This window comes from Equus quagga, chromosome 4, assembly GCF_021613505.1.
Source record: "Equus quagga isolate Etosha38 chromosome 4, UCLA_HA_Equagga_1.0, whole genome shotgun sequence".
NCBI classification, from domain to species: domain Eukaryota; kingdom Metazoa; phylum Chordata; class Mammalia; order Perissodactyla; family Equidae; genus Equus; species Equus quagga.
Window position 1 is genome coordinate 60,350,224 of NC_060270.1, and position 72,089 is coordinate 60,422,312.

Genomic DNA, 72,089 nt, shown 5'->3' on the forward strand with positions numbered 1-72,089 from the left:
TTGGTTCACATCACAGTTTTTGTACCACTCATAACTAGACAGTGTTAGTCATCAAACTCACTAAAAATAAACTTCACTTACATGGGCATGTTCAAAATATATTTAAATTTTCTTTTCTTTTGGACTTCATGTTGGCAAAATGTTCCCCACTTTTCTCGCTTTGACTTTTATATATTTTTTTCAAATGAGACAACTTCTTGAGAGATGTGTTAAAGGATCTAAAGTTGAGTGAATTAAATACATAATTTGTTCCTAGGGAAGCCACCACTGTGTGTTTTTTCCGGTCTCTGAGTCAGCTGACGTACAGTCTGAGTCGGGGCTGTCAGCTGGCAGGTTGCGGGATGCTGGATGCAGGTCTGTGATTCCAACATCCACAGCAGACGTTGGTTGCATGGAGGGAAAGTGTCCTATTTTGCTTTTGAAGAGAGCAGTTTTCCAGCTGGTGCTGGACCGATTGACATCTTGCCATTTTGTAAGGTGTCACATATGGAAACCTGAGTTATGTCTAACCACCTCATGGAGAGAACTGGGCATCTTGAGCAGTCTGGTCCTTCCCACCGCCACTGCTGTGCACACTGCTGTGCAGTGTAGACTGGCAGTCCAGGAGAAGTCCAATACTGTCCTTGTCTGCAGTTTGTTAGGGTAGAAGAAAGAGCAAAAGGAGGTCTCTTTACCAGTTTTAAGCTCTGCCTTGATCACCTTATGTCACCACGCTCCTACATCCAAGTATTATAGCTCCTCAGTTAATACACACCCCAACCCCCACCCATCACCCCCCCCACACACACACACACACACACACACAGCCATATGGTCCCATGCCAGGTTTCCAGCTTTGCCTAGAAAATATGCCTAGAACCAAACCTTTTGTTCACATGCCCTCATCCTTGGGGTAAATTTTCTTTTACAACTTTCTGGATCTTCTGTTGACAATTGATCTCTATCAGGGCAACTTCCTCACAGGAGAAACAGTGAACCTCAGAACAGACAGCATCAAAATCTTAATCCCTCTCCCCCAAGGAGATCTGTGACCCCCATGCAAACGTCCCCCTCCTCCTCCTCACCAATATTTGTTTTTCACAACCAAGAAGCATGGGAAAACAGGGCCCCTGTCAAGCCAACAACTGTCCAGTACACGATTCCTCAGAGAAGTATCATTTGCCTTCCATGCCCAGAACTAAGAGGGCCACTTAAAGGGAGTCCCCACCCAGAGATCTCTGCCCCAAGGTGAAGGTAGCGAACAATGACCGAGTAACCAATCGAACTCTGAGCTGTGAGCACTATGGGTTTAACGCTGGGCATTTGTGCTGAGTGAGACTCTTTAATCACTGCATGCTCTTCGGTAAAACTATTTCATCAAACTGTTAGAGGCTTTGTTTTTGACTTAAAGTGTCAACCAGCTATTAATAAAGACTTTTTGACGGGGTGGGAAGAGCTGAAGTTTAGGTCTGGCCATTGTCGCCATCTTAAATGGCGCAGAGAATCTATTAGACTAATGTGCATTTGGAGCAGGCAGATTTTTTTTATAAACTGTTTTCTAATTAAGTGGGTTTTAATTGGGGAGGGTGAGTGATGTCCAGTGTGATCGATCTTGTTAAAAGGATATATCTTTCATGCATGAAGCTGTAATATTTCAGCCATGAGATTAGCACTGTTACATTGCAAATCTCATTTAAATTGTTTGCCAAAGGCTTGAATTAAAAACAATTTATGATAATATAAAGTCATCATGGCCACAAAGTGATGACAGATAACTTTTACTGGGTTTCAGAATAATTGTTCATCCAACAAAATGGTTTCCAAGTCAAATTTGATATATCTGTTAAAGAAAATGCTTAGTGATATGCTAATTACCTTCAGTAGTTTATTACTTTTAAGAAGCGTTAAAATTAGTCATATCTAAAGAGGGAACTCCAGTTCCTTTGTTGCAATGAATAATGCAAAGGTTCATTTAAATTCATGCAGACCTATTTATAAAAGAACACCTGGGGAGCTTTATTTTGAGCTTAGAACAAAACATAAAATTGTTGAGAACATGACATTTAAATGTACTCATTTACATTCTTAGGCAGATCAGCAGTGGTAAAATAGCCTTGCTGAGGTTCCAGAAATCTAGATCCGTGAAGCTCTAACAGCCAGCAGCCTTAAATCAGGGGGAAAGAGAAGAAGGATAAGGTCATCCAGATCCTGGTACCCATCCTGTTCCCAGATGGAAGGAAAAGGGGCCAGGTGCTAATCTCCCTGTTAGTGATGCAGAGAGAGCTGCAGGTGGCAGGGACTCTGCTTTTGCTCTGCTCTTACTCTGTCGCCTTCCTTTCACCCACTCCTGGCTTAAATGTGTCCCTTCCTGCACTCCTTGTCTTACCACACACACTCGTGTGCACACACACACACCCCCCCCAAACTTACCCTTGTTGAAATCTCCTCCCAAAGTTCTCTTCCCATGTTTCTGGGGACAGTTGTTTTCATGGGCCACACCAGCCTCAGAACACCCTGTCTCCTGAGCTGAATCAAGGGCAGGGAGCCTGGAGCACCAACTCGTAGTGGGAGCGAGCTGGATCACCAAGGGAATGAATCTGACATTTCCACACCCAACGCCTTAACCTGCTCCTAGGGAACAACAGGGTCCTCAGATGAAAAGTGGATATCAAAATAAAAATCCTCACCAGAACACTCCAACCTCTGTTAACTAACTTTTCTATGTGGACACAACAATTTCTATATTTGGAGCAGATTGCCAACTTGAGACTAGCTCCTTACAACCTCTGGTGTCAGCTTTCAGAGTCAATTAAAACTCAGAAACTGAATCCTGCTATTTACCGATAATAAGTCTTCGTACCCACATCCATGTACATCTCTGCCATTGTTACAGAGTGTGGATGCCAAACACGACCAGGTGTGCGTGATGGAAAAACTATAGAAGTGAAAAGAAATCCAAATGAGGGAACATCGTGGTTCTTTCAGGCACATCAATCCTTCCCTGCTTACATACTACTTTTATTAATAGAAAATCATTCTCTCCTCTCCTTAACTAAATAAAATTTGAACAAATATTGAATGAATATTAGATTCAAGGAAGACCAAATCACTAATCAGGGTGGAGGCCCAAGGTGTAAATTAGAAACTAGGCTGGAAGTAAGGATGTGACATCTGAGTATTTGAAAAAACCACCCACTTTTGCTCACTCCAACCTACTTTCTTGGTCTTCCAGCTGGCGGCCACTCCCACATCATCTGAGGCTGCAGCAACCTTGCCTCCCCCTCAGCACTCTCTCCACAACACTTGGACCAGTAACCTCAAGTCTAAGCCCTGGAGAGAGCTGCTGAAGGAGCTCGTGCTGGCTTGACCTCCATCTTAGGCCTGGCACTGATGCCCTCATTCAAGGCTGGGTGTCGGCCCTCTTCCCTCGTCCCCAGACCCCAGCAGGTGGTCCGCCTTTTCTCTACTCCTACAATCTCTCCCACCACTAGTCTTCCTGCTTCCTGGAAATGTTCATCTCCTCTCCTCACTCAGGCTGCCACTTCCCCATTGTGTGCCCTGAGCAGATTCACTGCTGGGTTTCACTTTGAACCTCTCTCCATTATGTGTCCTTGGAGGGCTGCCATGGAGGCCCCCCACGGAAGGAAAAGTAATGAGTTGGCAGCAGGCATTAGCAGAAACTCTTTTCTTGCTTTCTGGAACACAGGCAGCCCAGACAGGGGACAGCACTTCACACGGCCCTCCATGTGTGCGCCCTGACAGAGGGGCCCTGACTGTCTCTGTCCTTGTCCCGTGTGGACACTGCCCTGCCCGGAATATCAGATTCTGCTCACAAGAGACCAAGAGGTTGAAATTCACATGCAAAGGGTCGTGTCGCCCAGGGAATAATAATTTTTAACGTGGTGACAACAGCCACATTTCTGCCTCTAAAATTCCCAGAAATAAAACCCTCTTCTTAGAGCTCACTGCCCTCATCCAGGCCTCACAAAACTGAGCCTAGATACTGGTGATACACAGTACTTGGATTTATCTCAAGACACCCTAAAAGATTTCAAGATTATATTATAGTGAAGGTTGGATAATTTTTAATTAATAAAACCTTTATGGAATAATTTTTAACTAACGCTTATGAGAATCAGACACTACTTGTAATGACAAATCATCTTTTAAAATGCAAAGTGTGCAGACATACTGGGAAACAACCACATCAATTACTCCCTACAGCGGTTAAAATGCTTCCTAGAGATGCTTCATGCAGTCTGCACCACCTGGGATGCCCTTCTGCGTTCTCCCTGATAATCTCAGCCCAGCATTCCCTTCAAGACCCAGCGTAAGTCCCAGCTTTCACGGCCCTTCTCTCTCCAGCCCTGCCAGCGCACACTTGCATGGAGGTTGCTTCATAATTGTTTAGTTCTTCTTGGGTTAACGCGGTCTCTTCTCTTCTTTGTTTTCTCACAGAGCTTAGTAAAACAGTTTAAGTACGAAAGACTAAATACCCACAGAATACAAAATAACATACGTATAAAAACTGATAGGTTAACGGCTAAATGATCAAGAAGATCAATTCATCCATTAATCAGTCAATGCACAAATGCATAAATTTGGAAACCTGATCCAGAAGGTCATACACTGAAGCTAAAGTCTACCAGGTAGTGTTTTCCTCACCTGGAAGAACAGACTCGGATTTGGAGGAACGAGATAGGAGTCCGCACTGTGCTGCGCCATTTAACCAACAGTAGACAAGTTCTTTTATATGTCTTGGAAATAATTTTCTCATCTTTTTTTAAGCACAATACTAAATCAAATGAGAGAATGAGTGAGCAAAGGCCTCGTAAATGATGTAAATGTTAGTAATCACCAGTATTATTTAAATGAAGAAGGAGGAAATTGGGCACAGGAAAATCTGTGCGGTAAGCTGGGAGTGGAGATTCTGCAATATGCACTTAGAAATATAGTATTTGAACCAAACAAAGGTATTGTTTTTCCTTAATATGCAGCATGTTTGCATTCTCCAGCTTATTAATTTGTAATTGATAGCAAAGTTATAAGTGGCTCTGGGGCTCGTGGCAGATCTCACGCTATCGCCTTGCTGCGGAGCAGCATAATCAAGTGGGAGTGGAGAAGACTTTTTCTTTCTGTCGGCAAGATGCTGCTTTTTTCTGAGTATCTTTTAGCTGCTGCCTATTTTCTAATCATTGGCATAAGTATAAAAATGGTGAACAATGTTTATTGTTTGCACAGAAGTGAGTCTGAACCGGGGGCTTTTACTGCCAGTCGTTCCCAGTGCAATCTCAGGGAGGGAATAGGCAGTCAGACATGATTTATCTGACCCATTATTGAGAAAGAAACGAGAAAAATCTAAACACCATTTGGCTCACTCATGTGCACATTGCAATTGCAAAACAGTGAATTATCTGAATTTTGTCATGATTTTCTAGGCTACAGACATATTTAGTATCTGAAAATTTGTTTTTATTTCTGCCTTTAATTTCTCATTGTTTAATCTTAGGAAGAATACAGAAGCAAAATAAATGTAATGGCATTTCATAAAGGAAAGATATCTAAAAAGCAAACTGATGGCTGTGCTAGAAAATTAATCCTCTAGGCTTTCTTGGGGTGAGGTGCATTGTGCCAAGTGTCATGACCAAACTCCAGCTAGGGTAGTTACTTCCGTCTACACTGTTCACAGGAAGTGCTGCTGTGGCCTGGGCTGGCCCCTGGACTCCACCACATCACTAGAACCATCGGGTAGGTGGTCTGCTCAGCTGCTGCCCCATGACTGCATTTCAAGTGAAGATGAAGCAGGCTTGTGGATTGAGTGAGTTTTAAGACCCTTAACAAACTCCAAATCACAAAACGTACTTTTAATTATTTTATGGCCAACAATTATGTTGTTCATTTGAAGAAACAATGCAGTGTTACACTACATAAAAAATTAGCCACAAATGAATTCCTTTCCTAGATAGTTTAGTAGCTAATCAGCTTCTGTGCCTGTCTCGTGGATTCACAGTCTGGTGAGCAAGATGGACATATCCGAAAAATAGCCCAAATGAATGTATAAATGATACCCTGAGAGGAGGGATGCAAAGGGAAAGAGCAGGGTTCAGTGAGAGCACATGGCCCAGGAAGTTGACGGGGGCGGGAGGGTCAGAAGAAGCTTCAGTTGAGACCGGAGGGTGAGAGGGCGTGTGGCCAAGGCGGGGGTCAGGAAGGGGACAGGGAACAGCAGGGGTGAAGTCTCTCCAGTGAGAGAGAACACAGTGCAATGAAGGACGCAGAGGAAGGCTCTGGGCCCCCAGGAGCAGGGGTGAGGGCAGGTGGAGGGAGGCAGGAGGAGAGCACCCCAAGCCTTGTAGGGCTGCCAGTGTTCCTGGAAGGCTCCACCCCTGAGTTTCAGTGGGAAAGATACATTACAAATAAAATTAATCTTGTAGAATTCAGATAAGGCTCCATTCCACTTTCACCATATTTCTTAGTTTATTTTTTAACACGAATAATGAAAGACTGGGCACTACGTTAGGTACTTTAATATATCATCTTGTTTTCTTCTCACAGCAACCAGTGAGGCAGGTATTTTTCCAATTTGGGTGTTGAAGGAACAGACTCCGTAACCCGCCTGAGGTTTACAAGTAACATGTGGCAAGGGGGCAATTCACACCTTGGGGGGCCTCACTCCACAGCCTTTTTGTTGATCTGTCTGCCCACGTTTGTTCCCTGCCCCTGAATACTGAAGTCGCCTCTGGAAGTATTTGGTCATTGTTCCAAGGAAACATTCAAGAGGATCCCTTCAGGTCACTGACGGGCTGTTAATGCTGCAGTTTTAATCTTAGGGTTTTCAGTAAGTGTAATTGAGGCGCTTAAAATATACCCCTGATTCTGGAGTTTTCTAGCTAAGCAGAGAAGAAAGGAGGCAACTTTCAATGTTTAGCATCTTCTATCACTGAAGAATTGGCTAGAGATATACGTACATCAAATCACCACGATGTACACTTTAAATACCTTACCGTTTTATTTGTCAATTATACCTCAATAAAGCTAAAAGAAGAAGAAGAAGAATTGGCCAGAGAAAATAGATTGGAACAAAAATAGATTTGTAACAAAACACTGCAATTAGCAATAGTGCTAAACGTAGATTTGGGAAATCCAGCCGCAGCCAGGCCCGAGCCTCTCTACGGCTCAGATGACTTGGTCATCTTCATTCTTTGCAGACCACAGCCAATTGCAAGGCCTGTATGATAAAAGAAAACTAGACAACAATCTAAAATATGTTTTTTTGAAATAATGCCCATTATGTTTATTTCATTTAAAGATGCTTTTCTTTTAATAGTTCACCTTTTCCAGAGGTCTCTGGATTATTATAGTTATTATATACAGTCAAGGGTCAGTTTCTTTCCAGGGCAAAATGATCTGCTTCTACTTCTGAACTTTCTCTAAGATGAAAGAGCCATCCTTAGTCATGCCTGCAAATGAACTAAGCAAGCAGTGTGTTTGTGGTGTTGATGCCGAAGCAAAGTGGGTGAAAGTGGGGTGGGGATTTGTTAAAGTGTATTGACTGCTGTGACAGATAAAATCTGAAATCTCATTGTTTTGACCCAGTAGAAGTTAATTTCTTGCTCTCGACATCTCAACAGTGGCAGGGAGGGGGCTATGTTCCGTGCATCCTTCAGAGATGCAGGCCGACAGAGGCTCTGCCCTCTTCAACCTGCGCTCCCCAAGGCTGTCCTGGGCGTAACCCCCAACTAACAGGTGGGGAAAGAGAAAGTGGAGGAGCGTGTGGGAGGTGTCTATGGGGCAGGCCTGCAGCCACATTCCCATGACCGATTAGTCACACAGCCGCACCTCACTGCAAGGGAGGACGGGAGATGTGGTCTAGCTGTGTGCCATGGAGGAAGGCAAATCGTTTGGGAAACAAGCAGTGAGTCTCAGTCACAGGAAGGATTTAGGAGAATTTTTTGTTTTCTAAAATTTATATTTCATTCTGATAATTCAGGATATGAAGAAATATAATCCACACCTTGACATTAAAGCCAGTTTTACATCCTTACGAAGTCCTCTCTGCTCATCCAGCCCGCATCTCTGACGACCATTATGCAATTCTCCTTTCACAAGAAGCTTAACACATCCTCTTGGATGCAGACAGAAGCAAACATGATGATCTCCGTTATTCTGCTTCCAGTTTCCTCCACTATAAAACGAGCATTGTATTTAATTTAACATTTATCGAGCATTTTTTATGTACCCTGATTCAGAGCTAAAGCAGCCACCGTATTGTAAGAAAGACAATGACAACAGTATTATGATAGAAGCAAACAAAACTGCATAATATAGTGTACATACCCACAGTAGGACTCAGCACGCTTTATGACATCCAGTAATTCTTGGTAATTTCCCCACTTCCATCTCTCGGATCCTCAGCTCATTCACCAGCCCATCACTCTTCCAAAGGCACATATAGCTGTGCAGGAGGGTCCGTTGTTACCTTTAGAAAGACCTCTCAGGCTCCTATTCCTCCCCTGGAAGCAGGGCCAGCTGACCCCCTGCGGGGGCCCCAGCCTCTCCGCAGTTCTAGCCCAAGCTGGCTCCGGCGTGAGGCTCCCTCCCGGGTCTCTCCTGCTCTGGCTCTGCTAGCATGGGTCCTCTGGTCCCCGGTCAACAGGCCCCTGTCTCACACCTGCTTCTTCCTGCTCAGTTCCTGTCTGCATTATCAGCACTAGGACTCCCATAAGTTAGCTGTGGCCCCCTTGGGGACCCCAGGGTAATAGAGAGAAGACATAGACTAGTCTGGATCGTAGAATCCTAGGAAAATGCAGTGACCTCATCACGCCCACTGTCATTAGAGAAGGAATGAATTGCAATATCTAGAAGAAAGGTCAGCAAACCTTTTCTATAAAGGGCCACTTAGTCAACATTTTAGGCTTTGCACATCACTTAGTCTCTGTCTGGTAGTACTCGTTTTTTTGTTTTTCTCCAATAATTTAAAAACATAAAAGCCATTCTTAGCTCACAGGCCACACAAAACCAGGTGCGAGGCTGAATGTGGCCTGCAGGCCGTGGCTTGCTGACCCCACGTCTCGAGCGGCATTGTCCAGTTTGGTGGTCTTCAGCCATGTGTGACTATTTAAACTTAAGATCAAGTGGTTTTAAATTGTGTAACATCCTACTAGTCATAATAGTCCAACGGTCATATTTCAAGGGCTCAAAACCCACACATAGCTGTTGGCTACCATGTTGGACAACAAACACAGACTTTCACCACAAGTTATTGTTTTTTAATGATCTGGGCTTTTAGTGGAAATTAGCCAATCAGCCCTTGAAACCTCCCTTCTAGGTCAGAGCCGGAACTTCATGCCACACACACTCTTCCCAACTTCTAGCATCCATCTGTAAGGCCAACACCACGATGCCCTGGGTTCCCCCAGCAAATAGAGGAAAAGTGAGGAACCCCAGCTCTGACTATCTACCTGCAGCCAATCACAAAAGAGAATGGAAACGGAAGACAGGACATTAGAGAAGACACTATCCCTACCAAAAGCAGCACCGAGAGGGCAAAGAGGGGAGGGAGGGCGGTTCCAGGGCAACTGGAGCCAGCTCCTGCCAGCTCCTGAGAGCCAGTTGTCAAATTTTCGGGAATTCTGTGAGCCTTTTGTTAAACACAGCCGTTGCTTAAAATAAATAATATAAACTGACAATGAAGTAAATTACATTAAAAACAAAGGTAATAAATGCATAACTCCACTCTTCCTAATTATTTTACTACATTTTACTATCATCTATGCACTTGAGGTTATTTATGCCTATTGCACGTTTGACGGAAATACCCCATGAAATTTGTGGCCCCACAGCTCTTCCCGAGCCCACGTCCCATGGCGTCGTGTTGCTAGTTTGAAACTGGCCTTGGTGGGAGTATTCATACCACAGACAAAGGCAAATACTGCAATCAGCGTTGTTCGGGTTTTTTTTCCTATCCCAGAGAGTCAGTTATTAAACATTTACCAGGACACCATGCTCCTGTGCAAGCTGAAAAAAAAGGAAGGAGAAGAACTGAGGGATGTTAGAGTTGTAAGGCACCATCGAGGAAGGACCGGGGAGAGGAATTCAGACCAAGGGGGTATGAAATTTCCACTAACTACAGACCTCTGCTCCTGAAGCTGAGTGCCAGTTAGAATTCCCCCAATTCTGAAGGAGCATCGCCACAATGGAACTTCCTCTACACCTTGACACAGCCTGCCACAGTGCTTTTCAACCAGGACACCTGTCACCAGGCCTCCTTACTGCCAAACACCTGTCTTTCGGGGCCTCTGTCAATTGCTTGCCGTTTTGCATAGCCCTGGCTCCTCACCTCATCACTGCTCAGACCTCACAGATTATGGACCCCGTTCAGTCACAGCTGATGATGTTTGCTTCCCTCCAGTCTTTTCCCCTCTGGATCAATCTCATTCTGTCAGATTTTCTTTCTGATCATAAATTCTTGCTGTTCCTAGACTAAGAGACACCTCATCGTGCTGTACCCACTGGCCCAAGGCTGACCTGACAGCCCGGTCATCTGACCCTAACCTTCCTGGTCTGGACAGTCCTGTTGAGGCCCTTTTCAAATCTCTTTCCATCACATGGGTGCGGCTACCAAACCATAAACATGGCATCCGTGGAAGGTCAAGGAAGGCTGGCCTCAATAGAAGACTCATAACGACATCTTAGCGCAAGATTAACTTTTATGGCTACATTTGAGTTTGCAAAAAGTATTTTTATAAAAATAGAATGACGTTTTCAAGGGGCTTAGAAGAAATTAACTGTTGTAAGTTTAAAAAAAAACTAGTCTAAGTATAGTTATAAACAGCAGAAACAAATGTGTGTACTGTATGAGAGGTAATTCGCAGATGATTAAATTAAAGTGACGCATAATACAGAAGCCAACAGGCACAAACTCACTTAACTCTTGACACAAATTATTAAACATCATCCTTTTATTGTGACCTGGTCTGTACACTGTCATGGGTTGAGGGAGATTAGTCATGTTGCTGGAGGAACAGACGTTCTGTTCTGAGGGAAACCACGAGAGCAGAGCCCATCACTCATAGGTAACTATAATGATTGCAGTGAGAAGCCCCGGGACTTCAGAAAGGAAGCCGTGTAACATAAGAAGCTGTAAACGAGATAATCCAAGCGTTAGCCAAGAGTGTTGAGAAAAGGGAAGGAAATTTGAGAGTACACCATGAAAAATTCAAGTACAACAAATAATTCAAAAACAATTGCAGTAGCAGTTTTTGCTGATTAGAAGTAATATTGGACTAAAGTTTTATTATTTTTTCTCACTGGTGATGGAAAGAATTGACTTTTATCCCCCTTGTTATTTTCCTTACTTATAAATTATTTATAAAATAATAAATTAGCTAAATAAAAAGATATTTGAATGCCCTCTTTCAAATTCTTTGTATGGAACTAGGTCTTGGGGCCTTTTTAAGGGGCCCTTTTTGTTTCTAAACACTTAGTGCTGCCTCCTGTGTGACAGCAGCAATAATTTACTGTACATTATAGCTTGCATTAGCCGAGAAGCTAAAGAAATATTTAGCCTCAACTTTGACATAGTGGAAGTACAGCCATAAAAAGATAGAGAGACAGTGCAGCAGCCTCAGGTATTTAGGTCTGAAACAGCGTTGGCTTCACATGTCTGTACCCACAGGTGCCACTGCTATCTTTAAAGATGGGATTTAGCCATAACGTTGGAAGCGACCATTATCTGTAACTGGCTACAATTTTATTCATTGATGAGATTATTAAGTGAAAAGTCAACATTATTTTTATTCTTGTTGGGGTCCCTTTACTTTAACTAACTTGGAATGGCTTCCAATGAACAGATATTTGACGTTTTAGAACCTTTTTGTCCTTACTTTAAAATAATTCTTTGCATATACGCTATCTGTGCCTCTGTAAGAATATGCTTATTCAAACAAAGTAACCTCATGGACAAGGCCTCCATCTGCCCTCAATCTGGTATATTCAGTAACACCCTTTTCCCTTCTTCCCTGGATGCTTATACAAATGCACGTGCATCCCTCCAAGCAGTATGTATCCCCATGAATACGTGACACTAAGAAAACCATCAAGATATAAGTCACTGGCCTATAAAGATGGCATATAAGAAAATGCAGTGCCCATTGGAAATTAAAATTTATGTGAATCTAGCTACACTCTAATGGGAACTTTTTTTCTAACTTTTTTTGGTAGTCAATAATACTAATCAATTTTCAAAGATCGGCAATCAACTTAGTGTTATTTCTTGTTTATAACATTCTCTGTTTCAAATGGGATCTAGAACGCATACAAAGATGTGTATAAGGCAATAGTGCTATTAGAACAAAAGTAAAGCATGTTAACAAATAAGAAAAGGGGAAACAAGAGTAACAGAATGTAATACATGTGGCATAATTATTTTAGTACGCCAGAGGTTAATGACCTGGAATGGACTTGCGACAGACTTAGGGAAGAAAGGGTAAGAGACGGGATGAGTGACGAGCCACCGGATGTTTGTAAAATGCGGTGGTTATGCTTGGTGCACATTTTTCTGCCCCTTTCCCCTTCATAAATCTTCTCTACAATGACAGATCCTTGAGGCTATATACATAGTCCTGAGGTATCTACGGAATGTCTATACTGCGTCCTGGGACCATGTCAGAATGCCTCAGTAAAGATATAACAACAGGATTTCACTTTCCATTCTGTTTCTGTTTTCTTTTGTACATTCTTTTCTCCTCTGGATGTTTTCCTTACTTAATCATTACTATGTGAACTAGATAATAGAAGGGGGAAAAAACCACTACCGTCACAGCACGTACACTACACCAGATGGGAAACAAAAATATGTTTGGTATAAATCTTACAGTGAGAACTGCAGAGACTCTGAAGAGATGGGTGCTCTCCGGGAGACACTGTCATTTCACATCATTCTAAAGAAAAGAGAGTTTCTTTAAAATTAGGAAAGACATGTAGATCCCTACTCTCCTTAAAGTTCAAAAGCTTAATTAAAATAAATATATAAAGTATACATATACACATAGATACCTTTATTTTCCTTTCTCTTCTCTCCTTTCCCCATCAGGATTTCTGAAGTATAGAAATAAAGTACTAGTTCAAAAGAGGAATTCTTAATAGCAGCATATTCACTGCCTTTCTTAATGTCACCTCTGGTTTTTCCATTTCTTGAATTTTAATGGTGTCTCTGCTACAAAACAAGATATTTTTCAAAAGAGCAGAGAATAATGCCTTTCTTTCCAAGAATTGCCAGTGCCTTGGCCATTTTTCCTTCCTATCATCTTAGCAATGCATGAGAAGTCTTCCTACCCACAGGAATTTTCCTACCTGCTACCTGAAATAAGGTAATTAAGGGACGGGCTCTCCTAGGAGCACGTTGAAAAATTTTTTAACTCCCTGAAAATTGATTTCACACTCAGTTACCAAATTTAGTCCCTCTTCCATTTTGCCCCTTCGAGGCAGCTATCTTGAGTTCATCTCAGTGAGGTCCCCGAAATCCTGGGCCACTCTTAAAATGACATCTGGGGGAGTTGGTCAGTGTCCCACTTTCAGAAACTTTTACAGGAGAAAAATCTGTATTATCTTTACCAAGGAGAGATTTAAATGTAGGTGAAAGAGATGATTTTTCAATGAAATAATGGGGAAGGAAGGCCAGAAATATAAAATGTCTTTGCTGCATTGCCTGGATGTAAATACCTTGAACGTCCAGTTTAAGTTTCGTCTGTCTGTTTTTAATGTTGTGAGTGGCCGGATGCATGAACATCCTTTAGCATTGATGGAAGCAGAATGAAGAAACTCATGACGCTATCTTCGCAATTTTCTGGTGTTGGCTGAATAGATTCTCTAAGCTCAAACTAGAAAACCCAATTTGTTTGCCCCTTGTGCCTGAGAAAAGCTGTCCACAGACCTACCAGTGCCTCCAGCTCTGCCTGTGTCTGCAAACTGGTGTCATTGTCTTATCTCAATCTGCTTACTTTAAAAAAAAACAACTCAAAATCCTCTCTAAACTTTCCTGTTTGCTTTGCGCTGTTCACAGTTCGACGTAACATCACACAAGGGCAGCCACTCCTTACCTCTAACTACGGAGCTTCTTCAACATGTACTCTTAGATAAAAAACAATTTTAAGCAGGGAATTGGAAAGTGAAAAAAAACCCACACTGTCAAACTATTTCTGTAGACCTGAAATATTTTTAAAAACTGCAAATATGCAAATAACCATATACGGCAGTTTCCATCAAATTAAATAGCTGTGTGTCAAAGGTCAGTCAATACACCAAATTGTAACCATTTCCAAGAGGACAATTTTCACTCAAAAACTGCTCAAACCTTCTTGCTACAGGTTTTATTAAGACACCTATAATATGTTTCATTTTGTAGAAACTGCTATGCATTGTATCTTTTAATAAATTCTTTTTGTCCCTGCTTGTCCTTTTCTTCCTCCCCTTTCCATCCCCTTCCTCCCTCTTTCCCTGCATGCCTTCCACCTTCTCTCCCTTTTACAGCTCTTTGACTGTTCCAATGCATTTGCGGGATTCCATCCCATGCTTCTTCAGAGAGGGAAGAAGTCCAGGTTTTGTACAGTGCGCAGGCATGATGTTTTAAGAAAAAGAGCCCAATCATTGGTGATGACCTAAAAATGTACTTTCTCTCCTCGGACTTGGGAATTTTCACTATAAGAACAGCTATTATATAGTGCACTTTTCCAGCAAAGTACCTGAAAGGAGGCCAATGCATTCTAACCGTCACCTGTATAAATGAGAAAAATTTTGAGCTGAAAACTGGTGATAGGATAAAAATATTTCCAACGTATTTACAATATACTTAACCCTATATGGGTCCTTTGTCCCAAGGGGAAGCAGATTTTCTAAACGGCCTAGCTTATTTTCAGACACACAGACAGCGCTTAAGTGACTTAGCAAGACTCCCGTGGTGCCATTTTGGCCTCAGCTGTAGCTCCCGTCTGGAAGGGGAAAGAATGGCTCTCTTCATCTCTGGCAACATGACCCACAGAGGGTTGGAAAAGAATTTCACACTAACCTTTTCTTTTACTTACATATATGATGCAGGTGTAGATCCCTCAATGAAAAGAAAAGGGAAATATGGTCTGGATAAACATTTACATTTTAATTTTCTCTTAATTTCTTGAGGCCCGTTATGTGTTTATCAAAGCGTATAACAGCTCTAAGTTAACAATGCAACAACGCGTCGTTAAATGTACACCAGATGTTCCTTTTCTGGCACCTATTACTGAGAGCCCTCAACTTGCCTGTCAAGGAGAGGAAAAAAATGTGTATTCTCCTTTAATAACCAACACTAACCCATCAAACCTAGAAGCAATAACAGAAAGGCTCTGCCACATTGCTTTGATAAAATACTGCCTGGAAACTCATTAGTGTAACGGGCTGCAGATGGACCAGCATCCCCACTCCTCAGCCACATTCTGGAGGAGCTGAGTAATAAAGACGCTCGACGGAAGGTTAAACCCAAGGATTGAGCTGCTGATGCAGTTCCAAATGATGGGCACGTCAGCTGCCCTTGCGAATCACAAATACAGAGGATTTGCGAGTTAAAGGAAATTGACGGCAAAGAGTATCAGCAAGCCCATTCAGAAAACCGGTAATTTTTTTGGAGATCATAAACTAAAATGATACAAAGAATGTTGGAGCAGATGGCTACAGGGGCATAAACATTCTAAAATGTTTGAGTTTTTTTAAAGGAGCTTTTTATGGAAGATGTGCGTTGGATCTTGGAATGGATTAAAAGTAGGCAAGTTATAACTAGTTCTTCATTTTTCTCTTGTCTGATTAATTTACCTCCCAGAGAGAAGTTACTTAAATGGACTTTCACAGAGCCACTGCAGCAAATCCCGTGAAAAGATGACGCGTTTCTCCTGTGGCTGATAGATTTATGGATAGTTCTCCAGATCAAATCTCAGCCTGGAAAACTGGTGATGGGGGCAGGTGAAGAACAGAAGTGAGTGGGAATGAACGTACGAGGAAAACTGGTGCTGTTCCTCAATTGAACCAAATTAATTGATTCAAATCTGCTTTCCTGTTTTTTTAGATCTTTTTTGAAGATTGGCACCTGAGCTAACATCTGTTGCCAATCTTCTTTTTTTTTTTTTCCTTCTTCTTCTCCCCAAAGCCCCCCAGTACATAGTTGTAATTCTAGTCGTGAGTGCCTCGTGAGTGCCTCGGGTTGTGCTGTGTGGGACGCCACCTCAGCATGGCCGGATGAGTGGTCCCATGTCCACACCCAGGATCCGAACCCACAGAACCCCGGGCACCAAAGCGGAGTGCAAACTTAACCACTTGGCCGTGGGGCCGGCCCCTCTGCTTCCCTGTTTTATAGGCAATATTATGAATTTTAGATTGCGAATGTCTTCGACGTAAAGTGGAATCAAAACTCTTTAAATGTTGGAATGTTCCATGCAGTTGCCTTCTGTGAGGGGAAATGTTCTCTTTTACCCAAACTGATAAACTCACGGTTTATTCAGGGAAAAGAAATCAGAAATAATAAAGTTAAAAGGAGCTGTAAAATTGCTTTGAAATATGCAGAGCACACATTTTCAAGGCCAAACCTTTGCCCAGCCACAATTTATGGATGAAGTTCAGAGCGTGAAAGTGGCCTCCGAGAAGCTCGGGCCCTGGGGCGGGGTATTTGGGGTTTCATCTCTCTTCTCCTTTAATTCTCCTTTCCTCCTATTTTACCTTGTAAGTGAAAACAAAGTGCATTGAAGGTCTGTTAATGTAGTATTAGCGTATTGAAGCTCTGACTTCACCGATGAAATGCAGAAATCCTCTGTTGGGCAATTTCCAAAGGTCATTTATTCAGCCTTTCAAAGTGCTGTTTAGATGGCTCAGGTGACACTGGGCCTTCTGTTGAAAGGAATCTGGGAACGGAGCTGATAGCAGGATCTGTGACACCCACAGGTCCATTCAGCATGAGGCGGGATAGGATGCTTAATGATCCATTATATCCTCCCACAAAGGAATTTCTGGACCTGCCATTTGAGAGCTATGCCACTGAGCTATGATTCCTGTAATTGGAAAATGAAGTTCTGCCTCCCACTGCGTGATCTGTTGAGTCTTTCAGTACTGAGACGAAAATAAAGAAATTAGCATAAATAGCACAGATTACAGACATGGTTGTTTCTGAAACAAAATTAATAAAAGCAACTGACCCGGATGTTTTGGGACATTTCCAAATTCTGTTGGTTTGAATATATTTAAAGGATTATTATTCTGAGCACTAGGAACTAGGGTACTAAAAGAATGGTTTTGAATAAAAATGTGTTCGAAGCTTTATATATACATAATACATACAAAAAATATATAACACATATATAATGACATATATAATACATACAGAAAAAGCATGAATCACAAGTTAACAACTGGACACAACCGTGCACCACCAATTAGCCCTATAAACAGAACAGTATTGGGACTCAAGAAGCCCTACAGGGTCCCCTCCCAGTCATTGTGCCACCTTTCTCCTTGAAGATAATGATTAGTCTCACCTCTGTCACAATAGACTAGTTTTGTTTCTAAGCTTTATATCACTACCATCACACATTATATTTTGTATATTTATTTATATACATATCTGAAACCTTTCACTAGCTTTAAATAGCTTTATATAACTACCATCATGCATTATATTTTGTGTGTGCGTCTATATACATATATATGAACTCTGTCACTCCACGTTATGTTCATGAGATTCCTCCATGCAATAATTTTTCATTTTCACTGCTCTGTAGCTTCCATTGAATGAATATACTGCAATTTATTTATTCTAATGGTTAAGGATATTTGTGCTGCTATCAGTTAGGTTATTATGAACAATGCTTCAAGGGCATTCTTACACATATTGGACAGATACCTGTCCAATTGGAAGATATTCAGCTTTGGTAGATAATGCCAGTTTTCCAGCATGGGTTGTACCATTTTCAGTTCCACCCTAAGTATGTGAATTCCTGCTTCTCAAATCATTGTGTGGTCAGTTTGCTTAAGTTTCAGCTATTGTGGTAGGTGTGTAGTGTATCTCATTGATTTATTTTCCCTGATGATTGATAGCTGAATGCTGTTTCACATATTTACTGGCAATTTGAATATCCTCTCTCTTATGTAGTCCCTATTTAGCTTTCTTATCAATTTTTTAAATTGCATTGTTTTTTTCTTACTGATGTGTGAGAGAATTCATTACGTATTCTATATATGTGTCCTTTGTTATCTTTATCACAAATACCTTCTTCCATTATGTAGATTGTCTTTCACTCTTTAAATGTGTCTTTGATGAAAAGAAGTTCTTAATTTTTTTTTTTTTTTTGAAGAAAGTTAGCCCTGAGGTAACATCTGCTGCCAGTCCTCCTCTTTTTGCTGAGGAAGACTGGCCCTGAGCTCACATCCATGCCCATCTTCCTCTACTGTATATGTGGGACGCCTGCCACAGCACGGCTTGATGAGCTGTGTGTATGTCTGCACCCGGGATCGGAACCTGCGACCCCCAGGCCGCCCAAGCAGAACGTGTGCACTTAACCGCTGGACCACCGGGTCAGCCCCAGTTTCTTAATTTTAATTTAGTCAATGTTTCTTTCATATATCATTAGTGTCTTTTGTGTCCTTTTTAAGAAATCTTTGCCTCCCCAGCATCATAAAGATATTCCCCTGTGTTATGTCTAGAAGCTCTATCATTTTATTTTCACATTTAAACCTGTAATCCATCTGGAATTGATATTTGTGAATGATCAAGAGGCATTTTTTCCCCATATGGATATTCAATTTGCCCAATACTAGGTGTCAAAAAGATTGCCTTTTACAGACAGCTGGGCAGTGCCTCCTTTGTCACAGATGTGTAGATATATGTGTGTGTAGATGCTGTCGGGAAGAAAGACACTTTCCCTCCTCCCTTTCGAAGTTCTTCTGACTGGTCTAGGAATTAAATTGACATGAGACAGATTTAATTATGCACTTATGGAACCCCAAAGATATAAGGTTCCCAGACATTCAGGAAATTGAGGCTTACACGCAGTCCTGAGCTGAGGAGAAGATGTGCAGGGCTCTGAGACTTCAAAGGGGAGGAAGACAATTTACAGGAAGATGGGAAAAGCAAATGTTTGGTAAACCAATGTTTGCGACGCCATGCAGAGACGAAAGGACACAGAGAGGACTTTGACCAAACAGGCCTTCCTAAGTTTCCCCCACCTGGCTTATATTCTCTGCAGATGTCTCTGATGACAGCTCTTCTTCCTGGAAGGGGCCCTTAGTCTAAATTCTTGAAGGCAATTAAAGGGAAGGTAAAAAGCAAAACTTCCTGAGTCTTTTTGTTTCTTAAATATAATTTGAATAATCCTTAAAATAATCTTCATGCCAAAGAGACACATTTTGGGGTGGCAAATGTTGCTGCCCTGTAATCTGTTGGCACATTGGAGTTACTTTAGATCTATGTATCAGTTTGGGAACGATTAGCATCTTTATAATATTGAAACATCCAATCAGTGAACTGAGGGAGTCCCTCCATTTCTGTAGGTCTTTTTTATTTTTCTCAAAAATATTTTTTGATTTTTTTGTGTAGAGGCCGTACACATTTTTATAAGATTTACTCATAGGTATTTTATGTTTGTGATGCAATTGTAAAAGATATTTTTGTTTGTTTCATCCTATGTTTGTTGCTTATATAGAAACATACAAGGCAACCTTGATAAAATAACTTTCTAATTCTAGTGGTTAATGAGTCCTTTGTGTTTTCTACATATACCACCATATTGTCCATGAATAACAATTTTCTTCCTTCCTTTCCATACCTTGTCCATTTCGTTTATTTTTCCTGCCTAATTCCACCTGCAGTAAAAGTTTGAGTAGAAGCGATAACGGTGGGCATACTTGTCTCGATCCAGCCCTGGGGGAGGGGAAGGGGACGAGATTTACGGTATTTTACTACTAAATATGATATTTTCTGTATGTTTTTGTAGGTGCCCTTTATTAAAGAAGTCGTTTGTATTTAGTTTGCTAAAAAAAATTTTAGCTTGAATGTATAGCAAATTTAACAAATGCTCTTCTGTCTATTGAGATAATCCTACGATTTTCTCAATTATTCTGTCAAAGGGATCAATTATGTTGATTGATTGAGTGTTAAACTAATCTTGTATTCCTTGAATAAACCCATCTTTGCCACGATGTATCATGATCCCTTTTATATATTCTATGTTATTTCCTAATATTTTGTTTGGGATTTTTCACAATTATGTTCATAAGTGAGACTGACCAGAATTGTTTTTTTGTAACATTCTTGTAAGGTGTTAATGTTAAAGTTATGCTGGGCTCAAAAAAACCAAACCAAAAAAACAAAACTAGGAAGCGTTCCCTCTTTCTCCATGCTCTAAAAGAGTTTGTGAAAAATTGGTTTTGTTTCTCCCTTAAATGTTTGAAAGAATGTTAGAGAAGCCATCTTCTCCTGAAGTTTTCTAAAGGTTTTTATTTACATATTTTATCATTTAATGTCTTTAGTAGTTAGAGTATTAAACATATTTGTAATTTCTTCTTGGCTTAGTTTTAGTAAGTTTTTTTAAAGAATTTACTTATTTCTTTTAAATTTTCAAAATTATTGTCATGCAGTTGCTTATACCATCTGCTCATTCTGTTTTTGAGGACAACAGAATCTATATTAACAACCCACTATTCATGCTTATATTGATTCTCTCTCTCTCTGCCCCACCAGAGATCAAATATTTTTCCAGCCCATTCTCTCCCCTATCTCTTCCTGGCATATCTCCAATGATATACGTTAAACCTTCTGATATTCACTCACAGGTGTCAGAAGCTGTTTATGTTTTTTCCATTTCTTTCTAGCTTCTTCATTTCGGGTTATTTCTATTGATCTCTCTTTCAGTTCACCTCCACTTTCATCAGTCATCTCCCTTCTGCTAATTACATCCATTTTTAAAATTTTCGATGTTGTATATTTTTCAAGTTCTAGAATTCCATTTGATTATTTCTAGTGTCAATTTCTCTGCTGAGATGTCCTATCTTTTCGTTCATCATGAGCCTATTTCCTTTTCATCCTTGAGCGCAGATACAATGGCTGCTGTAAAATTAGATGGTGCTGATTCCCACACCTGGGAAGTGAGTGTGCCCACTTTCAGTCTCCACTGACTGTTCTTCTCTTGAGAATAGGTCACATTCTCCTGCTTCTTCATGTGTTGAGGAATCTTGAATTACATGCTGGACATTGTCGTTGTTATGTTGTGAGACTCTGGATTCTGTGTAGCCCCTCAGAGGAGCACTGATATTTTCATTTCAGTAGGCCTTTAGACTGGTGGGAGTGAGACTGCATACTCTATCTCCTGGGTGGCAGCTCAAAGCTCTGTCCCATTCTTTTCTCCTTGGCTGGAGTCTGCCCCACGCGTGCCTGGCTCAGGGCTCAGCGAGAGATTTGGGCAAAGATTATACATAGAATTTGAAGCTCCCCCCTCAGGTCTTCTCCAGGATTCTCCACTCAATTTCTAGTGACTGTGGTTGTCCTTAACTCCATTCCCCAAATCTTTAGGCAAAAAGATTATGGGTTTTCTATTACAGTTATAGCTGCCCCATTGGTATAAACTGAATGTTTGTGTTCCCCACCACCACCAAATTCAACTGTTGAAAGTCTAACCCCTAGTGTGTCTGGAGTTAGACATGGGGCCTCTGTGGAAGTAATTAAGGTTAAATGAGGTAATAAGAGTAGGGTCCTGATTCAACAGGATTAGTGTCCTTATAAAAAGACACGCCAGAGAGCTCTTTCTTTCTCCACACACATACAAAGAAGAGGTCATGTGAGATGGCGGCCATCAGCAACCCAACCAGACACCAACCCCACTGGCGCGTTGCTCCCAGAATTCCAGTCTCCAGACCTGTGTGAAAACAAACTTCTGTTTCAGTCCCCCAGTCTGTGGTATTTTGTTACGGCAGGCCAAGCAAACTAGTACATCTGTGGAATCCTGATTTCACCTCTTCTCAGGGTAAAAGCCATAAAACTAGGCAAATTCCCTTCTCCCAGAAGTTGACTTCCTTCCAGAATCTATCTGCTTTTGTTCACTCTCCAATGACCTCAGTTGTTGGTTTTCATATTTTATCCAAAGTTTATACATGTTATCTGAAGAAGAGTCAGGTCTGCTATGAGGATAATATCTTAATTATCCTTCTTTTTGTGTTTGTTTGGGAGGCCTAATTTACTAAGTTCTTTTTTCCAATCTGCTGAAATGGACTTAGATCACTGGTTTTTTGTACACTTCTTGTTTAACATGGATAATGTGGTTAGTGTGCTCTTCTCATCTTTTGTATTGCTTATTAAACTTTTCAACTGCTTGTTCTATTATTTACTGAATGAGGCTATTAAAATCTCACACTAAGCTTATGGAAACAACTATTTCTTCTTTTAGTTCTGATTTTTTGCTTTATATATTTTCAGTGTATGTTATTAGATTTAATTTTTCTGGATTTTAATTATTCTATATTTTGGAGAATTATCCTTTTTAATAGTATAAAACATACTTTTTTATCTCTACTAATACTTCTTTCTTTAAAGACTATATGTCTGATATTGTCTGATATTCTTATAAATAACCCAACTTCGTTTTGCTTAGTGTTTGCGTGAAATTTTTCCATTCCATTTCCATATAGAAAGGAAAATCTTTCAGTTTTCTTATATTTAAGTCCTTTTAAAATGAGCAGCATAAGGTTAGATTCTGTATTTGTCTTTCACCTGGCTATCTGCACCTCATAAGTGGAATACTGAGGTATTTTGTCTATTTACATTTAATATTTTTACTGACATTTTTTGGTTTAAATCTATCATCTTACTATCTGCTTTCTATTTGCCCATCCATTCCATATTTTGTTTTTACCTCCTTTCTTACCTTTTATTGGGTTAATTAATCACATATTTTAAAAAATCTATTCCATTCTGCCGGCTGGTTATTTATAACATTCTGTTTAATATTTCTAATAGTTTGACTTGAGGTTTGCACTTGCATTCTTGGCCAGTTGGAGCTAATAAAAGGTCGTTCATAGACCACTGCCCAGACAGTGCAGGGACCTTAAAACAATTGAAATCCTCCTCCCACCTGGTACCTCATGTCCTGTTGTTATTATGACTTTAATTCCACATATATTTAAAAGCTCACAACACACTATTATTATTATTTTATAGTGCCAAAATTCATTCAATTTACTCACATATTTACCCTTTCTGTTGCTCTTTAGTCCTTCTGTACTTCCCTGCTTCCATCTGGGGTCATTTTCCTTCTGCCTAAAGAAATCCCATTAGTGTTTCTTTTAGTGTAGATCTACTGGTAACAGATTCATCTAGTTTTGTTCTTTGTTTGTTTTATTATATTTTTGCCCCCAAAAAATCTTTGTAATGTCTTTATTTTTGCAGGATATTTTTGCTTCATATAGAATTCTAGGTGGGCATTTTTTTCTTCTGGTTTTTGAAGCTATTCCAATCACCTGGCTTCTATCGTTTCTTTGAAAACTTTGCTGCCATTATGATTGCTGCTCCTTTGAAGTAATATGACTCATTTCTCTAGAGTCTTAGGATTTGTTCTCAACTTCTGTTTCAGCAATAGTCTGTGATGTGCTTAGATATGATTTTCTTTGTATTTCCCACCTTACTTTTAGTAGCATCTTGAATCTAATGCTTGATCTTTTGTCAGTAGGGGGAAATTCTTAACCATTGTCTCTTGAAATAATACTTCTTCCCTATTGGCACACCAATTACATGTATCTTGAACCATTTTACCACATCCTATATGTCACTTATGCTCTTTTCTGTATTTTCCATTCTTTCATATCTCTATAGCTTATTTTAGATATTTTTGTCTGACCTATCTTTTAGTTCATGCATCCTTTCTCTATCTGTGTCTTATCTGCTGCTAAATCCATCTAGGAATTCCTAATTTTGTTTTTATCTTTCAGTATTAGAGTTTCTATTTGATCTTTTTAAAAGATAATTTCCAATTCTCTACTAAAATTTTCCATCATGCCATTTAATTTCTAACTCCTTTTCTAATATCCACAATATAAGATCCCCTGAATCTATTTTTCTGGTGCCTATTTTTCCTCTTTCTTTTTATTTTTCAATTCTTATTTTTTATATGCCTGCTTGTGTTTGATTAATTACTAGATGTTGTACATAATCGAGGTCAGTCAAGGCTCTGGTGATGACGTTGTCCTTCAGTGAGGATTTGCTTTTGTTCCGGCGGGTATTTGAAGAGGAGTCACTCACTTCTCAATCGAGAACTGAACTTGTTTAAAGCTGAGCTCCAGCCTTTGTGAGGCCTGGTGCATTTCTACTTTGCCCTCCATCATGAGGCACAGCCCTTCAGGAGTGCAACCAAACATCTGGAGTAGTGAGCCCTGCGCTCCGCTATTCGTCCTTCAGTCCCATGGGACTGCCAAGATTCTGCCTGCCTTCTCAGCCTCTCGGCTTCACATTAAAACTCCCAAAGGCTTTGCCCGATGGCAGCCTCCTCTCTCTAGGTTCTCCTTCTCTCTGGGGTCTTAGCCCCTCAGAGTTTTCTTTCCAAATCAGTTTTTCGATTTATTTTTTCTTCCAGCTTTTCTCCTTTATCTCAGGGGTAGGGCTCAACTAATGACAATTAGTCCACCACAGCCAGAAGTCTCCAATATATTGTGATGAAGAAATGTTTTTAAACCTTAAGATTTTATCCAGCCTAACAGAACCACAAACTAAAAATTGTACTTTGACATATGTTAAAGAACCAAAGGTTAATCTCTCTCTGAATTTTGACCCAATTTGTTTAAATATACCAGTAACAAAGTTAAAGCAATTACTTTCACTTTATTTTTCAATAACTTTAGCAAATGTTAGTTTCTTCATATTATGGGATGAGCACTCTTAGGAATCACAGGTCCACAGCGCATGAGACACACAGGGTCCCCACTCTCATACAGCTTACGATGTCCTACACTTACAGAGCTGTAAATCCAATATGGTTTTAGCAGCTACGTAGCTGTTACAAAGACGAACATATAGTGGAATCCTTCCTTCCTTGCATTGTGTGAGTCAGCTTCAGCTTGGGATCAGCTACCAAAAGACTAACTATAAAACCACCCTCCCATCTTTGCAGAACAGGCATCACATGGAGGTGCCCGAGTAGGTGACATACGGGCCCAAAGCAAAGAGGCAGACCCCATACCGAGTGAAAAGCAGCTACTTGATGAAAAAAAAATAAAGACAAAAAACAGAGCAAGCGTTTGTTTGACCCTACTGTAAGGGAGAAAAATCAACTGAATCCAATTCTGTACTTAGGCTGAACTATACAACTCAGTCATGGAGGCAGACAGTTAACTATTGCAAGAAGAACTACGCTACAAGGAAATGGCGCCCTGACCGACATGAGCGTATAGCAGGACTAGCATGTGGTCCACAACAAAAATTAAGCCAAATCTTAGTAGTCAAAGAAGAGTAACCTGGCCCAGACCAGTAAATCGTTAGAGATTGATATCACTCCCACCATATGTGATATTTCTGCTTATTCCAGATGATACTAAGTGTTGGGAGTTAACTTTATATTCTTTTATTCCATAAATTATTTAGTTATTCTCAATGAGATCTTTTTACTGTGTTCGTAAAGTCTCAAATTAAAGAACGACCAAGTTATCCAATACATCAGGGGTTGTTAACACGAAGACCTGCTTAGGAGCTATCAGTGAGTTGAAATTTTATACCAAATTTTGTGTGGATGTGTGACTAAGCATTTTTCTGGGGAGAGGGTTTAAAGCCTTCTTCTGTTTCTTGAAAGAGTCCATAACTCCAAAAAAGTTTCAGGACCACTGCTGTCCCATGAGGATCTGGAGTCAGGTGCCCAGAGTGAATGAAAGAGGGAAAGTAACCCCGCAGAGTCCTGTCTCCACAAGGTTTCCTTTCACAGAGTATGCCGGGCTTCACGATGGAAAGCGACAATCAGCACCGCTCTCCGGCTCCTCCGAGTTATTGTTTCAACCCAGCCACCTCAAATAGTCTGCTGTTATAGCAGTTTTTTGTAAACTTGGGGTCTTTTTCTGCCTTATGTCACTAGCTTTAGTTTACTGGAAAAAAATCAAGATTGGGAGACTGTTATTATGAAGGAAAACAGACTTCTTCCAGTAGAATCAATATCTATAAAAATTGTTCTCCCACTACCAATTTTTAAAATAGCAATGAACTATAGAATAGTTTCATTTTAAAGCCTATAGGTTGCTCCATACAAGTTTTTAAAGCTCATATTTTTTTCAAATATGGCATTTGTTAAATGTTACCACATTGAGATTTTTATCAGTATACTGCTATTAAAATGTAGTTTGTAGTTTTCTAACTCAGAAAGATTTAACAAATTTGAATCAAACTTGCTAGAAAGTAATCGTGAAGTCAAGTTGATTTGCAATATGCTGGTACGTGAAACCACACCAGGTCTGTCAGGGCTGCGGGAATTCAGATTGGAGTTATACCCACTTGACATCACTATAATCCGGCATTGCCTTATTTACAAAATAGCTTTTGGCTAGACATTTTGTGGTACTTACAAAAGGAGAAATGTGAAATTACCTAATTTGCGCTGGCTCCTGGTATAGTAATTTCACGTGAACCGATATTCCTTTAGGCTGCCACGTTGCATTTTAATTAGAATCCTTCATTTTTGGACAATGACTGGAGAATAACTCAGCCGACCTTGAGTTTCTTAATCGTCACTCCCTGGTAATGAATGAATCAACAAAGGGAGTAGTTTTAGTTTCCAAGTCTGAATCTAAATGTGACATTCCTCCACGTTTAATTGCAGTCCATTCAGTTTTAAAAGACCATTTTGCAGAATAGCTAGGGCTGAATGGAGGCAATTTCTAGAAACATTCTTTACATATAGTCAACATGTCCCTGAAAACAAATGCTAGGGCATAGGATTATGTGATTAGTATTTTTTAAAGCACTTAATCCATCCTTCTTGAATTTCAGTTATTTTTTTTAAAGGAAAATCACTTTCCTAAATATAAGCAAATGCAGGTCTAGAAATAGTTGAGACAAAATTATCAAATAGCATTAACGTTATACCTGTAATCAAACCCCAGCCCCATATGTAGCCTTACCATTGATTTGAAGAACTTCCTTTATTACCTGACAAGCTTGCTCATTCTGTCCATTCATTTCGATTTTGTTGGGCTTTCAGCCATGCCTGTAATGTTGCTGAGGAGTAAAATATCTTTCATAACCAGAATCATAAATCTTTCTTATAACCATGAGACTATATCTTTATGGCCATAGATCATTTTAGTTACTGTCAAAAAGTGCCATCATATCACGTTACAAATTAGAAAACCGAAAGACAGTGCATGGTGGCAATACCTATTATGTGTGGGCAGGAAAATGATTTTCCTTTCTCATAAGCCAACATTTCTAATTACAAATACTTTTTAGACACATAGAAATGATGTGGATATGTGTTTGGCCAAATTGTGAAAGCACAACTAGGTTAATGTGAGGAAATAAAACTGATATTTATGAAAAAGTACTCTTTCAAATGGAGACGGTAAAAAACAGACAAGGAAAAGAAGGAAATTGACCCTTTCAATTAATACGGATGAGAGAAAAAGATTACCTTTCTGATCTCAATCTCCCACACAAAGGTTGGGCACAGATTCACTAACGAGACAACTCTTGAGTTTCTTCTTGGCCAGAACTGATGGTCGTCCAGACGTTCAACGGATGCCCCTTATCGATGTTCTGAATGTATGGTCATTATTAAGTTACTCATCCTACGAAAAGAAAATAGAAATTTTGATTAATAGATGTTAAACCTTTTTGTTGTTTTATTTAAACCCTCTTCTTGCTTTCAATCTAACGTAACAGTAGTTGCATATTTTTTTTCTCTGCTTTATCTCCCCAACGCCCCCTGTACACAGTTGTATATCTTAGTTGCAGGTCCTTCTAGATGTGTGTAGTTATATTTTTAAAGCACTTTCTTTCCTTAGAATTCATAGTATCTGCTGTGTCCTGGACGTCACAAAACCATGGAAGAGAGTTGGCTGTGGCCCTCATGTCCCATGCCTGTCCCATAACACAGCTGTGCATGGAAGGGCTTTTACGTGATGGGGCGTCGAGGGAGGGTGGTGGAAAGAGAAAGGGAACTCAGGCAAGCTTTTGTGCCCCTCTTTGTCTCTTTGTCCTTAAATGCATTTCCCAGCTTCCCCTGTACCGCAGGGGTGCTGATCCTGGGAACTCAGGCTTACCAGGCTCCTTTGCCACCTGACTGCCAGGCAGCTTTAGCAACGGGAAATACGAGAAGGAGACAGGAAGCAGAAGAAAGTGAGAAGCCATATTATTTCTCCTCCTCTCACCAGCTTTCGTGGCTACTCCAGCAGCAGCAGCTCTGCTCCATACCTCCAGCTTTCTCTAGGCATGTCCGCTGCAGTTCCAGCTTCCTGGGTGGCCCCTGCTCCAGGCTTTGATGCTCCACCCCTTTCCTCTGTCTCTTCAGCCCCACGAGAGGCGGTCATCCGGAGGCTGCTCATCTCTGGGCTGCCTTGCTGTTCCCTGCTTGCTCTTCTAGTGCTTCCAACCTTCGTAACCAGGGCAACTAGGGCATCCCAAGTTGCTGTTACAGATACGAGGTCCACTTCCCTCTATATGCCCCGACCTGTAGTTTCTTTATCGAATAAAAAGGAGTCTGCAATCCTCGGAGAGGGAGAGGAAATGCAGTGACCCAAGTTGACATGGATAAATAAAAGTTTTAAGGAAAAGGAGAATACAGGTAAAACTGACACTTGCCAGCACTACATACACACGTGCACACAGACACACATACACATACAAATGCTAATTGAAAAAATAGGCAGTTAACTTTCTCTGCATAACTGGTCCTTCCTGACCTCCGCTTTCTTTTAATCAAAAGCTCAGAGAGATGGATTCGGAATAGTACTGTATCACCATTTTTCCATGTAGGTCCCCAAGGTCCACGCGTAGAGTTAATTCCCCTCTCTGGCTACCAAAGATGCGAGGAAGAGCAGTGTTGACAGTGACTCTGGCCCTGGTTGTAGCAGGAGGTTAATGAAGCCAAAGACATGTGCTTGGAGAGCCTGAAACTCCCACTGAGAGTTAATTTTGTTTGCCCATTTCCTAATGGTCTATGTAGTCATTAGGCTTACTGCTGTTTAGCACTTGATGCATTTTCTTTTTACTTTTGGCTTTTGTTATCCAGGGGTCAGAGCTGAAAGCATCTAGTACTTAAAATTACTGAGTGGTTTTCTAATGGTCACAGTATGTGGGAACTGTACACTCTGCAAAGCTAAATGTCATTTGGCACAAATTATCCCAGGTAATTTATAACCAATCTAACTGCCTTTTCTTGATAAGCAAATTCAGTGTGTGTGTGTGTGTGTGTGTGCACACAGGAGTCAGAGTCAGCCTTTGTGTTTTAAATTAGACTTTCATTCCCTATTGAAAGGCATGAATTGACCTGAAATTTATAACCATCTTTATGATACAAAATAAGTGTAATTATTGTAATTCAAATTAGAAAACCAAGAACATGCTGCAATCTGGGCCACATGTTTCTATCCCCTGGTGACTGCGTTTCCCAAACCAAGATCCAGGACACGTGTTCTGGTAAAGAACTCCCTTTAAAAATGTTCTTAACTCTTACTTATATAATCATTCTTATAAGGGTATAAAAATTCAATCACATTTTATGCACACTTCCTAATTTTTAAAGAGAATAAAATTTTTGTAAATGAGGATTAGTCTAGAAGTTCCCAGCGTTGACGCCCATGCCATCTCCTCTTCTTTCCTCTGAGGGAGGCTTCTATCCATTGGCCTTGTTTGATCTGTCGATGGTCACTGCTTACTCCAGAAAACAATAAAAATTCTTTGCTCTTAACACTGGGATGACAAGCATTTAAGAATCTAAATTCACATGCAATCAAACTGGAAGTTGGGGATTGGATCACTTAAAATATCCCCTTCGTTCCGAACTACAGTAGTATGCTCCCGAGAGTAAGAGGAAAAATCACAGTACATAATCTTTCCCCCATGGAAAAGATACAAACTAGCCTTTCCCAAAACCAGATTAAAATCGGTCTAGTGAAAATAAGGTGAGTCCAAGCCACATCTTTTGTGCAGCAAGTTTTCTAAGTGAGTAAAGGTTTAAGGAGGCAGTTCCCGGGTGGGACCTGAGGCTGTTGAGAAGGGCGTCACTGGCCAGGGGATCCCCGAGACATAAGCATCCAGTTGAGAACAATGTGAGCCTGAACGGGATGTGCCTTGTGAGCTCCCTCTGCACCTTCATCTGGGATGCTCGTGTAGGAAAGATCCTGCGAAACCAGCTAGCAAGGACCAGAAAGAGACAAACATCAACAACCACAGGGAGGTTTCAGGAACTCTCGAGAAACAAAATTCGAAGGCAGTTCTCCACGGTTCTAGAAAGAAAAACAGAAAATATGCATCTGAACTTTCACCTTGAGAAGTTGTGTGACTTCTTAAATTTTTGTAGCTTGTCCGTGTCTATTACTTATTAATCTGCTTTTCTGATAGTAAATAAGAGCAAATCCCTTAAAAAAAATCCTGCTTCTTCTTGTTTGTAGGACAATAGGAAAGAGAATTTGGGGAGACCACATCTAGCTTGGTATCCCAGTTTGGGGATGAAGAATTCTGAGGATAAGAGAGGAAAGGAGGAGAGTAAATCCTTAGAGTTTGAGGAAAGGTGCTAAGGAGGGGACTTCCGGCTGAGGACGTGGGAGGAGAAGGAGCCGGGAGTTTAAGACCTTTTCTCACACAGGGCTCTCCTCAGGAGCCCTCTGGAGCTCACTTTCCAAGCTCTCTGACTCCACAAATGCAACAGTGCCAACACGGCCTACATGAGAACAGGTTTTCTATGAGCAATTTGGTTATGAGGTCTTTCAATCGTATCTTCCAATCCACCTCCCTTGTCCCATTACAATCCCATTAAGAGCCAAGCCTGCCCCATTCCTTTCCTACACAGCTCTGTATCGTCTCTGACTATGGCACCCACACCCTTTTCATAAATAGAGTAGCAGTACTTCTCATGCCGCCCTTCAGCTCAACGCCATTCCCAAAAGTAGTGGACAAAGGAATGGGCCCAAAGGACAAAGGAATGGAATGAGGGCAAGATGGGTTTGGAGAGCAAGTGTTTGGTACCTGTTTTCAAAAGGAACTTCTCTCTCAGAACTGAAAGTGACTTCTCAAGAGTTGGAGACCCAGCTCTGCTCAGACAGAGAGCTCCCGCTTGGGTCTCTAATTACACCCAAGGCCCGGGTCTCAGCTCCAAATCCTTTCACCTTAGAGGATGGAGTTGTCTTCAGTAGAGAGTCATTGTCAAGGATAGAAGATTTTTCTCTTTTTTTATCCCAATATTTTATTATGAAATTTTTCAAACATACAACAAACAGAAAAATTTTAGCGTGAACACCCGTATACTCACCACCTGGATTATACTGGTACTATATTACTGTACTGGCTTTGTTGCATTTCTAGCCATCAATAAACCCACTGTTTTATGCATTTCAAAGTACAGACATCAAAACACTTCTTCCTAAATACTTCGGCATGTATATCAGTAGCTAAAATGTAATAATTGTTTACAGATTTTAATGTAAAATTTATGTATGATAAAATTTACAAATCTTAAGTGTATATCTGCTGAGTATTCTTTAATCTGCTGTTTTCACAAACGTACACATCTGTGCGATGCTAACTGCTGTTAAGGTGTAGTATTCTGTATTAAGCTCTGTCCCTCATTGCCATTGTCCCAGAGGGTTCTTTCACGCCCTTCCCGGTCACTCTCAACCCTCCAAGCCCCCCTAGGGTCATCAGGTCTACTGATGTTTCTTCTTAGACAAGAGTATTTCTCATGCTTGCTAAAGAGTCATGCAAATAATGGTTTTAGTGATGAACCTTTGCCGTCAGTCAAACTTCAGGGACATTTGGCTTCAACACAAGAAAAATTTACCATTTATGAATGACTGATTATTGTAGATAAATGAGTAAAAGGAGGATCAGTCTATTGCATAAGTCATCCTTACCTCCTGCCCATTGATAACAGATAGCCTGGCTAAGAAATAAAGTATACCTGGTCTCAGCTTGATAAATCAGCAGTTTCATTTGTCTCACGATGGAGGGTCAAATGAGAAGATCTTCAGTTTCTGAATATGGTCCCCATGTGATTTCTGGTCTGAGAATACAGGACAAAAGAGAACAGCTTTTGATATTACCAATGAGCTCTTTCGGTCCCAGTCACTCATACTCATTTATTAATAATATTACGGGGTCCTAGAAAAAATGTAAATACAAGAACTCATCTTGCCAAATGATTAACCACTCCTGGGCGGAAGTTAAGAACCACGAAAGGCACATTTCTTCTTCCAGGCTGGGTAGGAAGTTACTGTTGCCCTGTGCTCGGTAGTGGTACCCTAGTGGCTTATGAGAGCGAATTCTACTCCTGAAGTATCAACTGCGGATAGGAGGTAGCTCTCTGGCACGTTGTTTTTCACATTAAATGGAAAGTTTCTGACTCCTGTGCCATCTTTCCATCCACGGTGTGGTCTTTTCTCTGATGTTCGTTGGTTTTGTTTTCTGATAGCTGATATCATTCCTCCTCTTTATCCTATTGAGTCACTTTTCTTTTACTGTCTCTTTACCAAGTCCTTCCACAACCCCCCCTGCCCCATGCTTCCTTTCCCTCACATCATTGCGTGTTTTATTCCCATGGTGGAACTGGCTGCTGCTTCATATAAATTCCCACTCCTCCCATTCTCCCCGTCTCTCTCCAGTCACCCCCATTCACCTGTTATCCTTTTTGTTTCTCTTTCCTGCTGCTTAATGACTTCTCCTGCTGATGAGCTGTGCTCAACATCCTGAGCAGCCTGAAGCACCTGCGAGCCCCTCCCTGGGCGCACTGCTCGCCACGTGCTCCAGCGCAGACGGGGGCCGGGCTCCAGGTGTGCGCACTGCAGGGGGGCTCTGTCATGACGTGCACATCTCAAACGTTCCATCAGTTTTTTGGTTAATGAACCTCTGTGCTTCCCATTTTTATTTCGTTTCTTTTTTTAAGTGGAAGTTTGATACTTTGGAAAATATTTTTCTGTTGGAGACATTTTCAGTGCTTTTTGGAAGCAGAAGCAAACCCAGTGTTTGTTCACGTTACACACCAGAATCAAGTTTTTTTGTTATGACTAACAGTTGGGAGGGTGGAATAATACGAATCACTGATGTTTGTCTAGCACTGTCCTTGTCAATGCGTTCTCAGGCATCAATCGTCCCATTTGAGTCTAAGAGCAACCCTAGCCATTATTCTCATGTTTCTCACTTTAAGTCAAAAACATCTGCGGGCGTTACTGAGGGAGTGCCTCAGAACAACTGTATGTCAGCTAGATGGCAGCTGAGCCGGAGAACACCTCCATAACACGGCTAATGCGAAATTTCCCTTGCTCTTTCCCCACTGGGTTTTCCTCCCCTGGATCAGCAGTTAGAATACAAAGTTTCTAGGAGGCTGGTATCTTTCTTAAACACCCTGAGGTGGTCAGGAAGTTGTTCCTACAATAATTCATGAGACGCCCATACATTGTGTGCTGGGACATTTAGACACATCAATGCCGTCATGAATATACAGGCAATCCACTCTTGACCCTGAAGATGTGCACCTAGAAAAATTGTATGTAGATCAAATTACCGCACGTGAAACCACACTGTAAAACACACCAGGGTAATATGCTATTTAAAGAAATACTGAAGTTTACCTTTGTAAAGAATTCTTTCATGATGCAAATAATCCACATTTTATTTGTAAATTTAGGACTTTAGGCATGAGTTTGTGTGAAGTGAAGGACACATCAATTTTAATGGACTTAAGTAGATGGAGGTCCGAGACACACTTTTCTGAACCACCCAGGGGACGCCAGCAGCTGTTCAGTGAAACAAAGGGACAAATTAGTCCCTCTGGAACAATGGAACTCTGCCATTATTCTTAATATGAGTTGATATGACTATAGGAGGTCTTTTCCCCTCTCCCATAGTGGTTTTCCCTTTCCCAGTAATTGTTTCCTCAGAGTAAACTTGAGCTTTATATTTGTGAAAAGTGCAAGGCATTCTTTTCTAACAAACCACACGAGCATCAGATACCCTTGAACTAAGTATACAAGCGTACACAAGTGCTCTCTTGCATTTCCTGAGATGAGGTTCAAAATGTTACCTCTAGTCTCTGAACGCTCCTTAAGCAGGCTTTGCAGTTCTTAACTTACGACCTTGGAATCAACTCTAAATTCCCTCAATTCTTTGCTCCCATTTTCAGTTCATGGACAAACAACCACAATGCCCTTGGATTATTTACGTACTCTCTGTTTTCATCCCCTATGCCACATTCCACTTTCAGTAAATAATTTTCTATCTAAATAATAAATAATCACCATCCTTGCTCAGAAAGGTATTTCTAAAACGCTCACTGCTGAGGAAAGTTACACAGGGTTGTCCCCTCTCCAGTGCAGGCGAATGTCCTTCCCAAGGAGCCAACCTCAAGAACTTTAGAGCTATGAGAACTTTAGAGCTACCGTCCTTGAGGAAGTGAGGAACCCACTCATTACCCATAGCTGTGCGCAGAAACGACTGCGGAGAGAGTAAATTTGTCACGGCTGCCAGGATCCTTTGGAGCGATGCTCTCTGATTCCTGTGGAAAATAGATCAAGACAGAGACCTTGAGTGCCCAGATATGAGGAGAGTTTGCTGACTTCATAGAGTTCTAGACCAAGCCTGGAGAGTTCAGTATTGCCTTCGTCCATGCCCGGGATGGACTTCCATGGGGATTTTATAAGTTCCCAACTTGGGGTAACTTCACAAGTTTGCCCCCAATGTCTCCCCTACAAAATGAAACCACGTGGAAGAAGATACGGAAATTATACTAAGAGAGACAAAATTAGTGAACTTGATGCTACAATTGTTGCAATTTATTTATTTATTTTTGAGGAAGATTAGCCCTGAACTAACATCTGCTGCCAATCCTCCTATTTTTGCTGAGGAAGACTGGCCCTGAGCTAACATCTTCCTCCATTTTATATGTGGGATGCGTGCCACAGTGTGGCTTGACAGTGATGCTTAGGTCCACGCCAGGGATCTGAACTGGCGAGCCCCGGGCCACTGAGGCAGAGTGTGGGAACTTAACCACTATGCCACAGGGCAGGCCCCCAATTCCTGCAATTTTTACCTTTTTTCCTAGGACATCTCTCCTCCTCTCTTATTCTGTGACCTCAACCCATCCTTTGGTATTGTAGTTAGACCATGGCCAAAATCCTTCACTCCCCATGCCACACTTCTAAAATCCTGAATTTTAGATTTGATCAAATGTATCGGAAAAGACAAATATTCTTCACCTTTCCCACGGACAGCTGTCTTTGGGAGGGGTGTTGTTTCTACTTGTGTTAGAGATCTTTAGACATGTTTGCTTTAACAGAAAGATTGTAACTCAGTTAGCTGGGAAAGAAAAGGAAAAAAGGATTGCAGCATGCAGATGCTGTTCTTAAGGTAGCGTCGGCCCCCGGCAGCGGGCTGGGGGCGGGGAGCACGCAAGGCTTGAAGGGCCGCTGACGCACCTGCGTTGATCGCTAAATTCCTTTACTGTTCAACTTCCATCTGATTAATATTAATGCTCAAATTATATCTCCACAATTTTCAATATAGAAACTTAGAGGCTACCACAATGTTACTTCAGGAGAACGAGTTATAAGCCATTTTTTTCTTTATTTTTCTCTATTTTTTAAATGTTCCACAAGTAGCATATGCTACCTATATAACTATATATATAATTATACTTATATTTATTTATATTTATATAAAATACTTATATTTATATAGAAATATAGGTAGCATATGCTACCTATATAATTATTTTTTAAAAATTAAAACCTGTGAGAGGAAAAGCAGTAGATCTATATTGCATATCAAAATCTAAATTTCCTCCTTGTCGCATCTCATCATATACACTTCTCTTTAAGTATCATTATTGGATTTCTGCCTCAACAAAGCATTTTCTGCCCCCTGCCTTCCACACCTTCCCCACTCCTTAATATATAACACGCTTATTCTGAACTCCTTTAAGCCACCTGCATTTCTCAGCTGAATCTCAAAATTCACCTTCTTCAAACAATCTTTCTTTATCAGCCCCATCTCAACTCAAAATTCACTTTGCCAAACTTCTGTACTCTGTGCTTACACGTATTTACCCATATGTTGCTTAATAAAATATGAAAATGTTATGAAAGTATAATGCACAAACCAACAAGTGCATGAATCCTAAGTGTACACTAAGAAGACTCTTTACGAAGTGAAATCCAGATCAGGGAACAGAACACCATTAGCAGCCCAGAAGCTCTCATCGTGCCCCATCCAGTTACTTCCACCTCACCTCCACCAAGAGGAGCCACCATCCTGAATTTTCACACCATAGATTATTTTCACTTGTACAGTGTATACTCTTTTATGTCTTGCTTCTTTCATCCAACATTATAATTTTAAGATTACTCCATGTTGTTCCATATAGCAATACTTTGTTCATTTTCATTGCTATATAGTATTTCATTGAACAATTATTCCTATCTGTTTGAATTTTGATGGACATTTGGTTTACTCCCAGTTTGGAGCTATTATGAATAGTGCTGATGGAAGTACTCTCATACATGCCTTTTGCAGAACATAAGAGCATTTTACTCAGGTATTTCTAGGAGTCAAATTGCTGGATTGTATATGTACATAGGCTCAGCTTTAATAGATAATTCCAAATAATTTTCCAAACATACTATGTTGCTTTCAAACTGTCTCAAGCTGGAGCTCCCCGCTGGTCAGTCCTGATTAGGCAGTCAGTGTTGACACCCAGCCTGGTGGATGGCCATGTCACGCCTGACTCCAGTGCTCAGCCTGTGGGTAGTAGCCACCCACTCCTGTCTCTGTGAGTGTGTGTGGGAGTTTCTTCAGGGTGCCTGACTCCCACATCTGAAGGGCTACAAAGCTTACTTCATCTCATCAACCCCGGCTAGTGAAAAGGCGAGTCGTTTTTGTCCTTGTGATGTACTCATAACCAGCCATAAACCCACTGAGAGCAAGAACTTTACACTATTGAAGTTTTCAGAAGTTCTCCTCAACTCATCCACGCCACTTTCCATCTCCCTTAAAGAATCCAGCTTCAGACAGTGATAATATGACACTGACACCCAACTCAGGACTTCTGCCTCGGGCCTCGGGGCTTCCCTTCCCAGCAGCTCGTTTCCCTAGTTCCTGCCATAGCAGCAACATGGCGGCTCCCCCCTCTCTGCTTCTCCAGGAGAAGGAGAGACAACAAGTGTGGATACGGATACTGTATTTGTTAACCGTTTTACACTGAGGGGCTTCTCCATCTTTTTTGGATTCATAAGTTCTATTGACACTAATAGCCATCAGATGTTTTTATGGAGGACGCAAGTCTCTATATTTTGTAAGGAAAAGCTAATAAAATGCATTTTTTCTTTCCTTCATTTTAAGCTTTAAACAAAGTGGACTAGAAAGTTCCGTTTGATGAAATGACACCATATAATGTGGTTACAGTAGATGCACGTAACGTACGTTTACCCTCCTCGCACCCTTCATCTGCCTCATGTAATGAGCATCTTACTGTTGAACTGCTCACCAGTGACCTTCACAGCAGGGGAGCCACTTCCCTCATCCGCATCAGGGCCAGCATGGCTCAGAGCTTGCACATCCTATTCTGGTGAAGGAATTCTTATTTACGAAACAAATAGGAAATTTCTCTCCAAAGTCGTACATTTCCGAAAGATTACACGGTATTTAAAGAATAAACCAATTTGCTGTCCTAATACTTTCCTGACTAGAACATGCTGGAATGTGGAATTCATTCAGGTGGGAGGTAGGGCAGCCTTATGGAATTGACACTCTGCTGGACACTGGTCTTGTGACTTCGGACAAGCGCCTTAGCCCCTCGGCATCTCAGTTTCCTCTCAGCGCACAAATGGAATGCTATTTGTCCTACTCTACTTCACACAATGTTAGAAGAAATACAAACAGTTCTGTAATAAACATTTCATGCACATCTGTTTGTATAATAACTATTTATTGAGCCCTAATATGGAGCAGATATTGTTCTAGGTACTAGGGACACTGCAGTAAACAAAACAAACCCAAGTCCTACCTTTACGCACTTCCACTCCACAGATACGCAAATACATACAATGTGCACTACTGAGAAACACCAGGGTGAAAAAAATTAAGTGGAGGAAGGGGATAGAGACTAGAAGAGCTAGGAAGACCTCAGTGAGAAGTTGACATTCAAGTGAAAACTGGAAGGAAATAAAGAAGGAACCGTGGCGACACCTTGAGGAAGAGCATTCCAGGCAGCCTTCCAGTGTAAAGGCCCTGAGGTGCAATGTGCCTGGTGTGTTCCAGGAAAAAGGAGGCCAGCGTGGCTGAAGCAGACTGAGTGAGAGGAAGAACGGTAGCCAATAGCTTCAGAGAGGCAAGCAGGAGCGAGCCCAGAGGGCCGTGTCTCCACGAGCGCAGTGCGAGAGCATCTTCAGGGCCTGCGCCTCAGGAGTTGTATCGCTGGGTTGTAAGACGTGAGCATCACAATCCTGCTAGTTATTGCCAAGTTGCTCCTAAGTGTACACTTTTACACTTTCATGAGCTTTTATTTGAATTCCTGTTGTTCTACAGCCTTCCAATTCTTGGTATTTTCAGCCTTAGATTTTGGCCATCTGTCAGACATGAAATGCTAGGTATCATAGTCTCAGTGGGTATTTCCTTAACTACTGGTGGGTTTGAAGCTCTTTTGCTCAGTGTATTGGTCACTCCAGTTCTCCCCTTTTATAATCTGTTCATATTCTGATTGTTTACTAAGCCGTTGTTGGTTTCCTGTGGTCGTGGGCTGCGTCACACGTTCTGACGCTGAGCCCCTGTCAGTTGCACACGCCGCTGCTGTGTCCCCGTGCCTGTGGCTTCTCTACTCTGCTGGGCTCAGTGGTGCTCACTGAGGCCTAGAGGCTCTAAATTTTAATATGTTCAAATTGTTAATCTTTTCCTGTGTGGTTTATGCTTTTTGTCTTGTTAAGAAATTATTTCCTATACACAAGATATTTCCTACCTCTACGGTTTCTTTTAATGATCTAAGATTTTAGGTCTTATGTTTAGGAATTGTATTTCCCTGGAATGGAGTAAGGTAAAGAATTTTTTTTGCTACACGTGACTAACCAACTGTCCCAGTTCCACTTTCTTGGGGTTTTTTTTTTTTTGGTAAGGAAGATTGGCCCTGAGCTAACATCTGTGCCAATCTTGCTCTACTTTGTATGTGGGATGGTGCCACAGTATGCCTTGATGAGTGGTGTGTAGGTCCATGCCAGGGATCCGAACCCACAAACCCCGGCTCTCAAAGCAATGCATGTAAACTTAACCACTCAGCTAGAGGCTGGCCCCTCCTACTTTCTCTTTAGAAACGGCAGTTTTCTAGTTTATTGACTTTCCATATATGTAGGTACCTCTCTGGCTTCTTTAACCCCTCCCATTGGTCAAGCTTTCCTTCCCCACAACAGTACCACATTATCTTAGTTGCTACAGCTTTACAATAAACCTTGAGATATTTATTTGGGAAAATGGCCAACTGCTCTCACCTTATTCTTCTTCAAAATGGTCTTGGCTATTCTTGACCTTTTGCTCTTCCATACAAGCCTTTAAATCATCTTGCCAAGTTCCACGGGAGAGCCTCTCGGAGATGTCATTAGGTTGCATTGCATTCAGAGTATTCACATATTTATGAGACTGAGTTACTTATTACAAGCGCAGCATACCTTTTTGTTTTCTTAGGGTTTTTTTTTTAATGTCATTCATTAAGGTTCATAACTTTTGCCGTATACTTTGCACACATCTTTTGTTAGATTTATTCTTCAGAGCCATTTTTGCTGTTGATTATAAATGGTGCTTCTTTTTGTATTTTTGTATTTTGTCACTGTTTGTTCCTGGTGAATAAGAAATGCAACTTTTTTCATTGGTCTAATATCCAGTAAGCCTGCTAAACTCTCTTATTAATTCTAATAATTTTACTAAGATGCTGTTGGGTTTTCTATGTAGAAAATTGTATCACTTGAGAATAAGAACACCTTTATTTCTTCCTTTGTGGTTCATGTACATTCTGTTTCTTCGTCTCATTCTAATCCATTGACTGGGCCCTCAGAACAATCTTGAAGTGGAGATAGAGGATCTTTTGTTTCCTTGTTAATTTTTTTCCTTTTTTTTTTTTCTGAGGAAGATTAGCCCTGAGCTAACTGCTGCCAATCCTCCTCCTTTTGCTGAGGAAGACTGGCCCTGAGCTAATATCTGTGCCCATCTTCCTCTACTTTATACGCGGGATGCCTACCACAGCATGGCGTGCCAAGGGGTGCCATGTCCCCACCCGGGATCCAAACTGGTGAGCCCCAGGCCACCAAAATGGAACATGTGAACTTAACCACTGAGCCAGTGGGCTGGCCCCAGTATTTGCTTATATTTAACCTCATGTTTTCCAATTCCTCTGTTCATTAGTCCTCCCTATGCCTCTGTTTGTTCTTCTAGAATCAATGTAATTTTTCAGAGAGTACATTCTTCGTGAGTTCATTCAGTGATTGCCTCACAGACTTTTTCACCACAAAGCGACTATCACATTGTCTCTCTTGAATGACAGGTTGACAGGTGCTTTCTCAGCACTCAGCTCCCGTGTCTGCTGTGGAGGGTTCTGCTGTTAATCTAACTGCTGTCCTTTGAAACAACCCGTCTTTGCTCCCGCTGTTCCTGTGATCTTTCCATTTGTCTTTTACGTTCTGCAGACGCACAGTAATGTGTCCACACATGGACTCGGTGCTATTTATCTGCTTGGGGTTTGTAGTGGTTCCTGATTCTGATTGTCCAGTTTGTCTGTCAGTTCTGCAAAATATCAGTCAGTATCTCTTTGAGTTTTCATTCTCCTCCCTTCTGTTTTCTCCACCTGACATTCCAGTTAGAGACTTTGTTACCTCCTTTTGCCTGGAGACAGGGTTTTTTAGTCTACTCTTTTGCTGAAGTGTGATCCTTCTGTAATCCTGGCTGTGTGAAAGGGCCTCAGTGTCAACTCCTCATTTCAGGTGGGCCCCAGGCTGTGCCTCCGTCTCCCTGCCTACCCCTCTCTGCGTCCACCTGTCGGAGCACACGCGCTCACTGACTGGCAGCGGCGCCTCCTCTGGGAGCAGCTGCAGCCCCCACCACTTCCCGCTCTATCTCTGGCTGTGCCCAGGGCTCCCCTCACATTCCCGAGACCTCGGGAGCACGTCTGAGAAGAGATCTCTTGCATTTTATCCATCTTGTCTAGGTGTTTTGTAGTTGAAACATACACATGCAAAATCTAGATTACTGCATCACCAAAAACAAAACTCTAGCTTGTTTTTTGCTTTTCGTGTTTTTTTTGTGAGGAAGGTTCTCCCTGAGCTAACATCTTCTTCTGTTAGTATGTGGGATGCTGCCACAGCGTGGCTTGATGAGCAGAGTGTAGGCCCAGGCCCAGGATCTGAACCTGCAAACCCCAGGCCACCCAAGCACAGCACACAGTCTTAACCACTATGTCACCGGGCTGGCCCCTAATTTTTTCATTATAATTTTAAAATTCCTCAGCCCTTTCAATTGCCTTGGTCACATGATTAAATAACAAAACTGTCATGATTCCAAAGCACTTCTCAGGCATTACAAAATGTTACAGAACTTGTTCGCCCTACTGTCAGCTAAGGATTTATTTCCCAAGTCCTTCTCCCATCAACCAAGGGAGAAAAAACAGATGCATTAGCAGGCATAGGGTGAAGTGTGAGCCCTGTCGGTTTACACTCTGCTCCTTCTCTTACCCAGTTGCTGACATTTCCCTGAAGGTTTAAATGATGTTCATTTTGTCAAATAATTTCACTAACATTTCTGAGCGCCCAAGTTCACTGTGCTCAGTTTGCCGGGGAAGCACCCATCTCAAAGTGTGAAAGGCATCAAATTCCTGAGAAAAGACACTGGTTGCTCTAAGGAGCTTGGAAAGAGTACAACTCCCTGAGCCTTCACCGTGTTGACACTTCCCTTTCTCGTGTGTGAATGGGCAGTCTGGCTGGCACGAGGAGCCTCTCCCTCAGGCTCTTGGGAGCACCCACCGCCCCATCCTGGGAGACCGCGGGATGCGCCCTGCTGCGTTCTCACCCGCGGCTGCAGGTGTCCTCAGGGTGTCAAACCACTTTCCGAACAGACTCACTCACTCTTCCACCTGGAAGGCAGCTGGCGGGGAGGCCAGACCTCCCCCTGTGCAGGTGATCACCCTGATAGCGGGGCTTCACTGTGAAGGACGGAGGGTCAGCAGAATCGCCACAGAAAACCCTCGGTTTGCCCAACAACAGTTAAAATTTTGCAAAAAAATCACCAGAACATACTGATCATTTGAGAAAGAGGTGATTAAAACAAAATATTTAAGCAACTTTTCACATGGATAATTCCAAAAAAAAAAGTTTTAGCCAATGTCTAGAGCAGCGCTTCTCAAAATTTACTGAGCACAGAAATCACCCAGGGTTCTTGTTCAAATGAACATTCTGCCTCCGTAGATGGGTTGGGGGAGGGGCAGCTGAGATTTTATCTACAGACTCGTGAGCGAGCCGCACTTTGAGAGACAAGGCCCTAAAGTACTGAGGCCAATGGCACTGTCCACTAGCCACCAGCCGCAGGTACTGACTGAGCGCTTGAAATGCGGCTAATCCAAATCCAGATGCGGTATAACTATACACACACGCTGAATTCTGATGGCTTAGTAAGCAAAAAGTATACAAAGTGTCAGTAATTTTTTATTTTGATTACATATTGAAATAATATTTTGGACCTATTGAGTGAACTAAAATATATTATTAAAACTAATCTCACCTTTTCTTTTTTACTTTATTTAATATGACTACTAGAAAATTCTGAATGTCACATGTGGCTCACGTTTGTGGCTCACACCATTTCTGTATTTGTTTCCTGTTGCTGCTTTAACAAATTATCACAAATTTAGCATCTTAAAACAGAACGGCGGCGCCAGCGGGCAGTTCTGGAGGCCGCGGTCCTGGGCGCGGAGCAGCCTAGGCCCGAGGAAGGGTTCACGTCCTCGCCTTTTCCAGCTTCGAAGGCCACATGCACTCTTGGCTGATGGCCCCTTCTTCAGAGCCAGCGGCACGGCACCTTCAAATATCTTTCTCCATGTCCCTCCCTTCTCCCCGCCACCCCACACACAGCTTCTGCTTCTGTGGTCGCATCGCTTCTCATTTCTGGTTCCCCTACCTCCTGGGTGTAAGGACCCTCGTGATGACATTGGGCCCACCTAGATAATCCAGGATAATCTCCCATCAAGAGATCCTTAACTTTATCGTCTCTGCAAAGTTCCTTTTGCCACATAAAATGACCCATTGACACGCTCCAGGGATAAGGACGCACAGCATCTTGTGGGTGGCGGGGGTGGGGAGACATCATTTAGTCTACCACATTTCCATGGACAGCACTGACTCACACAATTCATCAGTTTTACATTAAATGATAGCCAATTATGTGCCTTTATCACTAGACAAATGGAGTCAGGAATATAAAATAAAGCATTTTATTATTTCGGTATCACAATGCTAAACATTAGTTTAACACACCTAAATTTGCTTTTAAGTAGAGTACTTCTGATTTCAGCATAAATTCAGTGTCATCTAAGCAGGTATTGTGGTTGTAAATATTGGCAAAAAATCCAGATTCCTGGATTCTCCTTGTAATTCAAGCTATTTTCTTGGCCCTCAGTTAATTCCCTGTTAACTGACACTTAAGGAGTAATGAATATAAAGAATTAATGAATGTAAAGGATAAAGTCTGGGTCGATGAGTTAAAATCCAGTTATAGCATAATATGTCTGAAAGACTTAGAGTACCTTTGGGGCCTGATTCACCTGGTAAATTATTCATAACTGTATCAGCAAGCATGGGGGCCGGGGCACTGCGACATGCAGAGCATCACGGGAAGACTCTGATGTGTGTGGACCCTAGGAGCTCCCATCATGCAGGGAAATGGACAAAAGCGCCAATGGCAGACATTCCGAAGAGGAAACGAAACACGTCAGCTGCATAGTGGTGATCACAAGGATGGCAGAGGAAGGAAGAGGCGCGGCCTGGTGAGGTCCTCGCAGCCCAACACGATCAGGGAAAGCTCCCTGGAAGAAGGAAAACATGACCCGGGTCTTTGCGAATAGACACAAATCCGGATCCCTTAAGTGTTGGTTCCAAACAATTATTGCTCTTCTATTTTGTTTGAGGCACATTTTTAAATACTAGGATTGATCACTTCGAGTTTTTCCCTTTTTTTCCCCCCTCATTTCTTAAACATTAATCTTGGAGGTTAGATCAATGGAGGAAATGAAGGACACAGAAAATGAGGGCAAGAGAAAAAAAGGAGAAATGGAAATTATTGCAGTTTTTCTCCCACACACAACACAATTAACACGTGCTTAGATTTGAGGAATACAACCATAAACTAGCTTCTCAAAATCACAGAAACTGGCTGATGTTCAGTATATTGAAGGCACATAGTCTAACTTGCCATACATTTCAAAACATTTAAGATTCTGCTGTTGTCTAAAAACACACCACTCTTGCAACAAATTCCCATATTCATAAATTTTGCATAGATCCAAATTACCCTCCTATCTATGTGCTCATCCATCCATCTATAAATAGCAGCTTTATCCCAAGGGCTGTATCAGGATTCCCATCTGAGGACCTGGGCCTCCAAGGGCCCATTTTGTCACGCTTACCCTTTCCTCTAATTGCAACTGGAAATCCTGGACATTGTAGATGCGAACATCAGAGGACACAAAAAGTGGAGTAAAGAAGGCAGAATGCTGGGGTCCTCGGGACCCACTCAACAACAGTGCTGAGTTTCTTGGGGTTTCTTTTTGCTTCATATGTCCCAGTCTGGGAGCTGAAGAAGCCAGCAACCCGGAAACACCAACAGGTGAGGCAAATAAGAAAGCCCTCACCAAAGGCTTGCTCTCTCAGCCAAAGGGACAGCAAGAGAAGCCTAGTGAGGCAGGAAGCTTTCGGATGACAGCTCTACTCCAGCTGGACACTACTGAAAACACTGTGACCCCAGGCCCACCCTCCCAGCACAGACTGAGGGCGGAGCCCGGACGGCACCCTCTCAAGGCTGTACCAGGAGCCCTGTACGCTGAGCCCAGTGCAGAAGAGGAGGCCCAGGCAGGTGCTGGGCTTCTGTCCCTGCTCGCGAGCTACGGTGATGAAGACTGTGGAACTGGCAGAGGGACAGACACGTAACTCAGTGAATATGAATCGACAATTCCCGCAAAACGAAAGGTTTAACTTTAACAAAATTATCGTGCTCCGACCAACTTACTCAGATAGTGTTTATTTATTCTTTCCTTCTTATGAAAAACATTACTGAGGAGCTGAGGCGTTTTCTCCCTATATACAATCTTCACACGTTGAGAAATCATTGTTTTATATATGTAAATTAAAACTGAATTGTGGGTCATATTTATGTAACACTTAGCCTTATGTTTTCAAATATTTTGAGTATGATTTGTGAAGTCGAAATCCAGACGCAAAGCCAAAATTCAGTCAACGGTCTAGATAGTTTTAATTAGACTAGATTATCTAGATAATTTTGCAATACGACCAAATAAGAACAATTTGTAAGTTCAGAAATAAGGGTTTTATTTATTTGTAGTTGTTTTCCGAAAAGTAATCACAGACTAGCTTAAGTGAGACCCTGAGTCTGAATTATCTGTGTCAACAAATAATAAGATTGAGATGGTCAGGGCTACATTTGAAAGTATACGTATAAGATATATGGCACACTCTTTTATTTTCTTTTAAGAAAAAAAGCATACTCTCAAAACTCAGCCATTATTCTTAACTCTTGGGAACTTTAATCCAAGACTCCCTAAATGCAAATTAGCATTAATTGCTGGTAATCGTTCTTCTCTGATACAGGGGCCTATATTCAGTTTTAATCAGTAAGCACGCCATCCAACTGGTTAACTTAGTTTTTACTTTTAACACAATATTTCATGGATATGTAAATAGTTAATTCATTTAAAAGTTGTGCATCCTTCAGCAACATTTCTACAACCGTGTAACTTTTGACCTTCATTTATAGATATTACTAATACCAGACAAGTGTGCAGTCGGATTAAAAACACACTTACAGGAGCCAGCACTTACCCTCCAGCAACCCCTTAACTGAATCGCTGTGCAGGTTTTCCGGGAGTGTGGTGACTTTCTCAAGGTCACCGGGCAATGAAACTCAGCCAGACTCTAACCCACATATCGCAGCCCCCAGCCAAGCAAATTTTCCGTCACCAAACTGACATCTTGCAGGTGAATATTTCAAACCCATAAAGTAGATCCATTGATTGAATAACGCTTTCATTAGGAATTGATACTCCTCTGGCAATACCTTCTCAAAAGATGAATTTTTTTTTTTTTTGAGGAAGACTGGCCCTGAGCTCACATCTGTGCCCATCTTCCTCTACTTTATATGTGGGACGCCTGTCACAGCATGGCTTGCCAAGCAGTGCATAGGTCCATGGCTGGGATCTGAACTGGTGAACCCCAGGCTGCCAAAGTGGAGCATGTAAACCTAACTGCTATGCCACCAGGCCAGCCCCAAAAGATGAATGTTCTTAAAAGCACTGCTCCAGTATTGAGGAGCACAACATTAGGGGAACATTACGGACGTTCATCTGAGAGGCGGGCTTCGCTGAATGAATGGTATACAGTTGCTTTGACTTCGCCTGGAAAAGGAGAGCTATCTTCGAACCCAAAGCTCAAGAGACCAGGGAAGATGCAGAGGAATGCATACCTGGAAATGGCCTGGTAACTCTCCAGACTGTGGGACGCTGCTGTGTAATGCAGTGTGATCTCCCAAAGGCCTGGTGCTCCTCGTCAGCCGCACTCAGAAATCAGCGTCTCCAAGGTGACCACCGCTTCCAGCTGCAGAGGCTTCTCCAGGGCAGGAACACAAGCGTCTGCCAGAAGGAGATTATGACGTTCGTTTTGTGCGTGTTTTAATCATTCCCCAGTTGTCCTCTCGCCCATTGGAGCACAGCTACGTCCTCATTACTTGCATTCTCAACGTGCCAATTACCTCTTTACTCCCCTGCTGAGTACCTCTTCTCTAAGGCGTCCCAATAATGCATAATCGCCCAGGTCCAGCCTGCAGATCAAACTCCAGTGTAATCTGCAAACCCAAGTAAATACAAAGCAGCTTGCACAGAATTCAGACCTCACCTGGTGACTAAGTTATCTGGTTCTAGCTTTCCCATTTTCCCATTTTCCACCTAATGTTCTCCCCACTGTCTCTTCACAACAAATACTTGCCACGTCATTTTGTTTTTTCAAGTGCTACTTCAGCTTCTCTTTAAAAACAGTCACAAAAATCTTTTATTATTTAGAAATCTAGGGGATGTGTCGCCTCCTTGTCCTTAACTTCTGAGTACCATGCTGGCGAGCAGACACCATGGCACTCTAGGTCTTAACTCTGCCCCTCCCGAGACACAAGCAGCCAGGTGCCGTTCCAGAAGGTAATGAGTCGAGCCAATTCTGTACCCTATGGAAAGGCTTTTAGTGCTTCTTAACATTATCTTTGTAAGAGGCTCAAATTTATGTTTGTAACAAAGTATTCCACAAATTCTTATTCAGTGACTAGAATAAAATGTGAGTATAGCAAGGCTAAAGAGCCACCACGTGTCTGAGAAGCTAAATCAGAAACATTACCAGAAGTTTTTCTAGCCTAACCCAAGTCGGAGGCCAGATGTCACGCCCTGCACCTGGCTGGAAAGGCGGGGTGACTGCAGGGCCCATAGGCGGGTCGGCCGGTGGGCCATCCAGGCCAGGCTTCCGGAGGGCCAGGCCTCCTCAAACGTGATCCCCTACAGACTTTAGGAGCCCAGGAACACCATTAAACATGTGGAAAATAGGGGAACTATGTTCTAGGGGAGAAGTTCTCCAAGTGTGGGCCCCGGACCAGCAGCATCAGCGTCACCTGGGAATTGGTTAGAATGTTGGAAACCCTGCAGGTGGGCCCCCACCACCTGTCCTCAAGAGCCTTGGATGTGCTCTGAAGTTTGGGAACCGCCACTCCAGAGAAGCTCTCCTCAGCTGGTCTGACCTCGTCTCCTGCCACTCCCTGCCCGGCTCCAGCCACACTGACCTCCTTGCCACGCCCCAGCCGTGCTCTGCCTTGGGACTTTGCACTAGCTGTTCCCTCTGCTTCAAACACTGTTCCCTCGTAGATCTGTGCAGCCAGCTCCCTGAGCTTCTGCACAGCCTTGCTCAAGTTCTGCCTTCTCCCTGAGGGCTGCTCCGATCAATGCCCCTAGGTTAAGTTGTCTTGTCCCTTCCCCGGCCCCGCCAGCACTCGTAACCCCGCCTCCTGCTCTGAATCACCGCTTACACAGTGATAACTCACGTGCCCATCGTGCTTCTTGCTTACTGTCTCCCCTACCCAGAATACAAGCCCCGCTATGGCAGCAGTCTTTGCTCATCCCCATTAGTCTGAGTGCGCGGGATAATGTGCAGCACATAGCAGGTACTCACCGAGCGATTATTAAATCAATGAACTCAAAGGAACCCAGGATCCTTAGAAGGGAGGAAAACACTGTTCCAGAGGCAATTTGGTAGTCTCTTCACAGAGGAATCCTTTCTCATAAGCTGTGTACTTGCCACCAGCTCCATGCTGTCACGCGCATCTGGGTGGGTGCTGTGTGGGAAGGTTGGTGGCAGAAGACGTAGAAGAGGTCCAAGAATGAGGCTGGGCAGGAGTTAGGAATATCTGTGCAAACTCCCTCTTTGAGTATATTTTTGCCTTTCAGTTTATGATATCTGAGTTTTTGAAATAAATATATGTTAACTCATTTAATCCTCCTAAGAGGATTATAAGGTAGATGCCTCACTTATCCTCTTTGCATAGATGAGAAACTGGGCCACTCTTTCGCCCAGGAAATGTCACTCTTTTGCCCAGGCTCACACAGAGGTACATGGAAGAGCTGGGATCGGACCCAGCAGCCTGGCTCTCCGCGCGGCTCCTACAGCCGTCCTGTATCAACGTAACTAACAATGTTCATGGCTACACCCTGTGTTAGCATGTAACTGTTTTGTCTGCATTTTTTATAGTTCTATCCTCCCTGATAGGCTGAAAAATCTGAAAAGGGGCAGCATCTCTTATTCATCATCTCTACTTACCCAGTGCTCAGCATAATCTTATTGGATGATGGACGGATGGATGGAAAGATGGACGAATAGACAGGATTTAAGTTTCAGGCCAGTTACTGTATTCAGCTCTAAGATACACTTCAAAACCTGAAACTCCAGAAATTAATTAATCAGCTTTGGTTTTTCCTCAATTTAAATTTGTCAAATAAGCCTGAGGTTTTGTAATTGAAAAAATGTGTAGGTAATCAGATAAGAGAAACTGAATGACAAGGACAGTTGTCTCCAGGGACTTTTGGCCTCAGGAACGTCTATCCCCCAACCATCCTGCTTCCTCCTCCAGAAGATAATAGGCAGCATCAGCGAGAGCACAGGTGCTGGGCTGGGCTCTGCCTGTCCGCGTGAGCTCGGAAGGATGAGCCGGCTCAGCCTCAGTGACTGCACCCTAATTTCCACAGGTAATCAGGACCCAATGATGGAAGCAAATTTAAAAGAACTAAGCCCAGAATTGATAGCATGCAGAAGGAATGCAAATGGCATGTGGCTGCCTGACCGTCCCAGGGAGTCCTTTACCCCGATTCTTCCTTCCTGCCTCTGTCTCAATGTATTCAATGCTATTTTCAGAAGACATTTATTAACCTTTCAACCTGAGTTCCTAGAGATGGATGGCATCTCAGCAGTGGCCCTGAGGATGCTGTAAGGCCCAGTCTTCTTCTCACCCAGGATGGCTCCATCTGGCTGGCCTCATCTCCAGCCTCTGCTCTTGAGTTGGCCGGAACGAGGACTGCTCCCATCACCACACAGGGCCCGCAGCTGGTCCTTCTTCTGCACCCTCTATGGCTGCTGCCCTCAACTGCGATGATAAGACTGGAAGCTCCTCCATCACAGATTCCAAATATCCTTTCTAACAGATGTCAGTAACTTATCCCGAAATAAGCAGAGTGGCACGACGAAAGGTGCCAGCGTTTAGGAAGTGTACTGGGCAGCCGCTGACTTTAGGAAGGTGGTTATCGATCCTCATTAGACTTACTGCCTGCGTGTCAGCAGAGAAAGCATCTCTCCACACCTGGGGAATCTGAGCCTGCCCCTGCTGATCCTCAGTTACCGGCTCCCGAATGCAGTCCAAGGGCAAATGCCACTCACCGCCCCCAGAACCACTTAGGAAGCTTTTCAAAAATACCGATTCCTGGGCCTGGCTCTGGAGATCCTGCTTCATCAGTTTGGAGGTGAAACTCAGGAAGTTCTCTGCATTTTTTAAGAGCTTCCCCGGGGATCCTGATGAACAACCAAGTTTAGGAACTACTAGCAAGACTTTGAAGCCTGTGTCATCTTCAACTGTAATAGACTTTTTAAATGAAACTATCTTTATTTTTATTATGAAATGTTACATTCTCATGTTAACACTTAAAAATCTAGAAAAACATAAATAAGAAACTAAATATCACCTCAACATTTTATACCCAGAGGTAATCACTGTTAAGATTTTGGACAGCATCTTTCCACACAGCTCAACATGCAAATATATATTTTAAATGCGTGAGTTTTCTTAGATAAGCTTTACGCATGTATAATAATCATTCTATTAACCAAAAGTATGTATTCTAGTGACAGGATTTGGCAAAACTTTCATAGCAGAATTAGAAATAATGTCGGAGGAGCTCAGACAGAAGAGAGCAGCCTGTGACAAACTGCTGGATGAGTGATGTTCCCCCTTGTTCCGTGTTAGGATTTTTCAAGTAGGCGCTGCCGGAAGTATCAGCAACGAGCCACAAGGCTTCAAACAAGTGTTCAGCAGTCGGAGGCAGAGGGAAGAGACACGAGTGTCAGGGAAAAGGGAGGGCAGGTGAAGGAGGCATAGCTGCCAGACAAAACACAGGAGTTCACTTTTGAGTTCCAGATAAATAAATAATTGAATTCCAGATACACAAATGATTTTTAGTGTAAGTCTGTTCCAATTTGTTTATCTGAAACTCAAGTTTAATCGTGTGCCTTTGTTTGCTAAATCCGGCAGCCCTAGGAGGAGGGGCCCCACGCTTTGCTGGCCCAGGGTACAGGCAGAGGGCAGGCAGATGTGCAGCGAGACTCCAGGCCCAAGATCAAGGTCACGGCAGAGGCCCATGGGCTCCGGCGTGTCTCAGAGTCTGGCATAGCTCCGCCACATCGAGAAGTCAGACCCCAACCCACCACCAGCCTCACGCCCCAGCTCAGCGCGGGAAGGACCCACCGCTCAGCTAACGCAGCCAGCTTCTACCTGCGCCCACTCCATCTCTTTTCACTGTGTGAGTTCTTCCTCTCCCCGGGCACCCTCTAAGCCTAAATAACTGTTTACCTCAGAAAAGTTTCCCTTAATGATGACTTTGATTATTCCTTTAGTTAAAACTAAACTTACCCAGGAAAATATAAATTTTAAGTGGGCGCTCCATTTATTGTCCTCCACACTTATCATTGTCTCTCTCACCATTTCTGTCTCTGTTTTCCTTCCCTCTGCATCCTTGGGAAGCTTCCCGAATTGCGGAGGACTTGATTTTACCACTTCAGTTCTGACTGTACCGTCTCCAGGACGGAGCCCCTCCTGCCGCTGTGTTCTCGGCACCCCTGCGATCGTGACTCTGGTACCCGAGCCCTTCTCATCTCGTCCTGTTCGCTTTTTACCTCTCCTTATGGTTTCTGCTCTTGTTTCTTAGAGGCTATATCTTTTTGCACTCTACTAAAGACACAAAATGGTATTCTAAAACTTTCCTCTGGTTCCTAAAGCCTGATCAAATATTTGCTATTATACATTGAGTGTAGACTAGCCTTGGCCCAGCTCTCTGTCTGCTGGGGGCTGGTCAGATCCCTTTCTCACATCTACAGCAAAAGCAGGTCCATGTGCCTAGCTGCTGTCCGCTTATCCACCACAGCGAAGCTTTCCCTTCGTACGGCTCCTGCTGGGCTGAAGTGGGACCGTCTCATCTCTCTGCTTCCTGCTCCTCTGACTTGTCGCAGAGAAGGGATTCCTGAAAGCGTACAGTCTCCAGCATGTGCTGCCACCCCGCCCCTTCCTTCCCCGCCTCCCTTGGGGAGAGCATCTCCCAACTTACACCCACCACTCTCTCCTCCTCACCCCTATTCTCTGTCCTATGTGCCACCCATGGGTGTTCTAATTCGGTAGGTCGAAGTACAGCTACCCAGCTATTGGCACAGAGATTGGTATAGACCCTTTGTATCTAAAGCGGAAGACCCTGAATACAGGTGGGTTGAAGGGACTTCCTGCCACCTTTCAGCTGAGCAAGTTGTGAGCGAGACCCCAGGTGAATTCCTCAGTCTTGTTCTCCGGGCCTAATGGTTAGATTCTGGTTGTCTAACTAATCCCAGCTTTTGATAATGGGGTGAGTTTCCATCTTTTGATGAGTTTTCTGTCTTCGTGGGCATTTTAGATCAGAGGAGGCTACCCACATTCCATTTGAAAGCAGAACTCTGAGAATATTTTTAGCTTGTTTCATTTTAATGCAGCCAACTTCATATGAAGAAATTTTGCTGGTTGGAGTCACATTAATTTGCCTGTCTCCAGGAACCACAAAAGTGTCCCGAGGCCTGACAGGCGGATATCAGTCAGAGAGATAATGGAGACAAAGGTGCTCGCAGATAGCGTAAAACCTGTAGACTAGCCCTACCCTAGGCGTACCATAAAACCCAGGGTACAATAGAAAAAGATAACTGGGGAACCACAAGGTACAGAAGGCAGTTATCAACGTCAAAATATCTTGGTTTCAGTGGTTTTGTGCTAGATGTAAATGCCCTCAAGTTACAAGGTTTTTAAAAATTCCTCAAATAATTAGTAATTCTATCCTGCACTATAAATTATGGCTTAGATAAGCCTTCCAAGCTTCTTAATACAGTTTCAGGCCCTTTCACAACTGGATTTTTCCCTCTCTCCCACTCCTTCTTCTCCAATCCCTGCCACCCCCCCCCCCCCCCCCCACCCCCCGCCCGGCGGTAACACGAAACCTCTCCTTCCTGTGGCCATTCCTTCCACCATGTCCTCGCACATGCTGTTCCTCTCTGTGCATGCCCTACGCTGTCCTGCACCTGGAGGACCCCTGCACATCCTTCAGGACTCGAGTTCAAAGTCTTTCTCTCTGTGCAATCTCTCGTGCTCCCCGGGCGGTTTGCGGCTCCCTCACGTTGTGTACCTCACACTTTGTACAAGCCCTCCCTCACAGCACCCGCGTGGGGTCGGACGCACGCTGGGCTGAATGAACAGGGGACGTAATAGGAGGCGCATGCCGTGCTCACCTGAGCAGGAGGAACAGTCTGCGCGGCCCCTGATCTTCCTGATCTTGCCTGACCTTGTTTAACAAAACGGGAGGAAACCAACTAACGCTTGTTGAGTGTCAGCTCTGCCGGAAGGCTGCCCTGGAGGGGACGGAGGGCCAGGCTCTGCCACCGCTCAGCCGTCGCCCTGAGCGAGGTTCCCACCTTTGCGAGCCCCGCTCCTCCTTCTGTGGAGTGAAAGTAATAACAGAGTTCTCCTTAGAGGAGGGCTGCGAAGAGTGAAGGAGACGGAGTTTTAGAGCGCTCGGAAGAGATCCCGGCGCATAGTCAATATTCAGTGATATTGATCAGTTGGAGGAGAGAGACAAGCTGACTATAGCAGGGTGGTGCCTGAGTGGAACCACAGAGAGACACTTAGTCCAACTCTGGAGTGGAGGGACAACGGCTCAGAGGAGCTGACCCTTGAAGAATGCCTCTGCGAGGAAGCGCCCCTCCTGGACAAGCAGGCTGGCCTCTGTATGAGGCACCTCCCCCAGCCCAGCACACCTGGAGGACCGATCTGATTTAAGACCCCACTCCCCAGGAGTCTACCGCTCCAGCCCAGAAGATCACAGTCCCTGGGCAAGAGTAGGGATCCTGGAGGAAGCCACCACTGTCACCAACCAGCTGTGTGAGCCTGGGAAAGCAGCTCAACCTCTCTGGGCCTCCAGGGCCTCATCTGTGATGCTCCCTTCAGTAAGAGATAGTGGAGTGATGAGAAGTCCCCGAGGAGCCACCCTCAGCAGATCAGATGACCCAATGCAAAGCAAAGATAGATGAGGGTCGTCTTGGACAGATGGACACTCACTCTCCCCCACCTCTCTCTCTGGATGAAGAGATCTGAAGAAGAACGGGCCTGTTTGGAAGTGCTGTGCCCTTCTCACCAGGAGTCACAATGAAAAGGCGGGGGTTGTACTGTGGGAGAATCTGCATAGATCATGTTTCTGGGTACCCTGTTTATCTGTTTCCAGGATGTTTGCCTCTGAAGTCACGGAGGGCAGAAGCCATAGGGGGTCTGCATCCAGAGCTGCCGGCTCAACCTGGAGATGGACTCTCTCCTGATGGCCTCTGCGGCCAGCTCCCCCACGAGCTGCAGCCCTCGCCTGCACAGCATGGAAAACGCCAAGATGACTCACAAACCCACTCTGGAAGTGCTCAAGGAATGTGCTCCACTGATCCCTGGCTGCTCCCTCTGTGGGGAAAGGAGCCCTGACACATTTCTAGAAAGCGACAGAAGCCCAGGATGCGGCTGTCTCTGCATCTTTGTCAAAGTATGGGTTAGATTAATTCATTGGCTTCCTGTGTTTACAGGGCTGAAGAAATGATAACTTTGTAAAAAAAGGAAAGCGGCCAAACAAAAGAAGCTGGAGGCAGGCTCTGATGGCCAAGAGATAAATCAGGAAGAGAAAATCACCAAGTAATTTTTCCAAGGGGGTGTTTACTTTGTCTTTGAACATTTTTTTCTCGTGTTGTGTCCATGGGTTAATTGCCTTCTGACACTGAGTGACAATAAGACATGTCTGCCTGCTAAGACAAAGCAAAGTTAATTGAACAAGTTAGTAATGGAAATATTGGACTCAGTCCATTCCAGGTAAAATATGACACTTAAAATTTAGCCAAAGTGACTGTACACTCCTACATAGTGTTTCTAAGAGCTTGGCTTCCAAGAAATAAGCCGTCAGTCACCCAGAGTTCTGTGTCCATCACAAACGAGGGACAAGGGAATCTATAAACCCTGAGTCCTGAGCATCACTGGAGTACAGAAGGTTATGGCGCTCATCTCTAGAAAATTCACTATCAATCTCGAGCATAGAGGGAAGCTAATTGTTTCTATATCTAACCACAATTTTATTTCTGAATATAAACTCAGATGGCTGAGAGCATTCATTTCTGAAATATGTTTACCCCAAACACACAAATTGTTCAGTCTGCTCAGTCCTTCAGTAATGGAAACAGTGCCTGGTAAAGCAGGAAGCCTGGTTGTCCACTTAATCGGCTGTTATGATGTTGGATCTGCAGAGATGAAAAATGGGGAGAATGTCAGGTGTCCAACCCTATGGGTACTAAGGAGCCCCAGAGCATAACTCTCTTAAAATGCCAAAAATTTCCTGATTCTGAAGGGCTCTTTGGCTAGTATCTGTCATAAATTAAAGGCAAAGTACTACAATCACCCAGTCGTGCCAAAGCGAATGAGATTCAATTAGTCACTGGCTAGGGCATCATCTGCTGGTGGTGAGAATTGCGTGCATGCAAGAGCATCTATAAACGCTGGTCCAGGGAGAGCAGTCCTACACTGCTGACCCAGTGTGGCTCTGCTGGCACAGATGGAGCAATTCTCCAGCCTACTGACCTTCTCCTCCAACTCTCCTCAAAATGGAGGGACAGGTGTCCATGGCTCTTTCATCAAGGAATTCGGTGTGGGGGAGGGTCTGTATTGACTGTCTAGGGCTGTTCTTTCATTACTTGGTGAGTTTTATTGATGGCAAAGCCGACTACAGACTAAGCAGACAACCCCACATGAGTGACATCGGGGCATTCTTTAAGGGTCTTCAACTTCAAAGGGATCCGCCAACCTACTCCAATAAACCTGAAATTTACATGAGACGAAAGCCTTCGTTCCATAATCAGAGACAAGACTTAAAAGAGTGAAAGATTCAAAGGTGGGTAGGCTAGCAAGGGAAATGGCATCTATGGAATAGATACTAAGCATTCTGTGATCTGTCTTACAAATATATTCTCATGTGATTGTCACAGTTGTACTTCCTAGTAGGAAAGAGAAGACGCATTTAAACTAGTAATGAAGAGACTAATAAAGATATTATTTACAAATATGTATAGCAAAACTTAGGAAAACTGAAAATTGCAGTATCCTGAGGCTAGCAAAAGTGAGGAGAGTCCTGAGTCGTAGGCCTACAGGGGCAGGAGTTCAGCCAGAATCCAAAGAGAGTACATGTACCAAAAGGGATCCCTGGCAGCAGATACAGCCTGGTGTGGAGTTGGGCAGTCAACCAGGAGTGACCCAGAGTGGGAGCGAGAGGAATAAACACTGCGTCCCCCTCCTCCCATCCTCCAGACTCCTGCTGGTGCTCTCCACTGGCCAAACCAAACCAGAATCCAGAGGAGAGGGAGATACTGATGTGCCTCCTACAAGCAGACTTGGCAAGGCGAGAAGCGGATCTGAAGGAGCACATGGATGACACCCAGCACTGCAGATATAGAATTACCCTTGTTTCACAGAGGAAGACCTGAGGCTCAGAGAGGGTAAGGTCCAGTCAAACGACCAGGATTCAGACTCACAGCTCCAAGACTCCAAAGATCTCTCTGCCACCCTGAGTGTAATGGATGCATTCTGAGTGGAATGCAGGACAGACATGAATTCACGCCAGAGCTTTAAATGCCTGATGGTGGCCGGGGGGCAGGGCAAGATAAGCAGGTTCTCAGAAATGCCAGGATGGAGGGAGTGCGAGCCACAGAAGGTGAGGAAGGATATAAAAGGGGAGATCAGCGACACAGGGAGGCAGACTGCCAATGCCTGGCCCTGAAGTGGCCTCCCTCCCTTGAAGAGTCATGCAAGGCTGGTCCCCAGGCACTGCACCACAGTCAGAGCTCAGCATCAGACACACGGTCAGCAGATCCCTTAAGATGAAATTTTACGCTTTTAAGCCTAGATTTTATTCCCCCAAAGCACCACTACTTGAAGAAAGAATACCAGAAGTCTGACGTGAAAAGATAAACTGCTTTGGTCCTAACCTAAAAGGAACACTAACGAGTAACTTTATAGTAAGGTCAGTATCTGCCATGAAAATGCCTGGCACTCACTTGTCCTTAGGACAAACTAAACACAACACAACACGGAAGCCAGAAACCCAGTCAGGCTTCAGGGCGGAGTGGAAAGAGCCCTAGGTTCATTTGAACTCATCTTGAATTCGAGAACCTGTGTTGAAATCTCCATAAGCAACTTCCTAACTTACCTTGACTTCTGCCCACCGTCAGCTGTTTCCTGCTCGGTGCACCCCATACGCATTCATCGTGGAAATCCAGTGGCACAAGATACAGTTGTAGACTACAAAATACGTAAAATGTAAACTATCTTTATACTATGCACACCTTATTTAAAATTTCAAAAAAAAAGCTTCAGTCCCAAAACAAAAACCAGAGATTGGGTTAGGAGAAGTCTCCATTGTGTTTTAAGAAATTACTGATTACTAAACTATTTCCAGCCCCACTCAATACCGATAGCCCCCAACCTAACCCAGGCTTGAAAGAGAAAAATTCACCTAAAATGTAAGTGTAACTATGACTCAGTTTTTGGCCGTTTTCCTGATATCTCTATGTGAAACGCAAAAATAAGCTAACATCTGTCTGTCTTTCCTCCGCCTCGTGCCTTTCCCTGTCCCCACGTTCTTAATGAAGTGCTAGACAGCATGTGAATTTCTAGTGGCGATTGTAGCATCTTCTTTTGAGTAAATGTAGTCTGGGGACCCAAGAAAATCATTTAGATAAGCTGGGCTCACATCTCCCTCTCCCCACCATCCCCTCACGTCAAGACTTAGTCATAAGTGGAGGACAGCATGATGTAAGTGGCAACAGCGAGATGCCATTTAACCAGCATCGCTGAGTGCCTCCCCCGTGCCACACTGCCCCAGGGGCTAGGAATGCCAGGTAAGTGAAGGCAGATGACAGTGCCGGGCTCAGGAAGCTCACTCACAGCCTGGGGTTGGTCAAGTGAAGCAGCGGCTGAGGTCCACTGTGATCTTTCCACGACAGCAGTGAAAACAGGCATATGATCCACATTTGACGGTGTTTCAGCACCTAAAACGTAACTTAAAGGTAAAAATTTCAAACTCTGTCAGCATGTTTTGCCTACGTGTTATTGACAACCCAGATGTTTCTCGTCATCAGAGTATTCGACATGACACGGATTCAGATCCAGATCATCAGTTCTTACATCAAAATGTTCCAGGAAGTGATTTGAACGTGATATCGACACAACCCAAGGGAGTGAAGTTCTCGTAGATGATGGACAGTAACCTCAAACAGTTAGATGATCAGATTGTGAAAGTACAAGCTACGACTGGACACGAGAAATTTCCAGGGATATTTGGTGACAGAGTCACTGATTCAATTTAAAAATTTTTGTTTCCTCTACCAGAGAAAAACCATCAACAGACACAGGGTGAACGAAACACGCACCCAACAGGGCTGCTCCAAAATGGCAAGCAGGGTGGCCCAGGCTGGGGGAGCCGAGATTTAGGTGAGGCTGAAACCTTTAGTTCCACAGTCGGAGACAAGACCTGCCCTGAGGCCTGAGAAGGAGGGTGGGCTGGGGAACAATGAGCATAAGCCTTCGGGCACGCCATCCTTTTTGACAAGGATTTAATCAGATACGTTACTAATCTGCCAAATTAAATTTCACAGTGACACATACGCAGGCATTAAAACGCTGGCAAAAATGAATTAAAATCCCAGTGATTAATTCAAGGTTTTGAACTGGTTTTGAACTCCTGCATGAACTCAGAGCTGGGAGTAATTGAGGCTTTTAGAATAGGAAGAAAATTCAGAGGTCTTTCTGATCAACCTCATCCTCCTCTAAGATAGGAAAACTGAGAATCTGAGGGGCTGATGGACTTGGTCCAGCTCACCAGAGAGTTAATGGCAGCGGCAGGCCTAGAAACAGTCTACACTGGAGGGTTAGTACAAAAGCTTGATAAGTCGGGACATGAAATGACAGTCAACTCAATAATGTGAAAAAAAAACAATAACACAGAAAAGGAACAGCTATGTTAAAGTTTGAGGAAGCAGAGTCATCAAACTGATGAATTATAGTTAAGGCTTGTTGTAATAATTAATAAGAATTCTTTAATTGAGGACGACTGTCGTTGTCCACTCTGCTCACATAATTATCTTCATGCGAGTGGGTAGCTGCAGGATCCTGGAGGGGACACCTGGGGCAGCCTCCTTCCTGAGACCTTGGAGACTCACTCTCCAGAAAAATAACAAGGCCCATGTCCCTACCCCAGGTTTGTGGGACACTCGTCTGCAAGCCCCACCATTCAGGGCTCTTCTCTGGGAATCCCAAATCTCAGCTCTTGGCGAAGAAACCACTGAGCTGCAAGGCGGTCCCCTGTCCAGGGCAGAGCTAGCCCTGTGCTGCCTGGCAGCGCCCTCTCCCAGAGCTTCCCCAGGCGGTTCCATCCACGATGTGCTGCAGGGTCGGCAGTCAGGAAATGTCTTTCTGGGGGGTCTGACTCTCAAACACTGCAGATGGCATAGAGTCCAGGGGTCCCTCAACTTCTGGATTTTACAGACAATTACATCTTCAAATGAATTCAAGGCACTCACTGAGAACATTCTACTTTGCCAAGTAAGGACATTTTTAAAACATACATTCATATCATACAATAAGGATGATTTTAACTCCCGGAAAGTATAAAGGAGAGGTATAATGAAAAAAATATAGTACTCTAAGTGGAACAGGTTCAACTTTATGAAAATCTATATTGCCCTTCTTTTTAAAATTTCACACTGGACTAGTGAAGACTTTGTCATGGTTATCCCCAACCAGTCCATTTGGAAACCATCAGCTTATTCTGTTAGAAAACAGCCTTACCACCACATATATTTATTCAGAATATCTACTGGCTGCTTTAAGAAGAAACAGATTCCAAATAAGATGTGTTGAGAGACTTTACCAAAGACACTACTTAGGGAGATGTGGGCAGACTTAAGGAAACAAGGGAGTATGACAAGCATTAGCAGGAAGCTGTTACCGCCCAGAGGCCTGAGAACCACGGTCATGTTTCCAGGACCCAGGACAGCCAGAGCCATAGAGGAGGGGCCAGGCAGATTTGGAATCCTGCAGTAGTAACACAGCCACTTCCAGAAAATCCTGCAAAGCTTGGGAAGGAGTGGCAAAGGTTGTTGACCTCTTCATCCTCTTATCCTCCAGACTCTTGCCGGGCCTTCCATTGGCCAAACCCATCCGGAAGCCAGGAGGCAAGAGAGCCCAAATGATGTGATCTCCAGGGGTCAGCCTCTTGGGCCTAAAACAGAGAAACAAGAATGAAGAATGGATCTGGTGCCAGGGGAAAAGGGGGAAATAGAAAATAGCCCACACAAAATAAATAATTCCAGAATTGCAATGTGACCATTCTACTTTTGAGCTCCTTCAGTTGTGAGAAACCTAAAATGCTTTTTTTTTTTTTTTGAGGAAGATTGGTCCTGAGATAACATCTGTGCCCATTTCCTCTATTTTGTATGTGGGACACCACCACAGCATGGCTTAAGGAGTGGTGTATAGGTCCACACCCAGGATCCGAACCTGTGAACCCTGAGCTGCTGAAGCAGAGTGTGTGAATGTAACCACTGTGCAACCGGGCTGGCCCCTCAAAACTCTTTTTATGGACTAAACAGCAGAAGAACAGGTGTGAAAATGTTCTCGTGTTTCCCTTTCTTAGACCACTGTTTTCTTTCTAGTGCCATTTTCCTGCTGAAGATTTCAGTGCTGATGTGTGAATCAAATTCTAGACACACATAAACTTTGTTCTGTAAAACTTTTTGTCCCAAATGTGTTTGGGATTTATAATCAATAGTCATTCAGACCTGAGTGAAAGAGGCTCTCAGCAACATGGCAGAGAGCTGGAGCCCTTGGAGAAGAGGAGCCACCCATGGTGGGAGGGAAAAGGGCTCTGAAGAGCAGGGATGAGTGCTCCCCAATTCTAAGAGGGTTTGTACTCCATAATATAATGCTTCCTCCATTGACTCAGACTTCAGTAAAGTCTGACATACATGTTGATGTCTTCTAAGGATGGTCCGAGGGAAAACCGAAAATCGTTGAGTTCTACTTGTGGTTTAGAGTGAAGCAAAGGAAGACAGCGGTTGTAGGAGGAGAGACCCTAGCATGGCTGAGAACCTAGAGCAGCAGACACTATGAGCTGTGAGGGAACAAGAGAAGAGAATCCTCAGGAGTTCACAGGACTCTTGAGGAAGCCATTGGACTGCCCTCAGAAAGTCAGATAGGGCTGGAGCCAATGCTATCAAAATCTCAGCAAGACAGAATGATCATGCAGGGCAACTGAGGGAAACACTAAATTCCAGAAAGCCGAGAAGATGGATCTGCTACTGGTCAATGAGACCCGAGTGAGTCTGTTACTGAACCTGAAGTGAGTTCGCTCACCCATTGCACAGCAAGCCAATCTCAGACACCACATGTGGTGGAAGAAAGTAGGAATTTTATTTTTGCACAGCTCTGAGCAAGGAGAGAGGGCAGCTAATGCTGAAATTCCGAACTCCCTGAAAGCTAAAAGGAAGGGATTTTACTTGGGGTTTTAGGTAGGGGAGGGGGAGCATATGGCCTTGGTGGTCAGAGCTTTCCCACCAGCCTGTCTTTGGCCTTGAGACTACTTGCAGAGAGGCAGAAGCCCGTGACCTTGCTGGTCAGCAGCTTTCCCACCAGCCCGTATCTCTTTGCGGGAGGAGATAATCCAGGTTCTTGTCCTTGGCGGTGTCTGTCTCCATGGAGGATAGTGGATTCCAGAGCCAGGAAGGCAGAGAGTAAGCAGGGAAGGAGTGTTTTGGTTTTAACCCCATATATGCTGGGTTTAATGTGGGGAAACTGATATTAGGGTCAGTATCAACTCCCTCCTATTTTATGTCCATCCCTCAATCTTGAGGGATTTGGGGCGATGACCAATCTAGCTAGTTCCTGCTGAAATGGGGCGTAGGTTGTTTCATCTCATTGAACCAATATTTTAATAAGGTAGTGATGCAGATGGGCTCCCAAAGTTTGGCCTGTATCGTGTGAGTAAGTAACCAGGTATTTAATAAGAAGTTTTTCTAGAGAAAAACAGGGTTAATGGTTGGAGCAAATTATAAAGCAGTTTCTGAGCCCAGGGGGCAGCAAATCAAGATTCCTAGAAGTCAGGGTCGAAGCATCTTTTGCAGTTTGAAATGTCTCTGATGGTGTCATCGGGCACTCAGGTAGCTTTTTTGAGTGGCTTACACAGCAGTAGACATGAATCTCTCTTAAGTTTGTATTAGGTCCTCCAGCTTCAGTTTGTAAGGCTTTAGGGAAAAGGGCAGATTTAGTTTTCAAAGACTCCAAATGAAAATAATGGGAAAAAACCCTGAAAATGTTAGTTTGGAGGTTTTTAGCCAGATATTTCAGGAGACAAAGAATTCAAGATCCAGTCCAGTTAACAGAAGTAAAACAAAAATTTCAAAGACAATTGAAAAAACTAAAATACAATATTCATAAACATGTATTAGAGTTTCTATTGAAATATAATCTTTCTCCCTAAAATCACCCTCTATTTCACTAGGCATAGCCAAATTAAGACTAACTGCTTTGCAAAATAAGTCTAGTTTTAATAAATTTGGCATAATTATTTACATAGGTACAGCAAGAATAGTAATTGATTATACAGGCTCTTTTAAATCTGCTTTGCTGGAACCTTATAAGGAATCTCACGTTGAACTTTAAAGGCCTCTCAAGGAAAGCCAAGCAAAGGACTGGTTATCACATTCTGCCTGCACTACCTACAGATTTGAGTGAATCCCTCTCTTCATGAGGTTCCCCAAAATATTGAGGTTCCTTGTACCTGCCAGAGGGAGCAACATTCTTTGCTCAACATTACCAGGTCACTGAACCCATAAGCACAGTATCAGGCCAATGTTTCCAAGTGGCTTCATTCCAGAATGTCAACCTCTATTCCTCAAAAGCTGTTTTATTATATCCAAGCCTATATGTGTTTTCAAATATGATGTTCCAGTCAAAGCCTTGGTAATATAACCAGTGTTTCTAATTGTGTCCTGTTATAAGAACAGATTCTTATTGGACTTATGCAAACAACTATATTGCCTTAAGAAAAAGAATACTTACTCCTCAGGGGTTTTTACGTTTTGGAGGGTTCAGATAGGGAGGAAAAGACAAATGTTTCCATTTTGTTTACAAATTTCTATAAGTCATAGTTCTTTAAGAGAATAGAGAAAAAGATTTTCTTAAATCTGAGAAAAGCGAAACATCAAAAATCAGCACTATCTCAATCAAAAAGTCATAAAAGTTATAATCATCCCTATCAGTTTATTCTGTCCTGTGTAATTGGTTCTTGATCTTAATCTTCTGTCAGCAGTTTATGAGGTCATCAGTTGCTCTGTTAGAGTCCTGTAATTTTTACCTACTTTAGTTTTACAGTCTGAATGTTTATTGGAAACCTGTATTCTAGAGTGTCAGAGTCCTTTCCATGAATTTCTCTGAAGATGAAACATATTTGCAGAAACACCAAAGTAGAACAGCCACTGTTTATAAATAACAAAACATTCAAAAATGGTAATTGACAAAGGCATTTGACCATGTCTGTGATATGCAACATTTCAAGATAATAACCAGGATTATAGCTGACAATCAGAATAGATCAGATAATTTTTAAAATATTTATATCAATAACACTCATTTACATAACACCATTTAAGAAAGTTTATCATTATTTTTTGACAACACTTCTTATGTAATTTAACATAAAAAAATAAGCCTTATTAGTTTAGCATTTTTTTCTTATAAGAAGAGAGCAAACCTCTCCGAGAAGTCCCAGGGGCCCTCTGAAAATCCCCAGAGAAACCTTCCCTCCTCTTCCAGGTCAAAAGAAAGCTTTTATTCAAGACTTGAATATTTGTGTGTGTGAGGAAGCTTGTCAAAAATATTAAAAGCTTTAAAACATTTGTTCAGATAGGAAACAAAGTTCACTTTGAAACCATGTTCAGGTACCTATTCAAAGTGACAACAGAAACAGTCAAGGGGAAACAGAGTTAAAATAGTCCCAAAAAGCCTTTTTATAATCTTTTTATCAAGAGCAGATTAAAAATTTAGGAAAATTAACCTTTTAAGAAAGAGGAAATCAAGTTTTAATTTTGTACTACTTTACTTTTGACATATAAGTTTATTTACTTAATTGGATTTACTTTAATCCTGGCCAATTTGACCATACATAAATCTCTTCAGGGCTTTACTTTTACAACCCTTTGATTACTTTTTTATATTCAGAATTTGTCCCAGCACTTTAGGACAAATTTATCTTTCTCAACTCAAGAAACAAAAATATTTCCATTCTTTATATCTTTTTACTGAAAACATATATTTTATTTTCCTTGTATACAGACCTTTTAGAAATATATGTTTTCTCATAGAAAGTTTCTCAGCATATATAAAACATGTTTATTAATAAACCTAAGCACTTTTCAGTCTCTTTGATATAAGAAACCAAAGGCAGACAAATATATGCTTAGTAGTTAACCTTTAATATTTTATCTTATGTGGAAATGACCTAGATACCCAATAAACTGTTATTACTTAATTTGACGTAGTAAAGCTATAAAATTTAAGTTTCCAAAGAGATTTTGGAAGCTGTTTTTTAAGTATGAAGACTATAAAACATAATTATTGTACTTAAAACTTTTACCCAGTTTTAATAATTACTCTTAAAAACTTCATGTGACATTACAGCAGTTAACTATCATCCTCAGTTGTTTTAAGTACATATATTATAATATAATTATTATACATATAATTATACATATAATCATTGTTAAAAAGTTTTTCCAAAAACTTTTATTTTTTTACATCTATTTAGTTTACCTGTACTTAACAATTATATTTAGATCGTCTACAAAAACTCCATGAGACATTAAACAAAATTAGCTATTTTTCTGAGTTATGAGTTTTGCTGATATATTTTGTAAGAGAGATGACATGAGCTCATTTGACCAGTAAACCCAGGCTGTATGTCTGCATCATAGCCAATGCTGATAACTTTGAGGACATGTTCATTTTAAATGAAACCAGCAAACTTAAACAGGCTTTCATTCATCAAAGATCATTTTATATCGTGTTAAATAACTTTGTCTCTTAGAAGTTTTTGCATATTCATTAAAGACTGCATTCCATTATGAGAGATTTTGAATCCTCTTCTGAAACAGGTTTCCAGAATGGTCATTACAATCCAAATTATCTCAGAAGTTGACTTATTTTTACTTGTTCAATTTTAGATCAGGAATTTTGGGGGAGTTGAAGAGAAGCTCAGCTTGCTGGGAAGCTCAGCAAGACAGTAGACAAAAGCAGCAGATTTGGCTTCAGCTGCTGGCATGGTTAATTATTTAATTATTTTCTCTTAAAGAGGCAGTAAAGTATTTCTAATTTTATTTAGAAGCCTCAAAAGATTAAAACAGGCTCCCCATTGTTGCAACTGGCTTTTCCAATTGCATACATCAGTTTGGGTGAACTGAAATTGGTCAAAGTATATAAATTTTTACAAAACTTTATCTTAGTTTTACTAACCCTTATATTTTTAATTATAACTTACATTAGAATTCTATTAACAAGTTTTGGTATTACAAATATTGTTTAGCAGAAGCATTCCCAGTTAGACATAACATTTATTCCCAAAGAAAACATCCAGGCAAAGTTGACATAACCTCTTCATATAATATTAGCTTAAATACTTTAATCTTTATACTCTTATTAATCTTAGTAGCCTAACTGTTGCCCCAAACAATTGTTGGTCAGGTTTTTCACTCTGATTTTTGCCTCCTGACCTTTTAAATTTTTCAAACTGGGGTAAATAGAACAGGTTTGTCTGATGTCCTTTAATGTTAGGGAGCCAATACGGGGGTCCCTTTAGCCCATCCAACCTTAGGTAGTGCTTTATTAAAACCTTTGTTTTAACTTAATTTGTATCTATTCCATTTATCCCATTGGGACGAGTCCTGTGACTCTTCCCTTTCTGATTTCTCTTTGTTAACTTAACATTTTCATTAGCATCTGTAAGACTACGAGAAGCTAAGACCCCAGGTTTGATTAAGTTCTTAAGACTAGTCATTATAGTTTCCTCTGAATTTGGTCTTTTCATAGGTACCAATAAAACAGTTGTTGATCATAAGAACTCTCTAAAAACTTTCCGAACTTGGGGATCCATCGTTTGGCCATTTTTTTCTCTCCAGAGTCTAAAGAATATTGTGGCCACGTGGTGTTACAAAAGAAAATCATCCCTCTTTAGACATTGCCTTATAGCTATAGATGGACCATCAGCCAAAGTTTTTCCCAAGGGGCTCTCAGGTGGAATAGATGCAGCATCTCCCATGTTAACACTTTTAAAAGGACAGACAAACAGACAAACAACAACAAATACCAAACAAGTGTGCATTCCCAAAAACCCTCGGCCACAAATGGAAGCCAAAACAAAGACCAAAACCAAAAACCAAAGTGCTTCCAGTCCCAGCTTAGTCCGTATCCTACACTCGGTGGGCGCCCAACAAATGAAGATCCACCATGCAGATCTTCCCAAATGAGCAAGGACAAGGGACCTCAGTTATGCACACCTGGGGGACTTACCAAAATTTGGCCGGGGCATCTCGACTTCAAAACAAATGGAGCCCACAGGGCTGCAAAGGTACCCATTATTTCCAGCCGGTCCTGTTGGAAAAGGTTAACACAAAGACAAAGACAAAAACTACCAGCTACTTACAAGAGACGTCTTCCTAAGTCCTAAACCTAGTTTCTTCCACCACCAAAGCAAGAGTGCCGTGGGCCAATGACGTCTGGCTAGCAGCCAGTCACTTGGGGCTGTCCCTGAGACAAGGGGCTCAGGCAGCTGCAGGACAGCTTCTAAGAGAGGCCTTTAGCCAGAGGCCGGTGTGCCACAGGCGAGATGTCCACCTGGGACATTGTCCCATCTGGGTCGCCAAATTGTTACCGAACCTGAAGTGAGTTTGCTCACCCGTTGCTCAGCAAGCCAATCTCTGACACCAGGTGTGGTGGAAGAAAGTAGGAATTTTATTTTTGCACAGCTCTGAGCAAGGAGAGAGGGCAGCTAACGCTGAAATCCTGAACTCCCCAAAAAACTAAAAGGAAGGGTTTTTATTTGGGGTTTTAGGTAGGGGAGGGGGAGCATATGGCCTTGCTGGTCAGAGCTTTCCCACCAGCCTGGATCTCTTTGTGGGGAGGAGGTGGTCCAGGGGCTTGTCCTTGGCGGTGTCTGTCTCCACGGAGGATAGAGGATTCTGGAGCCAGGAAGCCAGAGCTTAAGCAGGGAAGGAGTGATTTGGTTTTAACCCCCTATATGCTGGGTTTAATGTGGGGAAACTGATATCAGAGTCAGTATCAATTCAACTTGCTATCTTTAAGGACCTGAAGTAAAATCTAAATTTGTGGATTAAAAGTTTTACGCCACTTCCAGTGCTAATACTCTGCATTTTATAAGTTCCTCTTTTAAAATTTACACTTGTCAGAAATTAGCCCTTAAAATATATAAATGGAAATAGTCATAAGTAAAAAGAAATAGTGGAAGATATTTCACCTTTTACTAGGCCACAAAACTAGTACAGCGTTTGGACTAAGGCCGCTGCTGCTTCACTGAACGCAGCACACTGTTCATTTGCTTTCACTCTCTGTTTCAACAGTAATGTGTCAGATTACGGTTGAGTTTTAGATTCTTACTAACTTACTTGAGATTTTCAAAAGGCTTTAAAATAGACCCATCTATTCTCACTATCAGCCTGTTACATATTTTGTCATTTGTAATCACATATAAAATTCTCTTAGAGCAATGGGATATGACAGTCTAGCTCTGTTTTGAAGACCCGGATGACCATGGATAAATTTCTTACCTTTCTGGACCTCAACTTCTCCAGCAACAAATGAACAGACTGACTGTCTAAGGCTCTGTGAACAAAAGATAGCTAGTGTTCTAAATAAGTCCGTGAATGACTCCAATTTTCTTTCTCTTCTTCCACATACTTGCTCTGTCAATTTAATAGCAATGATGGGAGAATCCAATGGTCAGCCCTCTTAAACTTTGCAGCAGTTAATATGGAATCACTGACTTGACTGTTCTACTTTTATTTAAATGTCATCTATCCATTATATCTAGACTAAATATGAGCCAGGCAAATACTAGGTTTTAGGGATTCAAAATTAGAATAAAATAAACCCTTGCTCTTGAGGAGCTTCCAGCCTAGAAAGAAGATGGAGCCATAAATAAAGTTCTGTTCTCAAGCTAGAGATAAAGCCCAAAGGAAGTTAAGTGTAGTGATTAAATTTTCCAGTGGAGTGAGGGCATCACAAAAGGCTCCACAAAAGAAGGGTTGTTTCAAGTGGTCCTTCTTTGGTATCATTCTCCCTGCCTTCAAAATATGCTACAAGGCCATAGTAATCCAAACAGCACGGTACTGGCACAAAAACAGACACACAGATCAATGGAACAGAATTAAGAACCCAGAAACAAAACCATACATCTATGGACAGCTAATTTTTGACAAGTAAGCCAAGAACGTACAATGGAGAAAGGAAAGTCTCTTCAATAAATGGTGTCAGGAAAACTGGACAGATACACACAAAAGAATATACTAGATCACTATCTTACACCATATACAAAAATCAACTCAAAATAGATTAAAGACTTAAACGTAAGACCTGAAACCATAAAACTCCTGAAAGGAAACATAGGTAGTAAGCTCTTTGACATCAATCTTAGCAATATTTTTCTCTGGGTATGTCTCCTCACGCATGGGCAACAAAAGCAAAAATAAACAAATGGGACTACGTCAAACTGAAGAAGCTTTTGCACAGTGAAGGAAACCATCAACAAAATAAAAAGGCAACCCACTGAATGGGAGAATAAATTTGCAAATGATCTGTCCAATAAGGGGTTAATATCCAAAATATATAAAGAACTTCTACAACTTAATATCAAAAAAACCCAAATAATCTGATTAAAAAGTGGGCAGAATAAACATTATTCCAAAGAAGACATACATATGGCCAACAGGTACGTGCAAATGTGCTCAACATCATTAATCATCAGAGAAACGCAATCAAAATCTCAGTGAGGGGGCCGACCCTGTGGCCGAATGGTTAAGTTCACACATTCCACTTCAGGGGCCCGGGGTTCACAGGTTCAGATCCTGGGTGCAGACCTACGCACCACTCATCAAGCCATGCTGTGGCAGGCGTCCCATATTTAGGAACCAGAATGATGTACAAGTAGGATGTACAATTATGTACTGGGGCTTTGGGGAGAGAAAAAAAAAAACACAATGAGATATCACCTCACACCCATCAGAATGGCTATCATTAAAACGAGAACAAACAACAAGTGTTGACAAGGATGTGGAGAAAAAGGGAACCCTTATGCACTGTTGATGGGAATATAAACTGTTGCAGCCACCATGGAAAACAGTATGGAGACTCCTCCAAAAATTAAAAATAGAACTACCATATGATCCAGCTATTCCACTTCTGGGTATTTATCAGAAGAAAATGAAAACATTAATTCTAAAAGATGTATGCATCCTTATGTTCATCATAGCGTTATTCGCAACAGCCAAGATATGGAAGCTTCAGTGTCCATGGGCAGAGGAGCAGATAAAGAAGATGTGGTGTATATATACACAATGGAATATTACTCAGCCACAAAAAAGAATGAAATCCTCCCATTTGTGACAACATGGATGGACCTACAGGACGTAAGTGAGATAAGCCAGACAGAGAAAGAAGAATACCACATGATTTTACTTATATGTGAAATCTAAAAACAAACAAACAAATGAACAAACAAAATTAAAACAGAAACACTCACAGCTACAGAGAACAAACTGTTGGTTACAAGGCAGAAGGAGGGTGTGAGGAAGGGTATAACAGGTGAAGGGGAGAAGAGGTACAAATGTCCGGCTGTAGAATAACTAAGTCGTGGGGGTGTAACGTACAGCATGGGGAATGTAGTCAACAATATTGTAACAACTTTGTATGATTGCAGATGGTTACTAGTCTTATCAGGTTGATCATTTTTAAATGTAAATAAATGTTGAATCACTATGTCATACCCCCTGAAACTAATACAATATTGTATGTCAACTATACTTTAATAAAAATTTTTAAAAAATAAAAGGTCTTTCTACAATGAGCAAGAGTGTGCAGGCAGGTGGCATGTTTGGAGAATAGTAAGCAGTCCACAGTTAACAGACCATGAGGTGTGTAGAAGGGAAAGAAAGTGAAGATAAAGTTGCAATGGTAGATGGAAGGATGGTCTTTATGTCATTGTGTCAAAGGCTATTACCTGTTCATAAATATCCATTACCTTAACAAGAGAACTCCCATAGTTTAGCTGAACACGTGGCCATCCAGCTAAAGACTTCATTTCAGTTGGCCTTTCTGGCAACTTGAAGTGACCATGTGACTAAGTTTTAGCCAATGAGATTATAAGTCATAAGTGCCACCTCCAGAATGTTCCACTAAAAAGCCTGGATATGAGTTCCCCTGTCTCTTTGCCCTTCCCACTAGAAGATGGAAGCAACAGGAGCAACCATGTAAAACCCAGAGATGCCAGGGCTAGCCCTGCTGGCCTAGTGGTTAAGTTCGGCACGCTCCACTTTAGCAGCCTGGGCCTAGCTCCTGGGAGCAGACCTACACCACTCATCTGTCAGTAGCCATGCTGTGGTGGTGGCTCACATAGAAAAAGAGGAAAATTGACAGTGGCTGTTAGCTGAGGGTGACTCTTCCTCAGCAAAAAAACAAAAACCCTAGAGATGGCAGACTTGCTCTACTAGCCCTGGCCCATTTACCTCTGAACCTTACATGCGAGAGCAACATCTACCCTATTTAAGCTACCGTACTTTTATCTTTTTGTTACAGCAGCTTACCCTGTATCCTAACTAATACAGCCACATCCTGGAATTTAGAATTTGTCCAATAAATGGTGGAAAAACCATAGAAGGCAGGGAGGGGAATGACCTGATGAAGCATGTGTGTGTAAAGGAAGAATTGAAGTAGAGAGAGACTGGAAACAGAAAGACAAGGGATGGAGAGATCCATACTACGAGAGGCTGCTCTATGCCAGACATTGTGCTGGACACTTTCTTAAAGATTGTCTAATGTAATCTTCACAGTAACTTTCAGAGATATCATTATTTCCATTTTACAGATGAGGAATCCCAAGCTTACACAGGTTAGGCATAGCCAGAGTCTCCAGCTGGTAAACAACAAAGTTGGAACAGACATGCAGGTTTGTCTGTCTCCAGAGCTGGTGGGCTTCCTCAGTACCAGCTGGCTCCTAGCTAAGAGACGCCGTGCAAGTGGGCACGGGGTGGAGTTGTCGCGACTGGGATGGTGGAGTGCAGGGGTTAAGGTGAAATGTGTTCAGAGATAGAACTGATATGCGTTGATCACTGACTTGGAGGCTCAGGCAAGAAGAATTATCCACTCACTTGTTCATTATCCAGGAATGAATCCAAGTTTTTGTGGATTTGATGACCTGTTTTTGTTTTTTTCTAAGTTGGATTCAACTTTTGTTGTTGTTCCTTTCAAAACTCGCCCAGTTTATTTCTGTTTCTCTCTCCGGGAGTCTCGTTTCTTGTTGTTCAGAGATGCTGGTAGTGGGCGCCTCCACAGGCTTGTCACCTCCATTCCCGTCAAGGGTCTCTGTCTCCTTTTCCACATCAAACACGTACTGTGTGGAGCTTGAAACCAACTCTCTCGG

At 42.3% G+C, this 72,089-nt stretch overlaps 2 long non-coding RNA genes across 3 annotated transcripts; both read right to left on the reverse strand.

Annotated features, from left to right (window-relative positions):
• Positions 1 to 10,922: 10,922 nt before the first annotated feature.
• LOC124238019 (uncharacterized) lies at positions 10,923 to 29,353 on the reverse strand. 2 transcript variants are annotated; one of them, XR_006888212.1, is made up of 6 exons: positions 28,378 to 29,353; positions 27,639 to 27,795; positions 26,597 to 26,743; positions 13,036 to 13,077; positions 12,855 to 12,920; positions 10,923 to 11,119 (listed from the first exon to the last, which is right to left on the reverse strand). It is a non-coding gene; the product is annotated as an uncharacterized LOC124238019 (long non-coding RNA). The 2 variants fall into 2 exon arrangements; XR_006888213.1 differs by lacking the exon at positions 13,036 to 13,077.
• A 91-nt stretch (positions 29,354 to 29,444) lies between these two features.
• Positions 29,445 to 47,062, reverse strand: LOC124238020 (uncharacterized). Its single transcript, XR_006888214.1, has 6 exons — positions 46,928 to 47,062; positions 34,630 to 34,712; positions 33,790 to 33,954; positions 32,124 to 32,225; positions 31,193 to 31,332; positions 29,445 to 30,453 (listed from the first exon to the last, which is right to left on the reverse strand). It is a non-coding gene; the product is annotated as an uncharacterized LOC124238020 (long non-coding RNA).
• Positions 47,063 to 72,089: the final 25,027 nt, after the last annotated feature.